At 37.2% G+C, this 63465-nt stretch overlaps 1 protein-coding gene and 2 long non-coding RNA genes across 4 annotated transcripts; 1 reads left to right on the forward strand and 2 right to left on the reverse strand.

Moving 5' to 3' along the window:
* Positions 1 to 582: 582 nt before the first annotated feature.
* LOC127878175 (lon protease homolog, mitochondrial-like) lies at positions 583 to 44371 on the reverse strand. 2 transcript variants are annotated; one of them, XM_052424646.1, is made up of 23 exons: positions 43983 to 44371; positions 43557 to 43771; positions 41212 to 41300; positions 38600 to 38719; positions 37735 to 37808; positions 36113 to 36220; positions 35681 to 35802; positions 33876 to 33937; positions 31399 to 31466; positions 29967 to 30025; positions 28407 to 28490; positions 22675 to 22806; positions 21945 to 22033; positions 20536 to 20674; positions 18735 to 18857; positions 17702 to 17845; positions 16388 to 16510; positions 8755 to 8871; positions 8206 to 8346; positions 7330 to 7495; positions 5598 to 5815; positions 5024 to 5188; positions 583 to 2591 (listed from the first exon to the last, which is right to left on the reverse strand). In XM_052424646.1, exons 1-23 carry the CDS (start codon positions 44326 to 44328, stop codon positions 2424 to 2426), a joined length of 3072 nt encoding a protein of 1023 aa, XP_052280606.1. In that variant the 5' UTR covers positions 44329 to 44371; the 3' UTR covers positions 583 to 2423. The 2 variants fall into 2 exon arrangements, with proteins under 2 accessions (XP_052280606.1, XP_052280605.1); XM_052424645.1 differs by having other exon boundaries at positions 35681 to 35808; positions 43983 to 44369.
* LOC127878192 (uncharacterized) lies at positions 17118 to 17415 on the reverse strand. The gene is made up of 3 exons (XR_008048765.1): positions 17367 to 17415; positions 17233 to 17299; positions 17118 to 17165 (listed from the first exon to the last, which is right to left on the reverse strand). It is a non-coding gene; the product is annotated as an uncharacterized LOC127878192 (long non-coding RNA).
* Positions 44372 to 55157: 10786 nt separating the features above from the next.
* On the forward strand, positions 55158 to 58297 carry LOC127878186 (uncharacterized). The gene is made up of 4 exons (XR_008048760.1): positions 55158 to 55252; positions 55668 to 55742; positions 57221 to 57303; positions 58157 to 58297. It is a non-coding gene; the product is annotated as an uncharacterized LOC127878186 (long non-coding RNA).
* The last annotated feature ends 5168 nt before the right edge of the window (positions 58298 to 63465 follow it).

Below are 63465 nucleotides of genomic sequence, written 5' to 3' on the forward strand. Positions count from 1 at the left end.
AATTAAAGCCGATAGTGTCACGAAATAAACTATTGCCACTAGTTAAAAGCGGGGGGATTAAATTTTGCATTACATCATCTGTTGCTTAATAGCGACTGCGGCAAAATTTATAGCACAATTTGAGTACTGACAGACTTACGTTAAGGGCAAAGCCAATGTACTCAGTTTGGTGAGGTAGTTTATTGTGTCATATTATACTGTGTAATGTTGTTAAGGGTGAGGGAGATAACCCATCTACTCAGTTTGGTGACCTAGTTTGTTGGGTCATCATATGACAGGGGGCCGGGCTTTACTCTCAGTATGGTAACATTCAAACAACTCGTGCAGCTTTCGGAAGCGAGTCGGTGTAACAGATGATGGAACACAGCTACTTACGAAGCTTGCACATTCAAACCAGGTTGTATGAGGGAATACATGAGAGGACAAAACAGAGTACAGCCTTTCTTACCAATATTATATCTTTCTATTTCAAACTTCCAACAACACTAGAAATAAAATTTCCATGCTAAAAAGGGCTACAATAAATTGACAAACTCAGATGTTTGAAATAAACTCAAAATATTGATAAACTAAGAACAAAACTCCTGTTTTAATGTGATTTTATTATGACTCAATCAACTTGAATGTACATGACACTCTTACATTTATCAGAGTTGCGCTTATGACAATATTTCAATATAGACTGTAAACAATAATATAATGAAAAACAATACAACACTACATAATTCTTTACAACAAGCTTATAAACACTGACAAAAATATCCAAATATATAAATAAACAACGTAATTCGCCTAAGGTTGCTCGCCCTAAACTTAGGGGTAAACTGAACTGTTCAAAGCTTATTCTCTGATGTTTCATAAACCATTTTCGTAGTTGGCTGAAAAAAAAATCTAAGCATCTTTCATGAACATTGGACAAAAAGGTACGTCTAGTGTTTACAATGTTTCACTGTAGCCATATAACGAAACTTGCATTCCGGCATTGCCATGTTTTTGACGCGCCACAAAAACTTTCAAACTTGGCAATTATGTTATAAAAACAAGGGTGGGGCCAATTTAGGCCCCACGTGAACTATTTAAGTCAACTTTGTAGAGGGCTACCCCAAGATGATATATGACAAATTTCAATTACATTTAAGGGAACAAGTAATCCCCATGGCATGGCCAATTTTAGCCCCTTGGGCATGATTTTAACAAACTTCTCCGTGCCTTCTGATATCAGAGGATATTTTTGTGTGCAGATTTTCACTATACATGTATACATATAATGGAAACAAGAGGAGGGAGCAGTTTTGTGTCAAGAACCACAATATGATTTTAATGGCAAATACTGAACCTATTTGTTTCAGAGAAGATCTTGTAAGTGTTCAATATTTATATTCAATATTTAAAAATAAGGGAAATGTGATCGCTATAGGGTGGGGCCAATATCAAATCCAGGAGAATAATTTGAACAAACTTGGTAGTGGACCGCCATAAAATGGTACATCCCAAATATTGCAACTCTGGGCTCTCCTATTTTACAGAAGATTTTGAAGTGCTCACTATATACAACAAAGGGAAATACTGGTAACCTAAGGGGCTTAATTTTAACAAACGTGGTAAAGATGTTACATGCCAACTATTCCAATTCTTGGCCTTGTTGTATTTGATTAGTCATTTAGCTATACAAGTTTATATCAATCTTATGACTCTGGGGGGTTTGTGAACATTTTGAAACAAACATAATTATTTCAACAAAAGAAAGGACCACTTGCAGATTTTCCAAGCCAAATGTTATAGCTCTTACCAATGTTACCCATAAGCTTTTTGAAGTTTTCATTTAAAATACATGTATCTATTTTAATAAGAAATGTAAAACACACAATTCTTTGAACAACTTTGAAAGAGGGTAATCCAAGGATCATTTCTGTAAAGTTTCATTAAAATATGCCAGGTCGTTCGAAAAAAGGGTCCACAAAATGATAGACAATAAGGTATCCAACGAGATCCCAATGAGCACTTTGTGCTAAAGTGAGCTAAACACACTAAACACATCTTGTTCAATACCTTGGAAACAAAATAAATATCTGACTTAAATCTCAATGTTGCCAGTATTAAGCGTTTGCAATATGATGGAAGTGAATAAAGCATTGATTTATTTACACACCAACATGGCAATAGCTAGATACCAGTTTTTCAACAATGGAATAATTATTTAGCAATACCTCAAACCGAGCACAAGTTATTAAACAGGAACATTTTTACATCTTATTAACATTTGCCTTCCCCTTTACCTGACTAGCCAAAAGACAAGCCCTAGCAAGGTCTCAATTCAAGCATGATGTATAAAATTGTTCACCAAAATTGGTCAAGGCAAACTTAAGTTATTTACTGATATCCACCGGTTGGTTAGACACCCATGCTAAATTGTTAGCTTAATTTCAGCTAGAGGATTTAAACTGAATGTCTGGGAACATGACAGAAAAGACATCCGAGTAGTGTGCTGCGAAGTGCACCTCCAGGTCTTTAACAATGTAGTCAGGCAGATCTGAGAAGTCCTTGCGGTTGTCTTCTGGCAGGATCACACACTCCATGCCTGACCTGCGAGCCTAAAAGTAGAGACACACATTGGATCACAATAGCCTGCCTGTAGGTGATATAACACAAGATAACAGCTTCAACAGGAGCTTTATCACTGACAAAACAGCAGTCCCCTTTATAGCTAAGTGTTGTTATAGTACGAGCAGGATTTCCATGTGTTTTATGTAATCATCTGTAAATATATAGGAACCATAATTTTTGTCTGATATTAAAACTGCATTAACATGCATAATCACAATATGGCACTATATCCACAAAACAAGTCTTGTCAAGCTACTTTATGAGTAATTGAAGGGTCCACAGTAAAGACTCCTAAATGAAATGTTATCTACAATTATTGAAAAACAAGAGGGCATGAAAGGCCCAAAGTCGCTCACCTGAGATAAGATATTATTGGGACAAATCTTCTGACGAAGTTTCACAAAGATCAGAAAATAAATGTGGCCTCTAGAGTGTTAACAAGGTTTTACTAAAGCCATATAAGGAAAATGCCCCGCCCCCTGGCAGCCATGTTTTTCAACCAACCAGCATCCTTTTTGAACTCTTTCAAGATATTATCGGGATGGATTTTCTGACCAAGTTTCATGAAGATCAGACAGTAAATGTGGCCTCTAGAGTGTAAACAAGATTTTACTATAGCCATATAAGGAAAAATGCCCCCCCTCCCTTGGAAGCCATTTTTTTCAAGCAAACATAATTATTTTCAAACTCATCCAAGATATCATTAAGACCAATCTTCTGACCAAATTTCATGAAGATTGGACAATAAATGTGGCCTCTAGGATGTTGACAAGGTTTTACTATAGCCATATAAAGCCATATAAGGAAAAATGCCCCGCCCCTGGTGGCCATGTTTTTCAACCAATCGGCATCATTTTTGAACTCGTCCAAGATATTATCAGGATGGATCTTCTGACCAAGTTTCATGAAGATCAGACAATAAATGTGGCCTCTAGAGTGTTAACAAGATTTTACAATAGCCGTATATAGTCATATAAGGAAAAATGCCCCACCCCTTGGCAGCCATGTTTTTCAAGCAAAGGTTACCATTTTTGAACTCATCCAAGATATCACTTGGACGAATCTTCTGAGCAAGTTTCATAAAGATCGGAAAATAAATGTGGCCTCTAGAGTGTTAACAAGGTTTTACTATAGCCATATAAGGAAAAATGCCCCGCCCCCTGGCGGCCATGTTTTTAAACCAATCGGCATCATTTTCAAACTCGTCCAAGATATTATTGGGATGAATCTTCTGACCAAGTTTCATGAAGATAGGACAATAATAGTGACCTCTAGAGTGTTAACAAGATTTTACTTTAGCCATATAAAGCCATATAAGGAAAAATGCCCCGCCCCTTGGCAGCCATGTTTTTCAAGCAAAGGTTACCATTTTTGAACTCATCCAAGATATCAGTGGGACAAATCTTCTGAGCAAGTTTCATGAAGGTCGGAAAATAAATGTGGCCTCTAGAGTGTTAACAAGGTTTTACTATAGCCATATTAGGAAAAATGCCCCGCCCCCTGGCGGCCATGTTTTTCAACCAACCAACATCATTTTCGAACTCGTCCAAGATATTATTGGGATGAATCTTCTGACCAAGTTTCATGAAGATAGGACAATAAATGTGGCCTCTAGAGTGTTAACAAGGTTTTACTATAGCCATATAAGGAAAACTGCCCCGCCCCCTGGCGGCCATGTTTTCCAACAAACTGGCATCATTTTCGAACTCGTCCAAGTTATTATTGGGATGAATCTTCTGACCAAGTTTCATGAAGATAGGGCAATAAATGTGGCCTCCAGAGTGTTAACAAGATTTCACTATAGCAATATATATAGCCATATAAGGAAATATGCCCCGCCCCCTGGCAGCCATGTTTTTCAAGCAAAGGTTACCATTTTTGAACTCATACAAGATATCAGTGGCACAAATCTTCTGGGCAAGTTTCATGAAGATCGGAAAAAAAATGTGGCCTCTAAAGTGTTAACAAGGTTTTACTATAGTAATATAAGGAAAAATGCCCCGTCCTGGCGGCCATGTTTTTCAACCAACCGGCATTATTTTCGAACTCGTCCAAGATATTATTGGGATGAATCTTCTGACCAAGTTTTATGAAGAACAGACAATAAATGTGGCCTCTAGAGTGTTAACAAGATTTTACTATAGCCATATCAGGAAAAATGCCCCGCCCCTTGGCAGCCATGTTTTTCAAGCAAACGTAACCATTTTCAAACTCATCCAAGATATCATTGAAACCAATCTGCTGACCAAATTTCATGAAGATTGGACAATAAATGTGGCCTCTAGAGAGTTAACAAGGCAAATGTTGACGCCACACAACTGACAACGGACGACGGACGAAAAGTGATCACAAAAGCTCACCATGAGCACGTTGTGCTCAGGTGAGCTAACAAATGCCCATTCTTATGTTAAGTACTTACAGCAATAACTTTTTCTTTCACTCCCCCAATAGGGAGCACTTTGCCCGTGAGTGAGATTTCTCCTGTCATTGCCACATTTTGGCGGGTGGATTTGTTCAAGGCCAGAGACAGGAGGGCAGTTACAATGGCACACCCAGCACTTGGCCCGTCCTTGGGAGTGGCACCCTGACCAACACAAGAAACAGATATATATAACCACTGTCAGAGAGACTGGGGACATTGTATTACTGTGCAAGTGTTAAATACTGGTGGTTCAAATTGCTTGACATGTATCTCTAGTCTGGTACAGTCTACAAGCAATAATTATGTAACATTTCATTAGGCTGGATGATAAGGTTTTGATGATATAAATTATTATTAAAAGCAATACATGATCTCTCTTTTATTGAAAACTTCTATTATATCATTTGAAGAGTATGCATTAAATACACATTTCATTAGTCTGTATAAATAGAAAGCATCAGGATCAAATTCTTCACTCAAAATTATTGTTTGTTAACTAAGAATAATGTAATTTATTCTATATTGAGCAACATTCAGCAGACTTGCCCACCTGGTTCTCACTTCACGTTACCTCTGGGAGGTGGAGATGTATATGTGCTTTCTCCAGAAACTGGCTGCTATCGTCAACACGTCTCAGGAACAGCTTAGAGTATGTGTACGCCAGCTGGACACTCTCCTTTATCACGTCTCCTAGGTTACCAGTGACCTGCAGGTCGCCCTTCTCCTTGGAGTCTGTATCTAGGTCAAGGGCCTTCTTCACCACGGTCTCAATGTACAACGTGGATCCTCCTGCAATGACCGCATACACTACAGTCCCATCTCTTGTCAATATACACAGTGCACACTATCCATGAAACACCCTAGCATTATGACTATTAAAATTCATAACAAGAGCTGTCTCCATAGGATGACATATGCCCCAGATAAACGCTTTGATAGAAATTATGAGCATTTTTTGGAAACCTAAACGCATTTTTCAAAACCTAAACGCCGACCCTAAGTTCAAGGTAAAGGTCAAAGGGGTTAAAATTTGTGTGAGTATGGAAAGGCCTTGTCCATGTACACATGCTATCCAAATATGAATGTTACATCTAAAGCGACATAGAAGTTATGAGCATTTTTCAATACCTAAACGCAAAGTGTGACGGACAGACAAAGAGGACAGATGGACAGACAGGCGGACAATGCAATCTCTATATGCCCTCCTTTGGGGGCATAAAAATTCATACAAGCCGAACGTCTTGCAGAGCTACAAGATGACAAAATCAGGTATATTTATTTTCTTTATGGCAAACATTATTTTTTATCTCAATTATAAAGAATAGTAATAGATCCATTTTATTTATCTATTCAACGAGATATTTTCATCCAAATAAATGGTGTATTAAATTGTTTTGCTACCGATACTTTGACATTTAACTGAGGAAGTAAACAGTGTCAACGCAATACAACTCCGTCACATAGACTGGTCAAAGCTACAACAGTATGATCAATGCATTTAATTGTAACAAATAGCGACACAGTCTAATCACTTGACTAGCAAACGCAAGAACTGTTACAAAATCATGAAATTGACTGCTCTGAAAATGGGATTGCTTGAGTTTGTAAGTGTTTGAGAAATCATTCTTATCCATAGCAAAATTTAAGTCACCAGTTCGTGCAGGACAGTGAAATGTATGCCCCTGGAATTGTTCCATGCACAGGAATGTAAATCATCAAATGCAAAAGTATACACATTTTACCCTAATTATAGTAATGATTACTTAGTGTGCCAGGTTCAGGTTAAACATTTACTGATTGTAGTGATTCACATTGATAAACACCCAAACAAGTCTGACCATGAACATTGACCTAAAAGCCTCAATTATCAAAAAGTACTAACTTAAAATTTTAAATAACCAACCTAACAGAATCAGACTATAGAGATCTGTGGTTATAAGAAGGTATGTATTACGTTTTCCAAAAACTTAACTTAACAAGATATGTGTTTGTAAGAAACACTTTGTCCCCTACCGCGCCGCTTTGAAGCGATATATTTGACCTCTAAGGATGACTTTGACATTAACCTTTTACCACTCAAAATGTGCAGATCCATGAGATACACATGCATACCAATTATGAAGTTGCTATCTTCAATATTGCAAAAGTTATGGCAAAATGTTAAAGTTGGCGCAAACAAACACACAAACCAACCAACCAACCAACAGACAGGGCAAAAACAATATGTCCCCCACTATATTGGTGGGGGACATAAAAAGGCATTTGTATAGCACAAGATGATAAATAAAGGTATAAATGCTCACCAAAAGCTGTCCATGCCAAGCCTGTGACCACCCCAGGTGGGTTAACGTCGTACATTCTCTCCCGGGTGAATTTGGGGATGCCCACAAAGTCATACAGGTTGCTAGGAGTCACCTCCACCCTCTCCACACCCTCTGACACGATCTTCAGAGCAGCCTTACGTAGAATCTGCAAACCAGAAGCTCAATTAGCAATGGGACATTCTGCACCACACAGAAATGAAGCTGAATTTGTTATTGAATTCTATTTTTATACAATTTCCTATGGTTCTTTAAGACAATCAGAAGCTTGGTATCCATGGACAAAGAAGACAATTTATTAACTATGGGTTATTTTGCTAAACTTATAAATTATATAAGAAGTAAGTGTGTCAATGCGCTGATTAGTGCTTGCACGTGACAGCAACCTAAGCACTGATCAACAGTTGCCAGTCTATAAATTAAAAAAAGTTCTTACAAATCTAGAAGGAAATACACAGAGAAGTCAAAACTGTGCTTGATTTCATACCAACTAATTACCATGAAAAGAGTTGTTATAAATACAACACAAGCTACACGAAGGAAGACTTGCAGCATATCTGTTTACAGCCAAATATATTTCAGCCTCACTCTAAACAAAATGGGGCTTAATGCATGTGCAAAAAGTGTCATCTACACAGGCCAATTATGGGACAACACTTTCCAAATGTATGGAGTTTTCTATTTATAAGAAGTCTTGTCTCAGTAAAAATCAAGTTAAGATGAAAAGTGCTTCAGATTGCAAAGGCTAATTTATTTTTTGACGACACATAAAGCACATGCATTAAACTTATATTTCCAGAGTTAGTCTCATTTCTTTTCCCTGTTTTGTTTCCAATGCTGCCCAGTAGAAGGACTGACCTTTTCCACATGTTTCTGAAGGTTGCGTACACCGCTCTCCCGACAGTAGCTCTTGATGAGCTCAGTCAAGGCCTCCTTGGCCAGGTGCACCTGCTCAGGCTTAACGCCCGAGTGCTCCCGCGCCTGGGGCAACAAGTACTTCTGGAAGGCATACAACACCGAGTTACATCAATGACATACATAACTCACTCATAGTAACAACCGGTACTTCTGGAATGCACACAACACTGAGTTACATAGCTGTAACAGGTAACTCACACAAGCAAAGTAACATCAATCTCAATACATTGAATTGTTGTAATGGAAATATTGTCCGCCTTGCTCATGAGAGGTCCCTGGTTTGATCTTCATTCAGGGATCGTTCTGAGAATCTTTTCATACTAAATACTGGTCTACCTAGGAAGTGGACTCTCTAAAAGTAAATGACTTTCAGTACAATCTATTTATAATAAACAAGTTTAAACAATCTCAATAGTCAATATATATATCTACATAAACTGAACTGTGATTAAATGCCTGTTCATCAATTAATTTATTGTAGTCTACTACCTCTGCTATGGCCAGTTTCTCCTCTGCCACATAGCCTGACACGTCTATAAGCTCCATGCGGTCCTTGAGAGGCTCAGGAATCATGTCCACCACATTGGCAGTGCAGATAAACAGCACCTGAAACACATACCACCACATTGGCAGTGCAGATAAACAGCACCTGAAACACATGTCCACCACATTGGCAGTGCAGATAAACAGCACCTGAAACACATGTCCACCACATTGGCAGTGCAGATAAACAGCACCTGAAACACATGTCCACCACATTGGCAGTGCAGATAAACAGCACCTGAAACACATGTCCACCACATTGGCAGTGCAGATAAACAGCACTTGAAACAAATTTTCTTAAAGTAAAATTCATTTTAATTATTAAATACTTACCTGTTATCTCTAGCTTACCCCTTTCCAAGGGAGTTATTTCATCCGGAAAATATTCAAGCGCTGGGAATCGTCCACCTCTATAAGAATCCAAATCAGGTTAAACATAGTACAATTCAACCTAACAGGAAATCAAGAACCACAACTCATCTTTCCTTTACGCAAACATAAAAAGGCGATGAGCGGGGTGGGAGGTGGGACTTACCGATAACAGGTAAGTATTTAATAATTAAAATGAATTTTACTTTAAGAAAATTTGTTTTAATATCATAAATACGTTACCTGTTATCTCTAGCTGATTTTGCAGCTGCGGCGGGAAGGTTCGCATATTTTTTCCCATCACAGCAGAACCCATATAGAGGGTTTACAGCCAGAGATAATAGAATCACGTCCTCTTATAATCTTTGTTAGTACAGTATAGTACTTAATTCTCGGATGGCACCAGTGTACTTACGCCATAGAAGAAACTACAGTTTGAGCCACTACAAGAGGACCCAACTTATACAAATTGTCTTGTTGGCACTCAAGAGAACGAAGATAAAAAGAGGAGAAGGTGGTTGGATTCCTCCAGAAAGCAGCTTGAAGCACTTCAGATAGTGGGGTCTGATTAATATAAGCCCACGAAGCCGAAAGAGCTCTTAATTTATGCGGTCTTATCTTAAACAGGGATAAAGCCCTCGATGAAAGAGAAGAATAAGCTTTCCTTATAGTCGAGGCTATCCAACGAGAAATAGAAGCCGCAGACACATCGCCCCCCCCCCCCCTTTTAATGGAATGAAAAGTCTCTTGCGAGAACCTCGAATAGACTTTACCTTTTTAAGGTTGAACTTCAAAGCCCTGACCGGGCAAAGGAGTCTATCATCATCTTCATGTCCACAAGTTCTAGATAGACTTGGAACTTTGAAGGGTTTGGAAGCCATAGAGGGGAGTTGATTTTTAGCAAGGAATCCTGACTGACATAACAATGTAACGGAACCATCAGAAGAGTCAAAACGAAGATGACTATCCTCGATAGAAAGAGCATGAATTTCACTTCTCCGTTTGGCTGAAGCCATAGTAAGAAGGAAAACGGTCTTCCATGTTAGGAATTGTAATGAAGCCTGATCAAGAGGTTCATAGGGAGCCTTAATAAGCGAACCTAGCACACAAGCTAAATCCCATTTAGGAGCAAGTGTACGAGATACAGGACGACTAAGTTCCATAGCTCGAACAAGTTCTGAAATAGCTGGATCAGCACAGACTTGTGAAGACTTAGTGAAAGCCAATGTATGCGAAATCATAGATCTGTATCCTTTGATGGAACTAAGAGAAAGTTTCTTATCATCAAAAAGATAAATGAGAAAATCCGCTATTCGTCTAGCAGAGGGATTGAGGGGATTAATTTTCCCTCGAAAACACCAATTGGAGAAGAGTTTCCAATGAGCATCATAGACTGCTCTGGTGGATTTTCTCCTTGCCGAAGCAACGAGGGTTGAAGCCCTGACAGAAAAACATTTCTTCTGCAAAGATTGCCTGATAACGGCCAGACGTGTAAGTGGAACATTTTTGGGTCCGCATGTAGTCTGCCGCTTTGAGACAAAAGATCTGACCTGTGAGGAAGATTCCTGGGATAATCGTACAGGAGACTGAGAAGATCGTTGAACCAAGATCTTCTGGGCCACCAAGGGGCAATCAGGAGTATCCTGCAAGAGCTCATCCTGATTTTCCCCAATATTTGGGGAATTAGAATGGGTGGGGGATAGGCGTAAGCGTCCAGTTGGTCCCACGCGAACGAAAGCGCGTCGATTTCCCACGCTGCTGGATCGTAAACTGGACTCACATACAGAGGAAGTCTGTGATTGTGTCTGGTTGCAAATAGATCGACCAGGGGATAACCGAACTTGAAAAAGATCTGGTTGGTCACTTCTTGATGAAGTGTCCACTCCGATGGAAGTAACTGGTGTTTGCGAGACAAACCATCCGCCAGGGCGTTGAGGCGACCTGGTATATATTTTGCCAGCAGATGAATGTTGAGTGTTTTGCAAAGAACAAGTAATTTTCTGGTTTCCAGATACAGGGATTGAGAATGTGTTCCCCCCTGTGCCTGGATGTAAGCCACCACAGATGTGTTGTCTGTTGACACCATCACACAAGAGTCTCGAAGATGTGATTGGAAATGAGATACAGCTAGAAATACTGCTCGCATTTCTAGATTGTTGATATGTAGGTGAGATTCCTGATGAGACCACAACCCTGAAATTATCAGACTGAGAGGTTCCAGGTGAGCACCCCACCCTTCCTTGCTCGCATCCGTTATTAGATATAATGACGGTTGCGGAGGAAGAAGGGGTACTCCTGCCAACAGAGTCTCCTCGTCTAGCCACCACTGAAGATGAGACCTTAAGGAGGGAAGGATTGGAATCTGTGTTAATAGATTGACTGGAGACCATTTCCAACAAGCTAAGAGATAGTGCTGAAGAGGACGTAGGAAGAGACGTCCCAACTGCACAAAGTCTGCTACTGAGCTCAGGATACCGTTGAGAGAGAGGAATTCTTGAGCTGTTATATGAGATTGGGACAAAACCCAGTTGACCTTCATCAGAAGGTCTGATATACGTTGAATAGACACTCTGACCCGATTGATGTGGGTCAAGAAATTCATTCCCACAAACGTAAAGTCCTGTGAAGGAATGAGGTCTGATTTGTCTGCATTGAGAAGGAGCCCTAACGAGAGGAGTTCCTTCCAAGAGAATTCTAGGTTGTACAGAAGCAATTGACGATCGAGCTGGTGTAAGAGCCAGTCGTCGAAATACTGAAGAAGAATAATCCCGTGAACTCTGAGGTGTGATCCGACTGCCGACATTAGTTTGGTAAAAACTCGTGGGGCTGTCGCCAACCCGAAAGGCATAGACCGGAACTGGTAGACTTGGCCTTGAAAGGCGAATCGCAAGTACTTCCGGTAGTTGGGATGTATAGGAACATGGAAGTAAGCATCTTCCAGATCCAAAGACACCCCCCAGTGCAGGGGTTTGATGGATTCCCGTATGAAAGAAGGAGTCTCAATTTTGAAAGTTGGTTTGAGGAGATACATGTTGAACACTTTTAAATCTATTACTGGTCTCCAGGAACCATGTTTCTTTTGAACAAGAAAAAGACGACTGTAAAATCCTGGAGAATAAGGATCTTGAACCCTTTCTACCGCCTGTTTTTCCAAGAGCCCGAGAATGGACTCTGGAATATGTGGATGCCGAGATACCAGCTCTATAGGGACGCGAGAAAGTGGAGGCCTTTTTTCGAATTGAAAAGTCAGGCCTTTTGTCACAAGAGAATGAACCCATGCGTCTGAAGTAATTTGAAGCCATCGATTTGAGAAGTGGAAAAGTCTGGCCCCGACTGGTATTTCCGGCATCGGAGGTTGTGGCGGTAGAAAGGGAAGGGACCTAGGGCTGATAAGCAGGAGGTGCGCCCCTGCCGGTAGAAGGTTTGAAATTCCTCTGTCCCGGCTTGGGTTTGCCCTTTTTTCCAGAATCTTTATTAGAAGACTTGTGTGACAAAGAAGGTCTATTATAGGAAGACTGCCTATTAGGACCTGACCGTGGATTAAAAGAAGGCTTTTTAGAGAAAAGGTTATTTCTCTTAGCCGTCTTGAATGCTGGAACTGCTGGTGGCCTAGAAGCAGGATGCTTAAAGACCCCTTGGCGTTGTCCAGAGTTGTTTCTAGCTAAAGAAGCATGAAGTTGGTCATCCTTGTCAGCTGTGATTGCTTCTTGTATCCTTCCACCAAAAAGGAACCCTGATGTGAGAGGAGCTGTTCTGAGCGAGTTCATACCAGGTTCCAACAGAAAATCTTTAGGTAAAGAAGTAAGGATAAGATCTCTACGAATCCTTAGCATCTCGGACATTGAAGAAGCAGAAGTGTGAGATAAGGCCAGTGTGGTCCGTGAGAGATGAATTAACAAATCACAGAGTTCCTCCGGAACAGATTCCGACCAATCACACACCATTTGTAAAATTGTCGCTAGCATAAAGTCAATTTGGTTAGTCAAACCTAATGATCTACGTTCCCTCATTTCCCAAGTTTCCAACATTGAAAACTGAACAGAAACTGAATTGGAACCACTTGGCATTACAAGAGATAGCTTGCTAATGTCCGGATCTGGAACCGGAAGTTTTGAAAAATCCAACCCAGATGTTGCATGTGGTACAGGAGGTTTGTAACTTTTACTACCTTCCTGGTGTTTTGGATCAGCTAGTTCCTTAGGAATTTTCCATGTTTCTCCTCGTTTTGGAATAGTCTTATTAGCTGATTCCAATGATTGAAGAACAGAAAGAACAGTAGAACCAATGGGAAGTCGCGGGTCAGAACGAGCCGTCAACTTAATAACCCTGTTGGGATCAAATGTACGAAAAAGTTGTTCTGTCACAGAAATCGTCGCATTTGAAGACAGTTCAGCAGGTCTTGGACAGTAATCTTCACCAAGAGTACGAAACATCAGTTCATAGATCTGACCAATCGGAGCTAAATATTGATCCGTCTCAACATTAGATTCTGCATCTGAATCAGCCTCACTCTCTACAACACCAGCGGTTTGTATAGAATCAGCAGGAACAGAAGTGAGAATATCTTGTACCGGATTGTAATTGTCTGGTAACAGCGAATGATCATCCCCGACGTCAGTAAACTGATAATGTAAACCGTGAGATGGTAAATTATCAGCATTGACCGGTACAAAATGTCCCGCCGAATTCTGTATCCATAGTGTATCAGGATTTGACAGGGTAGCTGTAGGGGGTACACGACTAGATACGGTAGATGATACCCGTGGTGTTGACACTGACGCCGTAGTAGTGAGATGAGCTTCTGAAGATGCAATACGTGTGGCAGTCAACGTTGGAACCGACACATTTGGCATGGAAACATGCGATTCCATAACGGAATACGATGGTGAACGACTATACGAATGCTACGAAAGTCCGATGCTGTCTACGTGAACGTTGCCGACGTCCTCGTTTCCTGCAATGTCGAGATCTGGATCGGCTGCGCTGTCGAGATGTGGATTGGCTGCGATGAGATCGAGATTTTTTGGAATACCGTCTCCGTGAGTGACGACGTGATCGCTTATGAGCGCCGCGACGATGATAACTGCTCGACGAAGAAGAGCGTGTCCGATGTCCACTCCTTGATGAAGACGATGTATTCGACGACGAATCGGATGTAGAAGAATAAGCCGATGATGAAGACCGAGTTCTTCTTGACCGGCGATTGGTGTTATCGGTGGCAGGCCTAACTGATGACTGTTGACCGGTGACCGGACTGGACCGGTGATCAATGACCGGACCGGACCGATGACCGGACCGGACCGGTGACATTACCGGACCGGTGACCGGCCGGTCATATTATGACCGGTTTCGTCACCGGATGCATGGTGTGAGTCATAAGATCTGATGACGATCGACTGACAACAACACCATCTTGCCCGGTACCCAGTGACTGACAAAACCGCTGGTCATCCTTGACCAGTGGAGTCACCGGGTAATCAACGTCGGATGGAGGTTCGTTGCGTTTGCGGCTGATCGACGTCCTCCGGCGACCTGCATGTCCATACGTCGTAAGCCCACAAATCGCAAACCGCACATTTGTTTTTAAATGTGCAACCGGTGCAAGCCAAGCAAGTATCGTGGGAATCCCACCTTGCTTTGATATGACCACAAGAACCTCTATCCTGTAAGTTCATTCTGAAATAAAAGAAACAGAAAGAACCTACAAAAGACAAATTAACGATTATAAATTCAAATAAAAAGTTAAACCACAAAATGTAAACACAAAGAACGCTGTCCAATTGACCTCAATTACTTATTGGGGAATAGGCACGAATTCCTCGTGGTTCACGTGCTCATGACGTCATGTACATGAGCGACGATGCAAACAAAGAAACCCAGCAAAAGCAGAAATATGACAATTACTGCAACAAAAAGTATAGAAATATAAACCGAATGGTACAAAGATAAATAAACTTTATCCTTTTAAACTCCGACAAAAACACAGTGAAAAGAACACATAAGTCCTGAGCCTAAAATAGGCGTGCACATGGTTTTATCTGGAAAGGAAAGATGAATTGTGGTTCTTGATTTCCTGTTAGGTTGCATTGTACTATGTTTAACCTGATTTGGATTCTTATAGAGGTGGACGATTCCCAGCGCTTGAATATTTTCCGGATGAAATAACTCCCTTGGAAAGGGGTAAGCTAGAGATAACAGGTAACGTATTTATGATATTAAAACACATTTCCACCACATTGGCAGTGCAGATAAACAGCACCTGAAACACATGTCCACCACATCGGCAGTGCAGATAAACAACACCTGAAACATATGTCCACCACATTGGCAGTGCAGATAAACAGCACCCAAAACACATGTCCACCACATCGGCAGTGCACATAAACAGCACCTGAAACACATGTCCACCACATTGGCAGTGCAGATAAACAGCACCTGAAACACATGTCCACCACATTGGCAGTGCAGATAAACAGCACCTGAAACCCATGTCCATCACATTGGCAGTGCCGATAAACAGCACCTGAAACACATGTCCACCCTATTGGCAGTGCAGATAAATAGCACCTGAAACACATGTCCACCACATTGGCAGTGCAGATAAACAGCACCTGAAACCCATGTCCATCACATTGGCAGTGCCGATAAACAGCACCTGAAACACATGTCCACCCTATTGGCAGTGCAGATAAATAGCACCTGAAACACATGTCCACCACATTGGCAGTGCAGATAAACCTGAAACACATGTCCACCACATTGGCAGTGCAGATAAACAGCACCTGAAACACATGTCCACCACATTAGCAGTGCAGATAAACCTGAAACACATGTCCACCACATATGCAGTGAAGATAAACAGCACCTGAAACACATGTCCACCACATTGGCAGTGCAGATAAACAGCGCCTGAAACACATGTCCACCACATTGGCAGTGCAGATAAACAGCACCTGAAACACATGTCCACCACATCGGCAGTGCAGATAGAAACACATGTCCACCACATATGCAGTGCAGATAAACAGAACCTGAAATAGGCACAAAATTGTTGTAAGCAGGAAAGGCACAGACATAAGAAATCCTTGCCTGACACGTATAAGCTTGACATCATAGCATAATTTGTAGATCTCACAATAAAACAAGTACAAGACGATCCTCGTTTCAAAAATCAACCATAAGCTGACAGAGGTAATAAGGTTTGTTTTACCTTGGAGAGATCCATGTTCACGTCAAGGTAGTGGTCCAGGAAGTTGGCATTCTGTTCCGGGTCCAGCAGCTCTAGCAGGGCAGATGCCGGGTCCCCTTGGTGGCCTCTTGACATCTTGTCCACCTGACATACACACCACACTATATGAGCAACTGACATCTGGCAATCACAACTACTGTTGTATGATGGGAAATCTGTATTACTAGTTAAATTTTGCACCAACATGTGCACAAGACGCTTCATATAAATATTTGCAAAAGTCATTCAGTAGATTGGTTAGACATAACTCTGGTTATACATTCTATTCTCTCTGCATATCATTTGAATTAATTTTAAAATGCTTCTTCATCGAATTTGATAAATAAACATATGTTTTCATCTAAATTGTACATACTTGTAAATCAATTTGGAAGTGAAAAAAGAAGCTGAATGACAACACAGTAAAACTATTTTATTGCTCATACATGTGTAAAAACATTAGTGTTTTATGTAAATACAATTTTAACATTATCATGTGAAATCATTACTTTTCATAAAAATTCATGGAATATTACTTGTTTACAAATAATTATATTCTTCTGCAGACAATATCTTATTGTATGCACATTCAGTAAGTATGTTAACACATACATATACATATGACAGTAATGTAGCAACATCAAGGTATGTATACCATGCAATGTATTGTTACAGTTTCTGTGTATAGCATACTTCATTTATGAGCACCAAGGGATTCTCTGTCTTCAATGTATTGTTACAGTATCTGTGTATAGCATACCTCATCTATGAGCACCAAGGGATTCTCTGTCTTCAATGTATTGTTCCAGTATCTGTGTATAGCATACCTCATCTATGAGCACCAAGGGATTCTCTGTCTTCAATGTATTGTTACAGTATCTGTGTATAGCATACCTCATCTATGAGCACCAAGGGATTCTCTGTCATCAATGTATTGTTACAGTATCTGTGTATAGCATACCTCATCTATGAGCACCAAGGGATTCTCTGTCTTCAATGTATTGTTACAGTATCTGTGTATAGCATACCTCATCTATGAGCACCACGGGATTCTCTGTCTTCAATGTATTGTTACAGTATCTGTGTATAGCATACCTCATCTATGAGCACCAAGGAATTCTCTGTCTTCAATGTATTGTTACAGTATCTGTGTATAGCATACCTCATCTATGAGCACCAAGGGATTCTCTGTCTTCAATGTATTGTTACAGTTTCTGTGTATAGCATACCTCATCTATGAGCACCAAGGGACTCTCTTTCTTCAATGTATTGTTACAGTATCTGTGTATAGCATACCTCATCTATGAGCACCAAGGGATTCTCTGTCTTGGTCTTCTTGAGGCACTGTATCATCTTTCCAGGCATGGCTCCCACATACGTACGCCTGTGTCCCTTGATCTCAGCTACATCTGACATGCCACCAACACTGAACCTGAAATACTGAACAGCCAGAAAATTGATGCTTTATCGTGTACTTGGTCCATAAAATATGTGTTTGAATTTTGATTACACTTCTTAACAGGATGTGAATGCTGAAAGGATTCTCACAGATGATGTGTTGTAAATTCGTATCTTACTGTAGGGTAAAGCATTAATCCAAAAATTAAAACAAGAGCACCGCATAGCGGGTGCCAACGCTAGGCTATGGGTGCAGTTTTGAATGAAAGAATGCTTGTAAGAAGTGATCTTGACCTTTGACCTAGTGACCCAAAAATAGATGTGGCGTGTAGAACTCATCAAGGTGCATCTACATATTAAGTTTCAAAGTTGTATGTGGAAGCACTTTGATTTTAGAGCCCATGTTAAGGTTTTAGCACGACGCGGACGGCAGACGCCAGACGGCAAGCTGGCTATGACAATACCTCGGGTTTTCTTCGAAAACAGCCGAGCTAACAAGAGAGCTGTATGCCATAAGACGCTCACATGACACCATAAGGATCTTTACAGTTCTAAGCACAATATGCTCAGATTTGACTTATGATGAAAACTGCCCCAACACCTGGCAGCCATTATTTTGAACAAAAAACAAACATTTTGGTTTTTAATGGTTAGAAGGGGAAACTTAAATCCAAAATGGTCGCCATTTTACAGGGAAACTTCAAAAGTGCATAAACTTAAACACCTTGTGAATATGATATATGAGAAGCAATCATGTTATTTGAACAAAACTGACGTTATTCAAAGGACAAGAATTTTAACAGAGCATAGCATCAACCTACAGACAAACATTGTAACTCCAGTAACCCCCACCCCTTCCTGTAAAACTTTATTTGAAGGGATAATATGAATACATTACATGTGTATTTGTCCCCAGCCCAGTTTGCCATACCTGTCTGTTGAGAGCCCTGGCTATGGAGCGGGCTATGCTGGTTTTCCCCACGCCTGGAGGTCCATGGAAACACAGGATCTTGCCCTGGGTGGAACCTTTCAGCTGGCTCACAGCTATGAACTCCTGCAGCCGGACAGCAAACACATACATCACATAGCATGCAAGAGACTATGACAATTTAAATATTTTTTATTCAGGAAAACATTAGAAATGAGTTATAATGAAGCCCCTATTGATTTTGCTGAGAACATTCTTTCTCATTGGTAGAGCTTAAGTTCAAGGTCAAGGGGGTCAAAAATTGTGTGCGTATGAAAAGGCCTTGTGCATATAAACATACATACCAAATATGAATGCTACATCTGAAGGGGCATAGAATTATGAGCATTCTTCGTAACCTAAACGCAAAGTGTGACGGACAGACGAACGGACAGTGCGATCAATATATACCCTCCTTCAGGGGACATAAAAATAGCTGTTCCATTTCCAGAGACAGTGCTCACTCCTCATGCACTTCAAAAGTACGATTTTTAGTTCAAAGTGCCATGATTACTTTTTAAAGTTTTGCAGATGAGAGAACTGACGGCCAGACATACATGATGGACTGAGGATGAACGTTCTGTCCCCTCTGACAGTTGAAATCAATACGGGACTTACAATGTATGTTGTACCTTTATAAGTGTTTTGTAAAATAAACAACATGTTTAATGCTCTAAAAACTATCAGTTGAACAAAAGGGGCTTAGTTGATAACATTTTAACATTCGATAAAAAATGTCAAGTGGACAATGCCATAGGGAATGTAATTAAGTTTGAATGTTGTACATTGCAATGTGCCAGAACTTCCATCAAACAAGTGTTTGCATCAGATTGGCAGATGTCCATCAGAGTAATCACGTGAAAAAAAAGATTGCGACGTCCATGCCGAGGCAGGTATTTTTCGTCGTTTTATACCCTGTATTACTTGTATTATTTTTGTTATTCTGCTTACTTTCCAGCCATATTAGGAAGAAAGTTACTGGTTTTGATTGCATCGTAATATTCGCTCTATATCTCGACTTTACTCGGTGCAAAATTTCTTAGCAGAATGACCTAATTGGGGCTCCACTAAGAAAATTTGCGGGGAGTAAAGTCGAGATATAAAGCAAATTTAAATACAAAATAAACGCTAACCACATTTTTAATGAACTGGCTGGAAAGTGAGCTTCATTTAAAAAATAAACAGAAGTAATAAAGGGTATAAAACGGCAAAAAATAACCGTCTCGGTATCGACATCGCCATCTTGACTATCACGTGATTACCCCCTCTGGTCCATGGTGATTCAAGTCTAACCCTCTTATTAGTGGTGATTATAACTATATTTTTATATGCAAAACTTCATTTTTATTCTGATTTTGCATTATTTTTTCATAAAACCAAACACAGAAAGGCAGCCAGAAGTAAAGCAACTATCCAATTTTTAAAGATTCTTATTTGAAAACTGTGGAACCATTTACATAAGTAAATGTTGAGAAGTTACCACCATAAATAGTGAGTATATGAACATTCTTCTGGAAAACTGGTCTTAATGAATGTGCTCAGTGTTGTCCCACAGTTACCAGTGCATTCTGCACAGGCTAATCAGGGACAACACTTTATTCCTTTAATGGATTTTCTCTAAGAAAAGACTTCCTTTAACCAAAAAAGACCATAAAAGCCAAGTGTTGACCCTGATAAGCCTGTGCAGACAGCACATGAATTAAGCCCAGTTTTCCCAGAGCCAGGCACATGTATCTGCCAGGCCCCTGCTGGAGTGTTCTTATACCAGGATCCTCTTCTTCACGTCCTCCATGCCATAGTGGTCCTCCTCCAGTATCTGAGTGGCACGCGCCAGGTCCAGGTTCTCACTGCTGTACTTGCCCCACGGCAGGCATGTCAGCCAGTCTAGGTAGTTACGCGTCACACTGTCACACACAACATCTTGGTACGATAACATTGAATAAACAGTCCAAATCATCTTATTAAACTTTTATGTCATTTACATAACATCTTATTACACTCTTATCTCATACCATAACATCATATTAACTTCAGATGAAATATAATAAATTGCACAACATCTCTGTCACAATATTCAGTTCATAACATCTAATTCATCTGTTATCAAACATATATTACATAACAACTTATTAACCTTTAAAACAATAGTATATAATTTCCACTATTGATTGCCAATACTCCATCATTAAGTTTTAACCTTTCTATTTAGAAGTAGTACCTACACTACAAGCAGTTTAACAGATACAATGTACAGATTTAATGTACAATGCCATTATATTCCAGTGAAGCAAAGCTCCATCACTAAGTATTGGCAAGCTTTGAGTACAGACATGGAGAAAGATTGATAGCCCGTTGGAGAGCGCTGATAAAAAGGCCAGCGGTGAAATGCAAGATTATCAAATTTTCTATTTAGTAAGTTTTGGTTCCAATATGTAACAACTCTTAAAGTTTTCAAAACAAAATTAAATTACTTCTACCGGTTCTTTCATTTTCCAGCTATAATCAAATAACGTTTGTCAACATCTGTAACCACAATAAGTATATTACACAAAGCTATCGGTAGAATCAGACAAGTTTTGAGCAGTTAACTTTACCAGTCAGCCATGAAGCGTATGTAAATGAACTTGAATGTTTTTTTCTCTAAGTGGGTATATGCAGATCATGTCAAATGTAAAACTTAATTGATGACAACCAAATACATGTTTGTATAACAACTGCATTATGGGTGTGTATTATTTAAGTATTCAAAATGATCACAAATGTTGTGTTTTTTTTAAACTTTGGCTTAGGTCACATTTTTTGAAAGTTAACAAAAGAAAAGACCTTTTCAAGAGTGAAAGCAACAATGATAACAAACAAATCATATTTAGCTAATGCAAACTAAAGGCAGATGTTTTAACAACTGTACATTTTCCTCTTTAAAGGACATTCTTCTCTGTAAATTGTGACGGACTTTTGCCATGTCTGTGACTCAGACTTTGTCATTATTACTGTGAATGACTGCAATAAACAAGTGCAAAACACATGCCTGTATGGCCTAATTCTGTCAACCTTGCAATAAAAAAATCTAATAAAAATGGTAACAAAATGTTGTTTAAAAAAACATTTTGGTTAAGTAGTTTCATTTCCAAGTAAGGCAGCTTTATATTGAGCTTAAGAAGAAACACAAGTTACCTGAACTCAGACGAGTGGTTGTCAAGGGTGCCAAGCTTGTTCAGTTCCTCATCAATCACAGTCTTTACATGCTCCGGTACAACCAGGCCCTACCAGGCAACAACAAACAGCAGTCTATAGTGACAAGATCACATGCAGCCTCTAACAAAACCATCCCACCTATAAGCATTACTTCTCACTAGTGAGCAAGTCTTTAGCCCTCACTTAGAAATGGTAATCTCACATTGAGCCTCTCAAATATCATCCCACATTTGGCTTGCTACATATTTTTAACATTGAGCTTGTAATATATATGCTCACATTGAGCCACTATCATATTTGCTAACATTCAACCTGTCACTTATGTGCCCACACTGAGCCCCTTATTTATACACCCACATTGTGACAGTCACATATCTTTTAACATATTTACTCATGTTGTGCCTGCCAAATATAATTACAAATTGTGCCTGTCATATTTTTTTCCACATTGAGCCTCTCACATACTTACTAACATTGATCCTTTTACATAACGCCCTCAAAATGGGCATATTCGTCCTCTAATATTTGACCATTACATTGATCTTTTAACACATGTTCTCCCCTTGATCCTCATCCGATCGATCCCCACGTTTATCCACTTACATGTTCGCATATGTTCGCACATTGGTCCTTACACATATGATCTCATATGTTATAACCTTGAGCCTAACTCAAACTCTCCCACATTGCTCCTCCCACATGTTCTCACCTTGAGCCTGTCCCTGAACTTCTCCTCGATGGCGTCCTTGTCATCCTTCTCTATGCCCAGCTCCTTCTTGATGATCTTGAGCTGCTCTCGCAGGATGTACTCACGATGCTGCTTTTTAACCTTCTCCTCTACCTGTCGAATATCAGACATATATGAGCAGTGCTCAGGAAAAACTGGGTTACCGGCAAATGCATATGCCAAAGCATCTTGCAGTCCCCACAAGCTATCAGGGACGACACTTTTCGCTTTCATGGTATTTTTTATTTTAAGCAAGTCTCTTCTTAGCAAAAACCCAGTGTTGATACGGTGGAAAGTGTTGTCCCTGAGTAGCCTCTGCACAATGCACAGGCTAATTGTGGAGGACACTTTGCTCTTTAATGGTATTTTTCATTAATAAAAAAGTCTCACCTAGCAAAAATCCAGTCAAAGCGGAACATGTTGTATAAGTACTATCTATAGAAAAAAAAGTTAATTAAGATCGTTTGCATTTATAACATAAGAGACCATATCAGTTTCTTAACAAGAGCACCGCCTTGCGGGTGAAGACCGCTCATCTATTTTTCTTTTTAAAGGTGAAGGGACCTTTCTCAATACTTCAATCCAAAAAGTAAAGGGGTGGGGTGGAGAAGGGTGTATAGTGTGGGGGTGTGGTCATTCATTACATTATCTTCAAAAAATAAGAAATAAAAATGCAAAAAAAAAAATACAATTTTTTTTTTTGGGGGGGGGGGATTCTTGGGTGGGATAGTTGGACGGTCTTTCAAAAATAAAACAAGGGCTGTTTGTAAAACATGCATGCCCCCCCATATGGGCTGTCAGTTGTAGTGGCAGCCATTGTGTGAATACGTTTTTTGTCACTGTGACCTTGACCTTTGACATAGTGACCTTAAAATCAATAGGGGTCATCTGCCAGTCATGATCAATGTACCTATGAAGTTTCATGATCCAAGGCCTAATTATTTTTGAGTAATCATCAGGAAACCATTTTACTGTTTCGAGTCACTGTGACCTTGACCTTTGAACTAGTGACCTAAAAATTAATAGGGGTCATCTGCCAGTCATGATCAATGGTACGTACCTATGAAGTTTCATGATCCTAGGCGTAAGCATTCTTCAGTTATCATTAGGGCTGTCACGATTCACCGGTATACCGGTATATCGCGGTGCATGTCGTGAAAAAAATCGCATCGCGGTACGGCGTTGCCTCACCGTTTTTTTTTAAATATTATTATATTAGCACATATTGATACATTACATAATTATTTTGATATAGATATCGTTTTGAAAACTGTAGAAGCGATTCAAAAGGGCTAAATAAATAATCCGTTAATATCCAGGTCAAGCAAGCGCTTCCACTGGTAGATGTTTAACTTTCTCGTTTAAAATACGGCGATGTATGGGTCCGTACCTGTTTTGGAATTTGGGTTAGATTTCCTTTGCAAATAAGTTCATAATTATCCAAAAGATGTTTACTCTATTTCTTATTTTCTTTCTTTAGAATATCGATCGTTCAAAGCATGGCACTTCCAAATCATGTTATCTTAAGATTATGAATTAGTCGAGGAAGAGTCAGAACGCTACGGATTTTCAATACTGACTCCGCATTTTAAACATGCCCTTGAAAAGTTCGATTTACACGGGTCGTAGTCACAGCTATTGTAATTTGTAAACAACATGGCGGACATTTTAGAAAAAGACGCGAATAACAATAACAATGACTACTTCTATCAAGTTTATTACAGTTTCTTGTACAGTTTCTAGTCATACTATGATACCAGTGTTTTCTAATTATTGAGTTTAATAAAGTTTGTAAACTGTTTTCTTTACAGATACATATTCTGTAAAATATCGCGGTATGTACCGCGATACAGTGTTGCCGTACCACGATATACCGCGGTACGCTCACGGCGTATCGTGACAGCCCTAGTTATCATCCTGAAACCATTTTACTGTTTTGAGTCACTGTGACCTTGACCTTTGACCTAGTGACCTGAAAATCAATAGGGGTCATCTGCCAGTCATGATCAATGTTCCTATGAAGTTTCATGCTCCTAAGCGTAAGCATTCTTGAGTTATCATCCTGAAACCATTTTACTGTTTAGAGTCACTGTGACCTTGACCTTTGACCTAATGACCTGAATAATCAATAGGGGTCATCTGCCAGTCATGATCAATGTACCTATGAAGTTTCATGATCCTAGGCCTAAGCATTCTTGAGTTATCATCCGGAAATCATTTTACTGTTTCGAGTCACTGTGACCTTGACTTTTGACCTAGTGACCTGAAAATCAATAGGGGTCATCTGCCAGTCATGATCTATGAAGTTTCATGATCCTAGGCCTAAGCGTTCTTGAGTTATTATCCAGAAACCATCTGGTGGACAGACCGACCAACCGACGGACCGACAGACATGTGCAAAACAATATACCCCCTCTTCTTCAAAGGGGGGCATAATAATAAAATGAATATTTTTGTTTTTTAACCATGTTTAAAAAAAAAAAATTGGGGGGGTCTGGGGTATAGTGTGAGGGTGTGGTCATTTTAAAGATGATCTTTCAAAAAAATATAATGAAAAATAAAAAATATATTTTTTGGGGGGGGGGGATTCTGGGGGGGAGGGGGCATGGGGATGGTTTGGGTGGAGTCTATTGTAGTATGTCAGGTAAGAGTTGTTTTGTCAAAGTATCAATCAAATCTGATCATAAATAACGAAGTCATGGCAATTTTAGCAAAATTTAATTATTTGACCTTGAGAGTCAAGGTCATTCAAAGGTCAAGGTTAAATTCAACTTGCAAGGTAGAGTACCCTCGTGATAGTATAAAAGTATTTGAAGTTTGAAAGCAATAGCCTTGATACTTTAGAAGTAAAGTGGATGTAAACACAAAATTTAACCATATACTCAAAGTTACAAAGTCAAAAAAGGGCCATAATTCCGTCAAAATGACAACCAGAGTAATGCAACTTGTCCTGTACAGTCCCCTTATGATAGTTTGCGAGTGTTCCAAGTCTGAAAGCAAAAGCTATGATACTTTAGGAGTAAAGTGGACCAAAACACAAAACTTAACGAAATTTTCAATTTTCTAAGTATGAAGGGGACATAATTCTGTTAAAATGCCAGTCAGATTTACATAACTTTGCCTGCACAGTCCCCTTATGAATGTTAGAAAGTGTGGCAAGTATGAAAGCAATAGCACTGATACTTAAGGAATAAAGTGGACCTAAACACAAAACTTAACCAAATTTTCAATTTTCTAAGTATAAAAAGGGCACATAATTCTGTCAAAATGCACACCAGAGTCATGATAGTAAGTAAGTGTACCAAGTTTGAATGCAATAGCTTTGATACTTTATGAGAAAAGTGGACCTAAACACAAAACTTAACCGGACGCCGACGTGATGACAATAGCTCTTTTTTTTCTTTCAAAAAATAGATGAGCTAATAAAAATGTATTAAAACATATATTTAGTAATTTTGTTAATGTATGTAACATTTACATTTTGTATTCATTTATGAGTATGAGTAACTAACACTACACAGTTTTCATTTTCACATGTCATTATTTTTTGGCCTCTTATGTTACGCTCGCGTCGTGTCACTCACAACAATGTTGTTGTTTTTTTGTTCTTGTGGTATTTTTTTGTTTAAGTAACGTACAGTGCAACTTCAAAGCAATTTATAAATACTAAAATAAATGATTTGATTGTTTTGTAATTTCATTAGTTTAATCATTTGCTTTCTAAATTATCCCCCGCCAAAGGCAGAGGGATATGGAATTGCTGTTGTCGGTCTTTGCGTCAGTCTGTCATTCCATCTGTCTGTCCATCTGTCACAAACTTTTCAGGGCTATATCTCTGAAACTATATAAGATCTCAATATGAAACTTGATGGGAGTTTAGCTATCAATGAGGAAATGTGCCATGCACAAGAAACATAATATTCACTTTCTTAAATAAGAGTTATTGCCCTTTTTATACGAGGTTACTTTTCAGGGCCATATCTCAGATACCATACAAGATTTCAACATGAGCTTCATGAGTGTTTGGATAAGAGTTATTTTTATTATTTGTTTTTGTATGATGTTTTTTTCCAGTTATATATCTCTCATATGCTACAAGATTTCAACATGAAACTTCATGGCTTATCGATATCAATGAGAAGAATTTTATTGAATAAAAACAATTACCTTACTCTGTTAATTTTTGTTGTTGTTGTTGATGATACCATATATCAAGGGATTTGCAGCCATCAATATTAAAAATTTATTTGGTGGGGGATATCAATTCAACCAATTTGCTTGTTAAAATTTGACTCAGACGATGGTAGTGGCAAAGCTGATGACGTAAATTACTACTAATAATATTAAATCCTGATCAAACAAATATTATGTTAGACGGTCAAGGCTTTCCTAACAAATGCTCATTTTGAAAATGCTGAACTTGGGCTTGGTAACATTGTTACTCATACACGCTTAATCTACTCAAGCAATCAGTGTTGGATGTTGGTTAACAAAACATCAAAATAAGCCGTCCAAATACTCAACTGATTTTTATCTTGAGTTGGATAAATGTGTCAATTACGTCAACTCTAATAGCACCCAATGCCCGCAGTTTGCAAGTACCAGTTTGGCAAGAAAAACTAAATAAAAAAGCCAATAATCAATTTATGTCATGAAAAAAGCATAATACAAATTTAGGTTAACCAGAAAATGTAACCAGTTAATTGGTTGTTATGGTAGATTAACCTGTTAACCTCTTGTATCCCTAATAAAGATAAACACAATATTTGGAAATCTGTCACAAACATAGAAAGGGTATTCATAAATTATGTGTATGCTTCAGTAAAATATCTACAAAAGTACGGTTGGAGTACCAAGCTACAATTATATCCTCTGCTACATTATCATTAAAAGCAAGATTGGCTATATAGTAGTGTGCTCGACGCTTAAATGGTATGTGACCTATCATGATCATCACAAATCATGTGTTAAGTTTTAATGAAATACAGGTATCTATACAGACAGTGTTGTCAGGGAAAAACTGAGTGGTGAGTTATATTTTCAAAGTAGCCGGCAAATAAGCAATAAAACGGGTGTATTTGCACCATTTGAATTGATACTTTGGGGAAAAGTAGCCAGCATCTAGATTGAATGTAACCAGTAAAATCGCTGGCTGCCGTTGCTTCCGGAGAATACTGATACAGAGATACTTATTTACAGGCAAATTTTAAATTATTTTTTTTGTATGTACACCAATAAAAATCATTTGTTTATTTCAATTCTTCTATGTATTCATGTATCAGAGACAAAACACTGCATGCATTTTATTACCAATTAAGGCTTTGGGGCCAGATTTAAAACCCTAGAAAACACAAGAGTTCTGTTTGTCCATCTACTTATCAAATAGATATATCAATAGATCAGTGAAATACTTTTTATGGTAACTACAATAGTAGCAATACTTTAGTAACAGATGTGATACACTGTGACTGTCAGAGAAAAAGATATTGCCTTAGTCCTTATGTATTTAAGGCCGTTTCCACAAATAATAAAGAAGTAAAATTGTACAGCTTTAAAGAATTTTTTAAAGAGACTCCAAATGCGTCAGAGGATTGAAAACCATGATGTCTTTGATTGTCTTAACCACCTCTGCTGAGTGGTAAAAGACTCTCTTACACAGCAGATGCAATGATCTCCGTGACTGAAATGCTTAAGAACCTCCCAACAAATGTTACCTCCTGTCCAATCTTCTTCTGCAGTTTACTGAGCTCAAACTCCTTCTTCAGCAAGGACAGCACCAGCTCCAGTCTCGCAGGGATCTGTAACACACCGTTGCCAGTCAACTAGACACTCATACACTAAAAAAGGGTCAATAGGGAAGGGGAAAAAAGTCTGAAAAACTGTTATTCTAGAGTCAAAGGCCCGTTACTTTGCCAAAAATCAATGGACTGCAACAAAACTTGATCTTTATCTGTAAGTCATGCAGGTAGACTCACACAACAAAAATGAGATAAATATCTAAAAACGTTGAAGGAAAAAACTCCAAAGAATGTCAGATATGATGAACAACAGACTGACTGCTCTATGCCACATTAACGGCGGCATCAAAAGCCCAGCTAGAATGACTGCACCGAGTTGAGAACAAAAGTTTGCATGTCTTTAAATAGAGTATAAATCATTGTGTACACGTAAGGATCAATAATTTAATGGCTCACTGCATTTACTATGCAAAATACAGTATGAACAAGACTTTTGCCAAGCAATAAAAGTCCCCTACCGGCTCCACCATTGTCAGAAATTCCACCATTGTCAGAATATTTTTTTAATTTGTTGCCATAGCAACCAGAATTTTTGACGTAGGAACAATAATGTCCATATTGCCATCTATCCATGTTCCAAGTTTCATGAAAAAATATTAAGAACTTTTAAAGTTATCGCAGGATCCAGAAAAACACCATTTTCAGCAGTATTTCTAGTCTATTTGTTGCCATAGCAACCATAATTTTAGACGAAGGAACAAAATGAAATGACGTGCATAATGTCCATATTGCCATCTATCCATATTCCAAGTTTCATGAAAAAATATTAAGAACTTTTCGAGTTATCGCAGGATCCAGAAAAAAAACACCATTTTCAGCAGTATTTCTAGTCTATTTGTTGCCATAGCAACCACAATTTTTGACCTAGGAACAAAATGAAATGACGTGCATAATGTCCATATTGCCATCTATCCATATTCCAAGTTTCATGAAAAAATATTGAGAACTTTTAGAGTTATCGCAGGATCCAGAAAAACACACCATTTTACGCAGTATTTCTAGTTTATTTGTTGCCATAGCAACCACAATTTTTGACGTAGGAACAAAATGAAATGACGTGCATAATGTCCATATTGCCATCTATCCATATTCCAAGTTTTGCCATCTATCCATATTCCAAGTTTAATAAAAAATATTAAGAACTTTTAGAGTTATCGCAGGATCCAGAAAAAAAACACCATTTTCAGCAGTATTTCTAGTCTATTTGTTGCCATAGCAACCACAATTTTTGATGTAGGAACAAAATGAAATGACGCGCATAATGTCCATATTGCCATCTATCCATATTCCAAGTTTCATGAAAAAATATTAAGAACTTTTAGAGTTATCCCAGAATCCAGAAAAGTGTGACGGACTAACGGATACAAAACCGTAAAAAAGCATATTAGTAGTAAGTGCTTCATGTAGACTTTCAAAGCTCTCCCACACAATTATTATGCAGTCAGTAACAATATATATGTTCAGCTGTTTACTTACATTCGTCTCTTCAATGACTTGCTGTATCTGCTCAGGATCTGCTGTGGTCACCGCCGCACCTACATCATCAATGATACATCTCAAAACACTTGAAACAATCACTCATTTCACCACATGTTACAGTAATTAAGGTGCATATGTCTCATAGCAGCAATTATAGATTTTTTCATTACAAATTTTAACTTTGCAATCACAGTTGAGACCTGCATGGATCCCTTACTAAACACAGTAGTTAAGAATTTTGAAGAATGCATGCATAAAAGGGTTCTTGGAAAGACACAAACACCTACTTTCACTACATGTATATCATTAATATGTACGAAGTTGAACACCCACTTCATAGCATTGCATATTGACCTTTCAGCAAGCACAATGACTGATGCATACAATTTGCAATTATGATATGGTGATCTTTCAACCAACTTATTTTTAAAGACAAAACAAGAGATGTGTTTTTCAGAAACACAATGCCCCCTATTGCGCCACTTTGAAATAAAATTTCAATATATCATTTGGCAGGTTTACAAATTATCTCCCCTTAAAAGCTTATAACTTCCCTTGGATTGTATTTTTTGAATTTTGACCTTGAAGGATGACTTTGACCTTGACCTTTCACCACTCAAAATGTGCAACTTGATGAGATACAAATGAATGCAAAATATCAAGTTGCTATCTTCAATATTGCAAAAGTGATGGCCAATGATAAAGTTTTTGGACGGACTGAAGGACGGACGGACAGACGGTTCAAATGCTATATGCCACCCTACCGGGGGCATAAAAAGGATACCACTAAGGGCTGGACAATTGAACAACTACTTCTACTAAATTCATTAGGGAGCTATAAGTATGTGCAACTTTTAAGTCCACTGTGAACTAAATCATGACCTTTAAATGAGAGACATGCTATTTTCGCATGTGACCCATCACCTTGCTATAATCATTTGTGCAAATGTCTTTTGAAATCCAAGCAGACACATAAAAGTAAACATGCATAGAAAATTAAGGAGTCCCATCTGCCATTATCATGAAAGGGGCATAATCCCTCTAGGCTTTTAGTTTGTTACAAGACGTATCAATACGCATTCTAACCAAGTTAAGCCTTGGCAATGGCAAGCTTGCCAATTCTGTGAATAGCCTAATTAAAACACATCAAGACATTTGATTCAGTATTTGATATGATTTTACTGTCATGAAAAGTATGCATCAAATTAACTGAAACAAGAATTTTATCATGAATTAGTAATTAACAATACATGATGATCATTGCGGCAACATTTTATGGACTCGAGAGCGTTTATCTAAGCCATAGGCTTTCGATGCAATCGAGCTAAAATAAATAGGTTTAAACAAAAAACATTTTATGGCCAATAAAACAATCAAATAATTAGAGAAGTGGTTATATAAGGTGTACACTGAGTGCACAGCCACTCACCAACGTCACATATAAACACTGGGTTGTCCAGCACTCTCTGGCCCTGGATGATGTGATATAGATGTTCCCTAAAATACAAAATTACTCATTCTTAACTTAACAATTCAATAGCTATTTGTTGTACATGTGGTTCAAGACTGCCAAGTTGAATAATAAAAATATCCAAGCTTTTATTGCCAAATGCCAGTAACTCATTTATATAAACTTTACATGTTAAATGTACATACACTAAGTTGACATTTTCCTACTCCCCTTTTAAAAAAATACTGATCAGAGTCTGAGATATGAATGTATTACAAAAAAAGGACAGGAATTTTGTTTATTTAATTACAAAACGTTCACCAGAAAACTGGCCGAGCGTTTTGAAATATAAGAGGTTGCTATTCACATTCACCTGCATTGATTATTGATATGCAAGATAACCTGAGAAAGGTGATTGAAAGCCATGAATACCTGTTAAGTTGATTGAGATCCATGATAACTTACGAAGAGGATTTAGGGCAGTTATTAACTAAAAAGAGGATTGAGAGCAGTGATTACCTGTATAGAGCATTGAGAGCCATGATTACCTGTATAGAGGATTGAGAGCCATGATTACCTGTATAGAGCATTGAGAGCCATGATTACCTGTATAGAGCATTGAGAGCCATGATTACCTGTATAGAGGATTGAGAGCAGTGATTACCTGTATAGAGCATTGAGAGCCATGATTACCTGTATAGAGCATTGAGAGCCATGACTACCTGTATAGAGGATTGAGAGCCATGATTACCTGTATAGAGGATTGAGAGCCATGATTACCTGTATAGAGGATTGAGAGCCATGATTACCTGTATAGAGGATTGTGAGCAATGATTACCTGTATAGAGGATTGAGAGCTATGATTACCTGTAGAGAATTGAGAGCCATGATTACCTGTGTAGAGGATTGAGAGCCATGATTACCTGTAGAGAATTGAGAGCCATGATTACCTGTATAGAGGATTGTGAGCAATGATTACCTGTATAGAACATTGAGAGCTATGATTACCTGTAAATAAGAGTGAGAGCTATGATAACCTGTATAGAGAATTGTGAGCCATGATTACCTGTATAGAGCATTGAGAGCCATGATTACCTGTATAGAGCATTGAGAGCCATGATTACCTGTATAGAGCATTGAGAGCCATGATTACCTGTATAGAGGATTGAGAGCAGTGATTACCTGTATAGAGCATTGAGAGCCATGATTACCTGTATAGAGAATTGAGAGCCATGATTACCTGTATAGAGGATTGAGAGCTATGATTTCCTGTATAGAACATTGAGAGTTATGATTACCTGTAAATAAGATTGAGAGTCATGATTACCTGTATAAAGGATAGAGAGCCAAGATTACCTGTATAGAGGATTGAGAGCCATGATTACCTGTATAGAGGATTGAGAGCCATGATTACCTGTATAGAGGATTGAGAGCCATGATTACCTGTATAGAGGATTGAGAGCTATGATTACCTGTATAGAGGATTGAGAACCATGATTACCTGTATACAGGATTGAGAGCCATGATTACCTGTATAGAGCATTGAGAGCCATGATTACCTGTATAGAGGATTGAGAGCCATGATTACCTGTATAGAGGATTGAGAGCCATGATTACCTGTATAGAGAATTGAGAGCTATGATTACCTGTATAGAGAATTGAGAGCTATGATTACCTGTATAGAGGATTGAGAGCCATGATTACCTGTATAGAGAATTGAGAGCTATGATTACCTGTATAGAGGATTGAGAACCATGATTACCTGCATAGAGGATTGAGAGTCATGATTACCTGTATAGAGGATTGAGAACCATGATTACCTGCATAGAGGATTGAGAACCATGATTACCTGCATAGAGGATTGAGAACCATGATTACCTGTATAGAGGATTGAGAACCATGATTACCTGCATAGAGGATTGAGATGCATGATTACCTGTATAGAGACTTGAGAGTCATGATTACCTGTATAGAGGATTGAGAACCATGATTACCTGTATAGAGGATTGAGAACCATGATTACCTGCATAGAGGATTGAGAGCAGTGATTACCTGTAAATAAGATTGAGAGTCATGATTACCTGTATAAAGTATAGAGAGCCAAGATTACCTGTATAGAGGATTGAGAGCAGTGATAACCTGTAGAGAATTGAGAGCTATGCTTACCTGTATAGAGGATTGAGAGCTATGATTACCTGTATAGAAGATTGAGAGTCATGATTACCTGTATAAAGGATAGAGAGCCAAGATAACCTGTATAGAGGATTGAGAGCCATGAATACCTGTATAGAGGATTGAGAGCAGTGATTACCTGTATATAGAAGTGAAAACCATGATTACCTGTATAGAGTATTGAGAACACTGATTACCTGTATAGAGGAATGAGCACAGTGATTACCTGCATAAAGCATTGAGAGCAGTGATTACCTGTATAAAGCATTGAGAGCCATAATTACCTGTATAGAGGATTGAGAGCCATGATGTCTTTGATTGTCTTCACCACCTCTGCTGTCAAAGCCTGCACAAACAGACCATATAACACGTCTGAGTACATATAGTATGTAGTTGCAATAATCCAACTCCCAGCTATTGACCCTTCGGGTCGCTGGGAGTTGCAACTGCTTACAGCATTTTCCATGTCAAGTCCCCCACCCAGAATCTGGGCGGCAGTTTAATCGGAAATATTAGCCACATAAACTATTTTCGGGCAAAATAAACACAAATAGATCGTAAATATATCCATAATGCACAAATTAAAACAACTTACATGATATGTTATGCTCGCATTATATTGATATTAATCCAAAGTTTCAAACACATCAACGGTTCATTTAAATGTATTTGTTTTTGCAATGGACAAAGCCGAGTATTCAGAGTAATTCCGAATTCGAAAAATACGCTCTAGACTATCTCTGGAATCCTCGGTGTGATAGATCTCGCGTCTAATCTACCAATCTTAATATACCGACTATCTCCGGAACATCCGTAAGATAAATCGAATCGTAAATTCAAAACTTCGGCTTTTGGTTTGATAACGGTTTTTGTATACAGTTTTTGTTTTGAGTATTTCTGCACAATTCACCTGCAAATAGATATCAGTAATAACAGGTATTGTGTTTGTAACGATATATTCGGTTGATTGAACTCGATTTTATAGACATACGCGAGACATATTTTTTGACATGAAAAAATGGGTTTACAAGAAGAACTCTGAGCTGCACGTATGTACTTATAAAAGCTCAGAGCATTCAAGAAGAACTAATATAGTATGTGACAGTATGCTCTCCTGACAAACATGTAAAGAGCATGTTGTCACAGACTATAAGTAACATAAATCATTTGTTAAGAATAGTTAACATGAAATTATTCATTATGTTTAGCTTATACAAATCATATTATAGTTATTATACAAACATAATATATTTCCACATTGGAACTATGTAATGTACATTATGTCCATTGGTCATATGTCAATGGTTTTATGACAATTAGATAATCATGTTAATTACTCTATATGCCCCTATCTTAACAAGAAACGGCTAAGCCAAAAAAAACTAGATTTTCAATTTCAACAACTCAATTTACTTCAATATAAATATCTTTGCAATAACAAGCTAGGTTTGTATATAATCTAAACTTAAGTTATTAAGTAAAAACAGTTTTTCTATAGTAAGAAACAGTGACATTACACTTGATCTACCTGAACCCAAAGGCAATTCCAAGCCAAACTACATGTCAGCAACAAAAACTTAAGCCTATTGAGACCAAAATGTTCTCTTTTCAGAAACTATGACTAAACTAAACTAGACCCAAAATGCCATTTCGAGCTAGATCTGCATTATCAGCTACCTTCACACACAAATTTGAGCCCCATCCAATATTTAATTAGTACGCGAAAACCATTTTGTTTGTAATACGGACTCTGACCTTAACTTCACTACCCCCACCTCCAAAACAAAATCACAAGCTAAGCCTCCATGAATGCTTGCAGTTTCCTCACTATTGGTCAAATCAAACCAAAGTTATTGACAAGAAACCTGTTTGACAAAGGCCATCCAAAATACACAAACTTTTCATCTTAGCCTTTTAACCTTGTTTTATCTGGTTAAATGCCTTTCAGCAATGGTTGTTGATGATAAAAAAGGGGAATGTAGATGCAATTTTTTTATATATGAAGTGATGGATACAAGAAAACATGTATTGGATGCATGTATTGATCAGACAGATTTCTCATGTAAGTACAAGCTAGGTTTTGATCTACCTTCAGTTTCATATCAGATGTAAATGGTTCATCTGGAGTGTTTTCTGTTTCCACCATCAGCACATCAGACATGATGGTAGTGTTCAGCATGCCCTCCCTGGCTGAGGACTCCTCTGTCATGCCTGCAGCTAACATACAACAGCACTGTAATTCTTTTTATATCTTTATCCTTCCACATGCTAAACATACCAATACATAATCATTTCAATAAAAACATAGCTGTAACAACCGTTCTTTATATAAGGAATGACAACTTCTGTTTGTATTGAATTTTTCATTTAAAGTTAGTCTCATCTTAAATAATATCTAGTTTAGGCGGAAGGGGTCGTCCCTGAGTAGCCAGTCTTGGATGACACTTTACGCACATGCATTAATCTCAGTATTCTAAAAATGCATCTCATTGATAATTGTTGTTTCAAAATAAGTGCCCACCTGCTTCTGGCTGCACGTCAACATGTCCACCATTGCCACCATTGACCTTTTCCAGCCTGCGCTCTTTGCGAGACTTGCGTGCTCCCTTCTTCTTAGAGATCTGCTCACCTTAAGACAAGAAAAAAAAAACAGAGTGATAGAGGTCTTACCTGGGTGATCAATAAAAGGTTAACGAGAAAAGAGTGAATTACTTTTAAACCAATCCAGTAATAAGTGAGTGGTTTACCTGTCCCATGTAAGATATAGAAGACCTACATAGGTGATTGGTGAGTGCAGCCATATCACTAAGAGATAGAGGACCTACCTAGGTGATCCATGAGCGCAGTTATATTATTAAGAGATAGAGTACCTACCTAGGTGATTGGTGAGTGCAGCTATATCATTAAAAGATAGATGGCCTACCTAGGTGATTGGTGAATGCAGCCATATTATTAAGAGATGAGGACCTACCTAGGTGATTGGTGAGTGCAGCCATATTATTAAGAGATAGAGGACCTTCCTAGGTGATTGGTGAGTGCAGCCATATTATTAAGAGATAGAGGACCTACCTAGGTGATTGGTGAGAGCAGCCATATCATTCAGAGATAGAAGACCTACCTAGATGATTGGTGAGAGCAGCCATATTATTGAGAGATAGAGGACCTACCGAAGTAATTGGTGAGCGCAGCCATATCATTAATAGATAGAGGACTTACCAAGGTGATTGGTGAGGGCAGCCATATCACTAAGAGATAGAGGACCTATCTAAGTGATTGGTGAGTGCAGCCATATTATTAAGAGAGAGAACCTACCTAGGTGATTGGTGAGTGCAGCCATATTATTAAGAGATAGAGGACCTACCTAAGTGATTGGTGAGTGCAGCCTTATCATTAAGAGATAGAGGACCTCCCTAGGTGATTGGTGAGTGCAGCCATATTATTAAGAGATAGAGGACCTACCTAAGTGATTGGTGAGAGCAGTCATATTATTAAGCGATAGAGGACCTTCCTAGGTGATTGGTGAGAGCAGCCATATTATTAAGAGATAGAGGACCTACCTTGGTGATTGGTTAGGGCACCCATATTATTAAGAGATAAAGGACTTACCGAAGTGATTGGTGAGTGTAGCTATATCGTTAAAAGATAGAGGACCTACCTAGGTGATTGTGAGAGCAGCCATATCATTAAGAGATAGAGGACCTTACTAGGTGATTGGTGAGTGCAGCCATATCATTAAGAGATAGAGGACATTACTAGGTTATTTTGAGAGCAGCCATATCATTAATAGATAGAGGACTTACCTAGGTGATTGGTGAGTGCTGTCATATCTTTAAGAGATAGATAACCTACCTAGGTGATTGGTGAGTGCAGCCATATCATTATGAGATAGAGGACCTACCTAGGTGATATGTGAGTGCAGCTATATCATTAAGACAAAGAGGACCTACCTATGTGATTAGTGAGTGCAGCCATATCATTAAGACATAGAGGAACTATCTAGGTTAGTGGTGAGAGTAGCCATATCATTAAGAGATAGGAGACCTACCTTGGTGATTGGTGAGTGCAGCCATATCATTAAGAGATAGAGGACCTACCTTGGTGATTGGTGTGAGCAGCAAGATCATTCAGAGATAGAGGACCTACCTAGGTGATTGGTGAGAGCAGCCATATCATTTTGCAGCTCCACCTCTTCTGGTAGTTGTCGAACTATAGATATCCTGCAAGACATAAGTATATTGTCAAAATCTACACAAAAGGTATTTATGGTACTTATTTGCTGTGTATGAGTTTTTTCACCATTTTTGGAAGACTTATAGTGTGAGTGAACTTCTTTGTTTGTCTTCTTCTACTTTATTTATGCATTATGAAAGGAATTCTTTGTTTGTCTCTTCAAATTATTAAATACACCTGTGAAGAAAAAGCAAACCCCTGATTATGTTTATTGAACATGCCATTTCGATGGAACTTATCCTGGTTCTAAGTAAAGCTTTATAAAATCTAAGCTGTTTCTCCTTCACCAGAGCATTAGGCAGACGCTGACAGGGAGAATGAATGAGTAGCATAGCTCAGACTGTTGGGTTAATAGTCAAGTTAATAAAATTGTATATATATTCAATAACAAGACAACAGTGTTGCAAAAGCAGCAATTCAGATAGCTAAATCAGTGTTTTTCACTATTTTGGGAATTGGCCTGAGTCCCTTCTGATTGGAAAAAATCGTGTCTTTTTGACTCAGATTAGGAAATATTTTATTTTTGCCAGCAAATACTCTAAAATTGAGAATATTAGTGTTTTCAATATTATATTTACTAAGGTTCAATTTATAGAGATGAATGAGTAATGAACTAAATGTTGAGATTTTTTAAACCTTTAATTAGGAATTGTAAGGTCCCAAATTGGAAAAATGTGTTAATTTTTCAAACAGGAAGGGGTCCCTATGACAGACCTGAATTTGAACGAAAAACACACACACTGACTCTCACCTGCGGTGCCCCTCGACCCACACTCACCTGCGGTGCCCCTCCACCCACATCTGGAGCCGGTCCTGCAGCTCCCTCATCTCCTTGATCTGCACAAACATACCCACCTTGTGCAAATCTGAAAGACTCTCCACCACGTCTTTGTCATGGCTGAAACATAAACACCACCCTCACATCACGCTGATAATTATTCAATGTTAAAGCTTGCAAACCATGTTTTAACAAGACTATTGCCAAGCAATATATGTCTCCTACCGGCTTCACCATTGTCAGAATTTTGTATTTATTTTATTTTTTATTTGTTGCCATAGCAACCAGAATTTTTGACGTAGGAACAAAATGAAATGACGTGCATAATGTCAATATTGCCATCTATCCATGTTTCAAGTTTCATGAAGAAATATGAAGAACTTTTAAAGTTATCACAGGATCCAGAAAAATGTGACAGACAGACTCACAGACAGACGCACAGAGCGCAAACCATAAGTCCCCTCCAGTGAAACACTAGGATTTATGCATATTTGAAAAGTGCTGTCCCAGATTACCCTGTGCAGTCCTCACAAGCTGATCAGGGACACATTCTGCCTAAAATGGATTTCTGATAAAGAGAAACATCCATGAAACGAAAATGTACCATACAATCAGAAAGTGTAGTTCCTGAATAGCCTGTGTTGACTGCACAGGCTGATTTGGGACAAATCTTTACACACATGCATTAAACCCCGTTTTCACAGATTACAGCTCAAATCGGTATAGGAATTTTGAAACCAACACTGAACAAGAGGATTCTGGGGTTCCTTTAACTCTCACCCAAGAAACTGTATTTACATGTAGGTGGTTTAATACTCGAGACTGGCGGTTTGATGACAGGGGCATAATTTGAACATGTGTCGATTTATATGTCTAATTGGCCAGAGGTATAATTTGAATACACTTATAAGGGTACCACTATCTAATGTTTAAAAACAAATATTCCACCTACATGTATGTGGATTGCCCTTTTAGAGACAGAAATCAACAACAAAAAAGCAATTTTGCTTGAAAAGTCTATATTAAAATTGTGACAACTGTGCAGGGCTCAACATTAACCTAAAAACCAACTTGCCCTGCTGGGCAAGTACTTAGAAAATCTACTTGCCCTGAACGTAAAGCCATTTGGCCAAACATGAAATACCACATTAACTGTTAACCTCATATTTTTTTAATAAAGATCAAAATGATAAACCACAAAACCTTGTTTATTTTTGCACATTTAACAAAATGATTACAGAAAATAAAGTCTAATTAAAGTTGAAATTAATTGCTTTGTTCTTTTTTGCACTTGTCATGGCAGCCAACTAGATTAAAAAGTAACTTGCCCAGACCCAACTTTAACTTGCCAGGGGCAATAGGACAACCGTTAATGTTGAGCCCTGCAACTTTGGCATGTCTGTTGTTGACCCCAGAGAGAAACTTGTATTAACTTTGAAGAGGAACATTATCTGATATAAGATACTACCATTATTACTTTTATTGTGCAAATGTATCAGCATAACAGAATCAAAACATTGCTCCCATGATAATATTTGTACTAAAGCAACTCACTGCATAATACTCTTTTTGTAGAACATGTCTTTCACCTAGACAATACTCATCTACCTCCAACAATAAATTACAATCAGTTAAAGTAACTTAAAATTTAACATTTTAAAAGTAAAAAACCATAGAGAAATCAAACTTCAAATTATTTTTTTCAGACATGACAAGTGCTTGCTCTGCCATTTGACAAATTAAGCAAATGTCTAAAAATTAGACAATTTTGCTCAATACATTTCTATATGTCTACATGTTTTTCTTCATAATCACCCATCAAATATCCAAAATAATAAGGATTCAGACATGAAAAGGTAAATTTGACTATAGAAAAGTTTGACTAGGCAGGAACCCTAGGCAGGAAGAGGGGTGTAAAGTGTGGGGTTGTTGACATTTATTACATTATCTTCCAAAAAAGCGAAAAAAAAAAAAAAGAAAAAAAAATCGAGGTGGGGTGGGGGGGGGGGGGATGGGGGGGTTTGGGTGCGATGGTTGGACGGTATTTCAAACATAACCGTTTAAAAAAAATTGGGGGGGGGTGGGGTATAGTGTGAGGGTGTGGTGGTAATTTGTGAGATGATCTTAAAAAAAATAAAATAAAAAAAAAATGTGGGGGTGGGGGGGGGGGGGGGGGGGCTGGGGGTGGGGGTATAGTGTATAATTTAACCAAAATTTTCAATTTTCTAAGTATAAGAAGGGCACATAATTCTGTCAAAATGCACGCCAGAGTTATCTTACTTTGCCTGCCCAGTCCCCTCATGATAGAAAGTAAGTGTACCAAGTTTGAATGCAATAGCATTGATACTTTCTGAGAAAAGTGGACCTAAACGCAAAACTTAACCGGACGCCGACGCCAACGCCAACGCCAAGGTGATGACCATAGCTCATAATTTTTTTTCAAAAAATAGATGAGCTAATAAAATCACTTTAAAATGTTGAAAGATTTATTTGACTCTCTAAATATTAAGATTTGTTCTTTTTTTACGCTCAAGTTAATACTTTAACAAAATCAATATCAATGTGATGATTATTATCCTTGTTTATCATTGTATTTGGCTTGTAATACTTGCCTGTCATTGGTCTTTAGAAATATTCCAGCATAAGGCAGGTTCAGCTTTACTTTGCGCTTGATCAGATCGACAAGCTTTTTGTCATTTACCTATAAATAGGAATTCAAACAAAAGCTGACAGCATGCTTAACTATTCTTCAGTTTTGATAGTATAATTATTATCTTCTGTAAGCCACCTCATTAAATAATCACAAAGACATATTATATGTTGAATATCTGTAGTTATATAGTATAGCCTGGTAATATCACGTATCAGTGTATTAAGCCACTGTCTTTAAATTAGTTTTTTTATGTCTTTTTGAACTCTTATTGACCACGGCTTATAACTTGGACATCTTTAAGCATGGTTATGCCCCATTTTGTTCCAAAAAATATCAGGTTAATATTTGCGTGCACATTTAAATTCAAGGTTGAAATTTGAAGCTTGGTTACAACAAGTATATACCACTGCAACCTTTTATTTCAATATCTGAAGTTAATATTAATTGATAACAAACATTAACCAACATTTTCTAAAAACAAAAAGGTGGCATAATTCTGCTAAATAAAATTGCAGACCAGAGTTATGACAGTTAGTCAGTTACTCAGTAACCTCACACAATTACCTAAAACACATGAATGCAGTTTGAAATGAATACCATTAGTAGAATCAGTGATACTAAGAAGTTGCACATTAACTTTAAGCAGTTTTATAAGTACAAAAGGGGGACATAATTCTGCTATATAAAAGGAGTGAGTAATGGGATTGGTCACAGACCTCACACAATGACCTCTAGCACATGTGCTAAGTTTCAATTAAAACCCCATTATAGAAACATTGATATGGAGATGTTGCATGTTTACCCTAACCAGAGCATTACATAGACAGGGAGACACAAACATAATGCATTCAAACTTCATAATCTAGAAGTTTTCTGTTAGTCATGTAAAGCCTAATGTCTAACTCAAATTATTGAACTGTAAAAAGATCTTTTTTCTCAAATAAACAAATAAGAAAATATTACACAACTGTGTTGTTCCAATGTGTTGTATTGCACTAGTTGATTGAGTTCTGTTTCACATGTCTGCAGGGTGATTCAAATAACATTTCACACAATCAAGGTATGCCGTACAAACCATAAGGGTATCACAAAGATTAAACGTACCATTTATCACATACCTTCTGACAAGCAACATCACAGGTCAATAATGTATAAACTCTGAACATTATAAACATAGCACTACATTGAATTTGGGAAATATTTTCAAGCTATCATGACTTCATTAAGATGTGTGCAACAGTAATGACTTCATGCAATTGTTAGTTTTTCAAGTTGTTTCATACTAAAACTAATTTCACAGTGTGAAATATTATGATCAGGTCTTCTGTTTTCAAAATTATACCAGTATTTCAGTAAGATTACCTACAGACAGCGTTCTAGATAAGCTGCGTATCAGCGTCATATACGCATAAGAAATATCAAAATACGCTCAATTTATTATTTCCGTGCGTACATTTAAGCAGGCCAATCTGGACTTCACGCAAAAGCTGTAAATTCTCTGCGTACAACGTAAACAAAAAATATAAACAGACAATTGTCTTTCGCCAAAATATGAGACTGGTTATCGTAAAAATTAGAGCTAATTTGTGCGCTGGATTGTACAAATAGTTAGGCAGTCGGTATGTTTACTCTGTATCATCTAGATGCATTGTATTGATTTTTTTTAACAGACAGTCAAGCGCTTGTGTTTATAAAATTACATGAAGAGGTCAGCATGGCTTTTTCGAAGCCAAAACAAATCACTTCTCAAAGTAAAATTGATTATTTTATAAGGCAAAAGTTGTATCCAGTAATAACATGTACTGCCAATACTGAATGATTTAATTTCCTCCGTTTTCAAATCAAAAAGGACATACTAAAACGTTAATAAAACAACTGTTGAAAGTTGGCAAAACAGTTTTCTATGGCTCATGGTGGGACAATAGGGACCAAGTTTGTCTTAAATGTAAAATCTGCCTACAATACAAGTTAAAAAATCATAAAACACTTTCAAAGAAACATACTACTGTGAAGGAATACACTTAGTTAATGTTTTTTTGTGTTTAACATGATTAAAGTAGCATGTCTGTACCCCGGCTATATTCTTGTTTTACTTTTAGCAAATTACCCTTCAAGCCAGGCAAAATTTGACCATTTACCCCCATGCTTTGAAAAGTGGGGGTATTTACCCCCATGGGTCAAAAATTATCTATAACGCTGCCTACAGATATATATAAAAGCATGAAAAACATTACCATCTGTCTGTTTCAAAACATAATAATAATAGACAATATTAGAAGGTCGACCTATGTTCCAAACATTTACCTCAATCAGCTTTACAAATCTTGGGAACACTGGGTTTCTGTTGATTGCAATGACAGGTATGTTTGGAAAGTAGTCTGGTATAGTAGTGGTAGTGAGTGCTGACATTGGGTAGGTGACAGACGTCTGCACCTCTACCCCCTCCTGTTCTGTGGGTGTGTCATCTGGTTTGCTGTCCCCTTTGTCATCCCCATCCCCATCAGACCCAGGGCTGTCAGCTTACAAATAATACAGCAAATAAATAAAGAGTTTTTAAAATCACAGATTGTTTTTTTACACGGTTTATTGGTTTTGACTCCAGACATACCAATTGTCTTTATCTAATGCCACTGCTTAGGCCATTTGCACAATGACCTCTTCTGGCCCAAGCTTTATAAAAGTTACATAACCACTTTGTATCCTATAAAGTTTATAGTTATAAACACTCACCAGATGCTGCCCTTGAACTATAGAAGACCCGTGTCTCGTTGAATGGTATCCTCCCATTGTGAAATCTTGCGAATAAATTATTTTGATAAACATTTGTTGTGGGATCTTTTCTCGAAAAGGTTGAAGTTAACGTTCTTGATCGGTTATGAAACTGACGCAACAACCTTTCCGGATGTTTTATTTGCAACAAATCAGTCCTATTCGAAGTTTGTAAGCAAGAATGACATGTATAATTATGGTCTCTTAAAGCACTTGAATTTACCAGCAACCGTCTATCGGCATTGTGAAAACACTTAAAATTCTGAATTTGCTTGCGAAACTGACATGCCCGAATGTATGTCGCCATTTTGACTTTCCGTGTTAAAAAACGCTTTTAGACAAGACGGTCTGAATTCGAGACGGCGACTCTCGAACCCTAGATGTTTGGCACTTTACGACCTAATTACACGTACAGCATTACAATTATTGGCATTTTATCCGTGTATGCACATTAAGAATATATTCACAGAAAACTGCATTTATCCTATTATGGTTTATTTTCTTGTTATCAAACTTGACATCTTCTTTATCCACAGCTCTTTATGTCGAAGCTATGTGTGAAATGCACATGCCCCCCCCCCCCCAAAAAAAAAGAGGTACCGAGATTCGAACCACGCCTAAGTCGGACAAAGATTATGTCGCCTCGAGATTTATATATATATATATATATATATATATATATATATATATATATATATATATATATATATATATATATATATGTATAAAATTTAATTCAGACGGTATTCTTTAATTTATTTTGTTATTTTTGTAATCTTAAAATATCCACACAAATCAATACCGGTAATAATATCGAAGGTGCTTGTCTATGTCAACATCACAATCTTTTCATCAGAGATTCATTAACTAAAACAACTCTATACATCAGAGAGTAAAATAAAACTAATCACATAGACGCAAACTGAAAATACAAGTTCGTCTATGAGTAATCATCGTTTGAAATAGACAAAAGTTTTAAGCGTTACAGAAGCGTGACAATCGAAAAAAAATTGAGTGTTTCTGTTGTTTTCGTTATACATTGTGACAATACGCAGGATGCTTACTTTAAATCCAAACGTCAATATTTCGATCCCAGTTCAATCTCAGGTAGGGTAAACTGCTTTTTTCTTTTTTTAATTCCATTACAGTTTTATACTGGAGCTCTTAAATTAGTTCTGACGGTTACATGTCCACAAATTTCCACTCTGTATGAATTCATTTAAATTGTGAACAGACTACATTAGAATTTCTTTATTTAATAAGCCTGTGTTCTTGTTCAAAATTTCTTTTATTACTACACGGTTATGCGCAGTTAGATAAAAATATAATAAATACATAAATAGAAAAAAATAATAATTTGTTTACTTTCATTAGTCATTTATAGAGAATAGAAAACATTAGTATTGTAGTGCATGAAATTAATATTGTAAGCTTTGGTTGTTGGGTTTAACAAACAATTCTCATAAAATGAAAAATAAAAATGCGTTTTGCATACGATAGAAACAGCTTAGTTAAAATAATTGTGCGGTAAAAAATTAATTGGACCATTTCAATTAGACTCAAGCCAACTTGACTCGAGTATAGATACCGTTGTAATATCGGAATCACTATTCAATATATTAAAACTTTCGTTATATTATATTGATATTGAAATCCAACTTTAATTTAACATGTTCAACAATATAACACAACGTCTCCATAGTTATTGAAAAAAAACAACACATTTTGTATTTCACACGAACGCCACAAAACAAAAACGTCTATAATGTAATTGTCATTACTAAGATTGACAAACTAGCATTCAAGAAATGCTACCCCATTTGTCATTCAGAAAACGTTAAATATTACTTTTTTATTATGTTTTCTTTTTCATATTTTACGTTGCTAGGCACTGTCTGCACTTTCGATTTATTATTACCCTCGATGAAAAACATTTACAATTCTAACGCGGTCTTTCCATATGTTCTAGTATTCATTGAATGTGTGTGCCATACCGACGCATTTCGAAACATCAGGACCTTTATAAGTTGTTAGATTGCAGATATTTAAGCATAAATGCTGAGGTAGCACGTGTGAAGAAAGAAATATAACCGATTATGAGTCGCGTTCTGAGAAAACTGGGCATAATGCACGTGCGTAAAGTGTCGTCCCAGATTAGCCTGTGCAGTCTGCACAGGTTAATCAGGGACGACACTTTCCGCTTTTATGGTATTCTAATTTTCAAGGAAGTCCCTCCTTACCGAAAATCAAGTTTATGCGGAAAGTGTCGTCCCTGATTAGCCTGTGCGGACTGCACAGACTAATCTGGGACGACACTTTACGAACATGCATGATGCCCAGTTTTCGCAGAACGCGACTCCTATAAGTGCCCACATGTTCTTCCATAGTATATATATAAGTGGTTACATTAACAAAATGGCCGACACAAATTGCAGATGCTCGATTTAATAGATTTTTCACAAAGAGGTGAAGCAAATGAATACACTTGCGCGATTTGCTGGATACTAAGAAGTATATCAAAACGTATCCGCCTTCAGCCATTATTCCAGCAATAGAAATGACACCCCTTTTTAATGTTTTCGTGATTTTCGGGCACCAGTTATATGCGTTAGAGATGTAGTGACATTTTAGAGTGGCATTGGGATTCTTGGTTCAAGCGCCACCGACATTAAGACATTTTTGTGCGCCATCAGAGCCCCGGTACTGTTCGCCGTTTGTAGAGTTGTTTCAAAACTATTTGCGTTAGGGGCCGTCCATAAAGTATGTCACGCTCCAGTTGGGGGAGGGGGTGTAAGAAAGTGTGACAGTTTGTGAATATTTCTCATTCATTTATAATTTATTTAGTAGAATTTAAGAATAATTTTCAAAAAAAGTGAAACATTTGAATTAGTTTTATTTCAAAATAAGACGAATTGCGTACCTCCTGAATGTGTTGTTCGAATTTTTAATAGGCACATTGGCTGTGCCGGCTTATTCAATTGGCACACCCTCCACGCAGATTTCATAAATACATGACGAAATAATTTATTGGACTGTTCCAATTTTGTAGTTAGTAAAGGGTTGAAAAAAAATCTAAATTATATTTTCGTTTTTATTAGAGGTAAACGCATGGATAAATATTCATACTGCCCACCGTAACAACCCTACAGTCATAAACCCTGAGGCCAAAGGCTCGCGGGTTGTTATGAGTGTTGGAAATGCGAGTTAAACATGTTATTCAATGAAAAACTGTGACAACTGTTGACAATTAACTATTCTTGTATTAAAGTCATTTTAATAAAGTTCTTTTAAGTGAAATTTTAATACGGTTTAATAGTGAATTGTATTTTAGATTAAATTTGAAATAGGTATTAAAGCGCTGCCATCAAACGTCTAATGTTACAATGTTTACACTTTGCGCGAACTGACGCGTATCGTTCAAACGTCCGTGAAACCCGACTCTCTTAGGCCGGGTTTCCATGCATCCGTGTCCGCGCTCCGCGTTCCGTGTCCGCGTTCCGTATACGGACACGGAGTATCTATTCCATGCATCCGCTTTTTATTTTAGCCTTTCCGTGTAAAAAGCTCATTCCAAACGTCGCGGTACTTGAACTTAGATGTCGTTATTAGAAGAGCACACGTTCTTATGACTGCTGCGGCAGTACTGCATGTTAGTAGATGGAAACGTAGACATAGGTACTGGACACGTGCCATCATAAGAATTAAACCGTCAAACAATTAGCATTATTATACTGATAAACATTACTGATTTATTCGTATTAGACAGACTTTAAAAATTATATGTGAACTTGCATAGACAAAAAAAAAAGAACTTAAAAAGCGACTTCTTTTAGCGTTATATCTTGTTTGAAATAAATTATATACCTTGTCTTTTGAAAAGCGATTATAGAGTATACAATATGCAGGCGATATATGTTCGCATATTACTATTCTCACTTACATGAAACGCCATCAATTGACATTTCTTTGGCTATGATTTTCCAGATGTTTGATGCAATGTCATTGTCTTTGTATTTTTTCATACGTTGGTTGAATAATTCAGGGTGATCACTTACTAAATGTATTATATTTTCACTTATATCTATGCTTGAAAGTCTACCTTTCATGTTGACTGCCGTCCGTGTAGTGCGTCCGCGTCCGTGAAAAAGCGCTCACCGAGCGATTTTTCATGGACGCAATACGCGGACGAAAAATGCGGACGCGGAACGCGGATACATGGAATAGCTCCATCAGATTTCAACAAGTTCGTTTTTTCGCGGACACGGACACACGGACACGGAACGCGGAGACATAGAAACACGGCCTTAGGCCGGGTTTCCATGCAGCCGTGTCCGCGCTCCGCGTCCGCGTTCCGTGTCCGCGTTCCGTATACGGACACGGAGTATCGTTTCCATGCATCCGCTTATTATTAAAGCCTTTCCGTGTAAAAAGCTCATTCCAAACGTGGTGGTACTTGGATTAGGATGTCGTTATTAGAAGAGCACACATTTTTTATGATGACTGCTGCGGCAGCACTGCATGTTAGAAGACGGAAACGCAGACATAGGTACTGGACACGTGCCATCATGAGAAACCGTCAAATTTACGGTACATATACTACCATCTTGTTAGAGAATTAGAGCTTAACGATGAAGAGTTTAGGAACTCGGTAAGTCATTAATAATTATTAACAAAATAATTTAATATTGTTATAACCAAAGGTATAAAAAAAGTCCTAATTATATCCTTGTTCCATACCGCTATCAGCTAATTTCTCCAACACCACAGTACAGAAAGCCAAAACTAGCTGATAAGCCACTCTGGACAGGCTGAATTAATGACAATAAGCAAAGTTATATTGATAAACATTGCTGATTATTCGTATTACAGACTTCAAAACTTGTATGTGAACCCGCATAGACAAAAAAGAACATAAATAGCGACTTTTTATAGCGTTATATCTTGTTTGAAATATATCCTGTGTCTTTTGAAAAGCGATTAGAGAGTGTACAATATGCAGACGATATATATTCGCAATGTTTGATGTAATGTCTTTGTCTTTGTATTCTTTCATACGTTGGTTTTATATTTCAGGTCGATCCCTTACTAAATATAATATTTTTTTCACTAATGTTTATGCTTGAAAGTCGACCATTCATGTTCACTTCCGTCCGTGCACTGAGTCCGCGTCCGTGAAAAATCGCTCACCGAGCGATTTTTCACGGACGCAATACGCGGACGAAAAATGCGGACGCGGAACGCGGATACATGGAAACGCTCCAACAGATTTCAACCAGTTCGTTTTTTCGCGGACACGGACACCCGGACACGGAACGCGGACGCGGAGACATGGAAACCCGGCCTTACACTGCGGTTCATTACATTCACCGGATGTATGTAAGAGAAAGGAACGACAACTCTGCGTGGAGATTGGTGAAACCCTAGACCAAGACTTACCATACTAATAACCGTTTCATCAAAATCTCATAAAATGCGTTGCAAAATCAGTTTAATGTTTTAAAGGGGCGGTCAACCAGATTGCTATATATCACGAAAAAAGAAGAAAAGTTCTAAAATACCGTGTGTTTTTTTACAATTATTAGTTTATATTGATTAAAATATCAGACTGGTATATTACATTACTTGAACAATGTTGTTATTTTTTCATATTTTCAGTATATTCGGTAATAAAATCCTACTGAGTATGTCTACGAGGTAATTTGGAGAGTTCTGTTGTTGTCGTTATATTTTGTTAAAACACGAGGATTGCTTATATAAAGTATAAAATTCAACGCTTATTGTATGAGTATGGATGGCCGAGTGGTCTTAATTGGGGGCTTTTTTACTCCAGGACTACAGGGATCAGTGGTTCGAGCCCTGTTCAGGGTTACTTTTTCTGTTTTTCATTTTATTCTTGATTTTTTTTTAACTGGAGATTTTTAGATCCAATGTTTAAATTTATCATTATAAAGCAATTAACGACGGTATTTTAGAACTTTTCTTTTTTCGTCAATCTGGTTGACTGCCCCTATAAAGGGGCCTTTTCACGTTTTTGTAAATTGACAAAATAAATTTTTTTTTTTCAGATTCGCAAATTCTCGTTTTAGTTGTGATGTTTGTGAGGAAATAGTAATACTGAACATTTACCATGCTCTAAAATATCCATTATATGCATCTTTTTCACGATTTGAAAACCTGAAAATTATAAAGCGTTGCAACAAGAAACGATTGAATAATTTGGAAAGTTCTGTTGTTGTCGTTATATTTTGTGAAACTACTAGGATTGCTTATATAAGTAAAAAAATACATCCCATCATAGCATGAGCACGGATGGCCGAGTGGTCTAAGCGGGAGACTTTTTTTTCTCCCTGATTCCAGTGGTCAGTGGTTCGAGCCCAGTTGAGAGTTACTTTTTTTCTTTTTTTAATTGTATTCTTTTTTTACTGGAGATTTTTAGGTCAACTGTTTAAATTTATCAATATGAAAGCATTTAATGACAAGCTTCTAAACATGCCAAAATCTGTGTAAAGGCCCCTTTAAACCACACATCGTTTATCCTTTAAAGCAATCTAAACAATGGTTTACCCCTATTAGCGTTCCAGCAGATCAATTGATTGTCGACAGCGCCAGGCTCTCGGTCAGCTCGTCGTTCGTCCGCAATGCCTACTCTGCCCCAAATCTTTGTATTTGAATTTATTACAAAAAGTATTCTCATATTTATCGTATATGATCGAAAAAGTAACCACTCGTTGCAGTGGGTCGGGTATCATTTTTCGGTTTTCAGTTTACAATCGGCCGTATGAAAACCCGCAACATTTATTTTGTATTATGTCCGTTTCAATCTTTTGAGTTTTGTATTGTCAGGTGCAAGACTAGCGGCGATTGCTGTTGACGCGCTTGAATAAGACGAAAAAAACAACTATTTATCGTTTTAGGGCCATATTATGGGATGTCGCCCGCTTGTCGCCAGATAGGGGGCTTGTATCTTGTTGGATTTCGTGGGATTTTTGAACTGATGACATTGGCGGTTAGTTTGTTATAACATGGGCTATTTACATTGATAACATCTATTAAATGATATTTCATACGTTTTACAAAAGATATGTTTTCACATGAAAAAGCTTTGATTTAATCATAACTATTTTGTGGATTTTATCTGTCCTATTTATACGAAGATACCGCCTTTGTATTTTATTTCATGTCAAGTGAGATCCTCCAGCATAATTGAATATTACCTTCGTAATTCTCTTCTATTACCGCTCCACGATTAAATCTTTGTATGTGTTTTTGTGTGTGCTATATTCCTATTGACAGCGGTTCATGGTTAAAATAAACAAATGTCAACGATGACATGCCCATAATTGTATTCTAGTTGTAGTTATTTTATAAACATCACATTGATATGAGCCGCGTTCTGAGAAAACTGGGCTTAATGCATGCGCGTAAAGTGTCGTCCCAGATTAGGGACGACACTTTCCGATTATATGGTATTTTTAGTTTTAAGGAAGTCCCTCCTTACCGAAAATCAAGTTTAGGCGGAAAGTGTCGTCCCTGATTTGCCTGTGCGGACTGCACAATATAATCTGGGACGACACTTTACGCACATTCATTATGCCCAGTGCTCTCAGAACACGACACATATTATTAGACTCGCGCATCCACGCACAAGCATAAAGCAATGTTCATAACTGTACGCGTCACTTGTTTATATAATGCCGAATTCGACTAATTAAAACATCCACATGGTTTGCCATCTGATGGCACATAATGTGCTGGAGGTACGTTTATCTGCCAGGTTTTTGAAGGCAGCTAGGCACGCCGACAATGTGGGGTTGATAATGTTATGCATTCTATATACATGCCCCATAACAAGATGTTTTGCACAAAGGGTCGAAACGCTGCAATCCGATCTATGACATTTAAAACACACATCCCTATTTTAGGAGTAAAGATGTACACTCTGATCGACCTATCAAATATATTTTGCATCGACTTCTCTCGCTAAAAAATACTTGGTTTTGCCCCTACCCGATACATAAAGAGTATAATTATTAAGAACTTACAATTATGTAACGCGTATATGCAGACTGGTCTGCAGCTACGTGTGTCGCATATGACATAAGAACCATTTTCGCATGATGGGCCTTATTCGATAATGTAAACGCTTTGGCGTATCATCCATTTCGAGGATGAACCACAATTTACGTTATACGACTAAATGCATTCACGGAATAAAACTAATACTCCACGAAGGGATATTATTAATATATGCTTTTAAGGGCAAAACTGCATTATATGCGACGGCTTTCATAATAGTTTGCAACTTAAGAGTACATGCATAGCACGTACTAAACAGGACTGTTATACATGTATCACTTCTACAAATGATATTACTTCTAATTAAACGATTGTTTATAACTGGTATGTGTTAGTATATAACTAGTATATGAGAACATAGTATATAATTAGTATATGAGAACATAGTATATGATAACATAGTATATAACTAGTATATGAAAACAAAGTATATAACTAGTATATGAGAACATATTATATAACTAGTATATGAGAACAAATTATATGACTAGTGTATGAGAACATAGTATATAACTAGTATATGAGAACATAGTACGGTGAAGCTCGATAGCATAAACCTGGCGCTGACATATATGCATGAGTAGGGAAAAACTAGTATGGACAGCGCCATTTTGTATGGCGCTTTTGACCTGTTCAGGCCTTCTGATTGGTTGATAGGTTTGGCGGCCATCTTGACGGTTTCACTACCGTCGGTTTTTGGCGGTTTGATATATTATGAGCGAGCATTTTGGCGGTTCGATTGATTGCCGCCATCTTGACGGTTTCACTTCCGTCGGTTTGATATATGATGAGCGAGCATTTTGGCGGTTCGATTTATTGACGCTATATCGACTTCCGTCGGTTAAACTTTTCATGAGCGAGCATTTTTGCGGTTTGATGGATCCGCCTTTTTAAATGTATATCAATTAAAACAAAGCATTTTTGAGCCAGTCCGCTACTACAAATTATATAGAGTATATTTGTTGGATACGGTGGATTATCGATTTTAATCCACCGAATCGAACACATTTTCTTTGTATTGTATGCTTTTTTTCACAGTGTATATACATTTTTTAAGAACTTGTATAAAATATAAAAATAATTTCACTGTGATAATGACGTCATTTCGTCCAAAAAATGACGTCATTTCACAGTAAACAGTGAAAATTATCGATAATTTTCACTGTTAATTTTCACTGTTTGAAAGAGTGAACTTATTAGTTTTAATTCACTGATATTTCTCTATAAACCACAGGAAAGCATTTAATAAATGGGAGTTATTGAAATAAGCTCACGACTTTTACTTAATAAACTTCTTGAGTTGTTTTGTTGATTAAACTAGTTATGGTGTAATGGTGCTTGTGAATAGGAGTTTAAACATGAAAGCATTTTCCTTTTTTTAAATTTCGAAATGAATATAAACCCCCGCCCTGAAATAGCATTCAAATGTACCTGACGTGCTTTACAAACTCAAGCGCTACAATCAATGAGTGTAATTTGTAGTTAACTCAGCCAAGAGACTTTTAAATCTGTTAGTCAGCGTTTGAGGAATCCATACATTACACTAACCCCTTTTAACTGAGCGCAATTTCGAGTACAAAAGATTAATGAAGTGGGGTTCATTAGAGTATTTTATCTAAAAAACGATCCACTGAAACGAAGAGACCAGTTGTCTAACATGTAGTCATGCGTGGAGGCAGCGACGTAGATAACATCTACGTCTCTGGTGGAGGTTATCAAAATAGCAATTGACAGGGGTGTCTGGGTTCATAGACATATCCAAGTATAAACAAAGGTCAAACCTGTAATTTAGTTCTTTTTTTGGATAAAAGCCCGGAAGACCGATTAGATTTGTTACACATTTAGTTAGTGTTATTTCTGTTTTTAATTTAAAGGTGATAAATTCAATAAGAAGTAGTTAGAAGGATTTATTTTCTGATAACATCACCACAAGACCGTTGTAGTGAAAAGCTAACTTCACAGTAAATACTTAATTTGCCAAATTCATTACTTGGCTTAATCTTAATGTCAACAGTAATAAGTTAATACGAGAATTCAATGCTTGACTTCAACATAACTCTAATACGAGAATTCAATGCTTGACTTCAACATAACTCTAATACGAGAATTCAATGCTTGACTTCAACATAACTCTAATACGAGAATTCAATGCTTGACTTCAACATAACTCTAATACGAGAATTCAATGCTTGACTTCAACATAGCTCTAATACGAGAATTCAATGCTTGACTTCAACATAACTCTAATACGAGAATTCAATGCTTGACTTCAACATAACTCTCATAGTAATGCCATGAATGTACCACACACATAGTCCAACCCAAAGTCTTTATACTGGCACAACTGATGAAAAAGCGTTTTCCCTCCAACATTTTATTAAAACAACAACAACTGAAAGAACTACAAAACATGTAAAAAATTAAGTTGCATAAACAAATGTTTAACATTAGTAAAACTTTGAAAAACTTTGAGAAAAACAACAACAACAAAACATGAATGTAATAAGTGTAATAATATAACAATGCAAAACATAATAATAAAACAATGCAAATATTAGAACAATACAAACAAAATAAACATTTCTAAATCACAAATTGAAAAAAAGGAATACAAACAAATAAACATTTTTAAATCACAACCGGGAAAAAAAGAATACAAACAAAATAATGAAATTTTGTGTTTAAAATGAAAAGAGCATTAAGGGAGATTAGTTATACTTTATTATGGAATAATATACAGTAAATCTAACATTTTGTTATGAAATAACACACAGCTACTAGATCTATAACTTACCGCACATAATAATTTGTAGTTTGAAGTGTAGAGTTGGATTGATTTTGTGTTGTATTGTATATCTTCACAAGTTAATGGCCGATCTGTTTCTATCAGGATTAAATTGGGCGCATCTCTCAGGTTTAAACTCTTTATAAATTTGAATGGGTTGTGATCATTTCAAACTTGCGATATAAAAAGCTATAACATAATTTTGAAAACCGAGTTGCGTCTAAGATTATACAACAGCGAACAAATTCAGCACCTTCAGCGCTTTGATTTATATTGACCTCGTAAGTATAGTCGTCTGAGACCGCGTAACTGGCACTATGTTGTTTTTTAAATTTAGGATGAATCTTCAGAGATGTTCTACGCATATGCGGTAAGTGTTCACATTTATACATTTCCTGCTATAATAAAAACTACTTTAACAATTTTAGAAACATAATTTATTGCTGACATAGTAAAATACTACAGATGATTATATTCACCAAATCACAACAAAGTCATAGCAATAACTGATATGATATAAATGATAAAGTCTATGTTTGTTTACAGATTCTGCAATAAAATGAAAGACAGACAGAACAATTTTAATGTTCAAATATATAAATAAAAAATGTCCATCTTTCATTAATTCTTCTTGTATAGATAAATACCACTTTATAGGTTCTTTTTGGAGTAGCAGTTTGAAAATGTGTTGACTTTGCTTATCTGGATTTGAAAAAAACGTTAATCAATCATACTGTTCATGATTATTCGGAAGTAGTGTGAAATCATGTATTGTATCATTTAAGGCAGAGTTCAACGATGTTAGTGTGGAAGCAGCTTCCAAAAAGAAGCACCTGCGGCGCTCTAGTCTTCTCTCAAAGGTAAAGTCATATAGTTATACTCACGAGTTGTAGACAATGATGGAGTATGATTGTGGATTGTTGCGTTTGATGTTGAACTCATTGCGTAGCGGTGGTCATCATCAATTAGTGAAGTTTGAGGGTGTGTTAAAGAATTTTCTTGCGAGGTTAAACCCTTGAATATTCCTCCTTTTTCATTACCACCATGTTGATGCTTTCGTTTTTTTTATGTTTTTGAAGGTAGTCTTTTCTTCTAAATTAACAATCACAATATTCACAAGTGAAAAATGTGTTGCGAGTTAATATATGTCTGTTATGACTACTTTTTGCGTTATAAACTTTTTCACAGATTTCACATTTAAATACTTTTTTTGTCGGTTTTCTGTGTTGATACACACGTCACAATTTAATTTTCTTTTCAAAATATTTAATTTTTCTTGAAATTCTGAACTTTCATCTGGAAACGAATTTTTTAAGTCGTCTTCCATTGTGTAGATTTTTTTCTCAAACTGAGAATATGGAGACTGTAGTCGCTATTTATTGTTGACGAAAGTCCGCCAAATTATTGGCGGAAAAAATCAAATTTTAGCGGGAAACATACATTTCAAATTGAAAGTCATCAGTTGATTTTCATACATTATAAGAAATCCATTAGATTTTTTTCATGCGATTGCCTTTTCTTGTTTTTGCACCGCACATGAGTCTTGATTATTCAACCATTTGTTGATGACATTCAAAGAAAACGTTCCTGGGTATTTTTTTCTCAATATTTGTTGTAATTTCACAGCACCTACAAAACTGCCAGGTTGCTTAGCATTAAAATAGTACTCTGAAAGAAAACGCTCCTTTTGTAATTTATCCATGGTAAATCAATATTGCTCGTTTTTTTTCTTTTATTTTCTTTTTCATAGCTCGTTTATTTATAAACATTGAAAGTGTGCACTATACGAAAACAACAACTAAAAGTGAACAACATGAATACTTCAATGCATTTAAAATATTTATTTTATACACATAGTTGTCTCATTGCAAAACATCTACAGTACATAATTTTATATGTTAAATATGATAAAACACTGATGAGTTTTCTGATATTTATTTGTCAACAAACATGTGCTCTTCAATTCTCTCAATTGTTTCCCCTACATTCAACAAGACTGGAGGAGTATTTCCCCTTACATTAGCAATCGGATCAAAAAGTATTTTCCCTTATACTGTGAATATTTAACTGTACAAAGTTAACATTATATACATAATAACATTACAAAATATCAAACATTTACAAAACATGTCATCAATTTAAGGTAACAAGCTTTTCAAAGTAGTACATAGAGAAATAATAAGGGTTCCACCAAAAAATGTAGCATTTCCGTTCGCAAAATGTCGTATGTCTATATATGTTTGGTTGCTTATTTTACAAAATGACAAAAACACATTATTTTCTAACGAAAATGGCTCCGTTCGATACAATAAAACCAATGGTGTTTTTATCATTTCAGAAGGCTTCCATTGTTGTGGAGTACATTGAACGACATCATGGCCTAGAAGAACATACCTGGGAAAAATACTAGCAGCAACGAGTGTTAGTTAAGCTATCTTTTCATCATGGTTGTTCTACACTTCACGTTTTTTTTGCTTTTTGTGTAAGTTCGTTTTGGAAATTTATTTTGTTTATATCATATACAAAAGATACATTCCCATCAATATTATCAGAACACTCCATTTCTGCTAGATCAATCCTTGACTGAATAGTTACGTTGAATTATTGTGTTTTTATATCAGTTACAGCGAAACAATCTGTCTTCTATCCTTGTAATTGTAAGCACCATTTTATTATCTTTGCTTTTCATTGATCCGTATTCATGATGGCTAGAAAGTCTTTGCTCTCTATAACTCGTTTGTGAAGTAAAACCATCTCTGGGGTAATTTTGAAATGGCCATCACTTCTTCCCAATAACGTATGATAGCATTTTCATCGACTTCTTTCAGCATTTCCTCGAAATAAAACTCAAGTTGATACTCCTCATATCATGATGCAGTCATGTTCTCACTGTGAAGGGCGATTGGTTTGACAACCATAACAGTTCTTTCTAAAAGTCATTGTTTTGACATCGCATAAAGCTTTTGCATATAAAAAGTCAAAGTAGGAACGCATCATCATGACACTCGCTGATGGTGAAGTTGAGTGGTCTAATGGAGGTGATGATGAAAATTCCATCCCCTCAGTCATGCTATTCTCTTCTTTCTCCGTTTCATTGTTTAATGATAAAACACTATGTCAACATTCAAAACTTAGCTTAGAATCTTGAGATGTTGAACAAGCCATTTTCATTATGTGCTTCTGTCACTTGTTCAAGTGGGAACGAAAACGCATTACATGAGGATTTCTTTAAAAAGCTTTATGTTTAACGGATTTTGTTTTCATTTTTTTTCAGACCACACAGCCGCCAGAATGCACGCCGCCATTTTGAAACACGTCTGAGTGAACCGATGGTTTCCATGGATTCCATGAAGATTCAATTGATTTGCTGCTTTTTAATTGTCCAATTATTTTTAAAAATAAACATTTTGGTAAATGATGTTTGTTTTCTACCAACGGATCATCTTCTTTTTCCCATTGGTGTAATCGTATTGCATACGAAAAACATTCTACTGTATCTTTTTTTACCGTGTAATAAAAGCCAGTTGATGATAATTGAAACTTGTTCGGTTGAATTTGAGGTGACCATAGATCAAATGTTTTAAGTCTATCTTCATAAAATGTGAGGTGTTGAAATTTGAACTCGAGTTCATGAAATTCATTCATGGTGACTGTCCGTCTTAAAATGAAATCAATAGTTCCAACACAACGTTTCAAACATTGTCGCTGTTAAAAGTAACTTGTTTTTTTTTCTCTTTTTTTAAAACCAGTTTTAACACTGGTTAAAACCCGCTGATAATATGCACATCTCCTCTTGGTAGTGAAGCTTCCCATAAAGTTTCACTGAATTCCGGTCATTAGTTACTGAGAAATAGCCCGGACAAGAATTGCACTATATGTACAGTTAATGGAAATTTTCAAAGGGCCATAACTCTGTGAAAAATCATCCGACCAGAACCCGCTGATAATATGCACATCTCCTCTTGGTAGTGAAGCTTCCCATAAAGTTTCATTGAATTCCGGTCATTAGTTGCTGAGAAATAGCCCGGACAAAAATTGTGCACGGACGGACACACGGACGGACACACGGACGGACAGACGAAGCGGCGACTATATGCTCTCCCCAAAATATTTTGGGGGAGTATAAAAACGAAACTATAATTTAGATTTTCGTTCAACCCTTTACTAACTCAGAAATGGAACAGTCCAGTGAATTATTTCGTCATTTACTAATAAAATCTGAGTGGAGGTTGCGCCTATTGAATAAGCCGGGCCAGCCAAGGTGCCTATTTTATGCGCCTTCCTCTTGTTACTGACTAATTTGATGCATCCATATTAAATGTTTACAGGTGAATTTAGAACAGGTACATGAAATAAGTTTTATTTCCAAGCGGATAGTGTGTTATTCACAAAATATTGGTTTTAAATATTTCTTCTAAGACATTAACAACACACGTTTTTCCTGATTATAGCTGGGGTTTACCAGGGTGCACGACCACGTGACTATATGGAGTTCACAATTGAACATTAATACATATAAACCCACAGGTATGTGGTGATGTTCTTCACATAACCTTTGAACACATTGTTTTCTTAAGAATTTCAACTAGTGCATTAAAGACAGTTTTATGCTGCTTATGCCAATGTGAAATACATCAGAATTACTTTATTTTAAACCCTGTATTTTTGTCCAACATTCGATATGTAGACCTAACGCATTCATGTTCATGCTGAAATTTTAGCACCGATTCCAGACGTATTCAATGATTTATTCTTGAATTTTAATTTATCGGCACAAATTCAAGAAAAACTGTCTTTAATGCACTAAGGATTTTCGCAAATGTATTTCAATAACTTGATATATTTTCAAAAATAAAGTTCTTAACGGTGTGTTCATTTTCTGTCCAACCCGTGTGTGTGTTCATTTTCTGTCCAACCCGTGTGTAAACCTCTATGAGAGAGGTCGGTCGCCGTGGCGTAATGGATATGGTATCCGCCTAGCGACCGGGTTTGATCCCCACCGTGGGAGCGTTCTATAGATCTCCCCCAAAGACACCAAGTACTGGTCCTAGGCCCAGGAAACGGACTCGAGAGCGTTTATATAAGCCTAAGGCTTTCGATGCAATCGAACTAAAATAAATAGGCTTAAATTGAACCCCTGTGAACCCCATTGGTCTTGCACCGTGTTAAGGGTGATTTCTGCGTCTAACAATAACGAACACATGAGCATCGCATAACTGATACCAATACAAGAACATCTCTCCGCCGCATTATTCTGGATTCTATTTAATAGTGCTCAGACAACCGACAATCGTTCGGACTAAGCGGGATCAGTCAGCATATTAACGTGTCTCGCTTGATTTGGTATTTTTCTTCCACTATTATCAATTTGTGATATATACGTCATATTAATTTTGTATATAATAATATGTTTATATAATTTCGATGAAAATTTCTATCTTGCAAAAGACTGCTGCGAATCAACAAAACTTCGATATTTAACTTATTTATTTTGGAGTCAGTCTACAGTTTTTTAGCCCTATTTGCGCAAATTTCTCTAAATTTAATAAGTATGGCCGAAAAAAAGTTTTTTACTCCAGAAGCTTAAATGTAATTATAAATGGTCAATATTCTAGTAATTTCAATTGTTTTCAGTAATTCGAAACTTAGTTACCTGGATTTTAGTCAACGTTCTGCAAATAAGTTAGAAGTGCAAAAAAGTTTAATGGTAATAAGGGCATACGTTTGGCTCAGTTTGAAAGCATTTGCTGTGATAGTGCAAAGCATGTTGTCGACTGTGTGCGCAATCTTGCCCGGATAGATAAATGTGATTACCGGGTTTATCTTAAAAAAAATGTTTTTTACGGCCTAGTTCCGAGACCCCCGAAAAGGTCTATTTTACCCCAGATATCAATTTAAATAGCATTTTCTGCATTGTTCTGTGCTTTATTTTCAAGCTGTTGATGAGCTGCCCTGAATATTGTCTCAATCTAATTTCAGGTTGTGACTGGAGGCTTTGTTTTGAGGGTGTTTTGTAGACCAGTGGTTGTCGGACTGGGGATTAAAAAAAAACTGTAGACTGCCTCCTTAAGGTACGAAATCCCGAATTTACACCAACGCACCATAGTCAAAGGTTATGTTTTTGATAAAATAGAGTCATCAACACATGAATACAGTTTTCCCATTTGATTCTGACCAAGTTGAGCAGATTTATTAACATTTCAGTAGGGGGAGGTAGGCCTGATTTTTGAACAAAAATGACCAAAAAATTGCGTGAAAATGCCGCCGCTGATGTGCTCACTTAAAATAGAATAAAATTGTACATTGCAGTTATTTCACGATGAAACCACCCAATTTCATCCAGAATGAACTGAAGAGTACAAATAATTCCAATTTAGATGGGTTTAAAACTTTGGACTGCTATCTTAAGGAGTCAGTCTACACTTGTATAACCCTATTAGCGCATTGGCCCCGGTCAATGTCCTTAATTTAAGGTGTATGGCCTAAAAAATGTTTTTGACTCCAGAAGCTGAAATATAAGTATAAATGGTTAATATTCTAGTAATTTCACTTGTTTTCAGTAAATTGAAACTAAGTGACCTGAATTTTAGTTAACATTCTGCACATGCTCAGTGAGAAGTAAACACATGTACTTCCTGATTGAAGCAGCCGACATTTGACAGATTTCAACAGTGGGTTTAAATAAGTTAGCAGTGCAAAAAAGTTTAATGGTAATATTAAGGGCGTACGTTTGGCTCAGTTTGAAAGCATTTGCTGTAATTTTACCCGGAAAGATAAATGTGATTGGCGGGTTTATCTAAACAAAATGGGTTGTTTTTGCGGCCAAGTTCCGAGATCCCCGAAACGATCTATTTTGACCCAGATATCAATTTATAGACCGTTTTCTGCACTTTTTGGTGCTTTATTTTCAAGCTGTTGATAAGCTGCACTGAATATTGTCTGAATCTATTTTCAGGTTGTGACTGGAGGCCTTGTTTGAGGGTGTTTTGCAGACCAGTGGTTTTCGGCCAGGGAATGTTCAAGTCAAACTATAGACTGCCTCCTTAATTTGTTCGTGCTCGATTACTTAAGAGCTAGTTCATTAAAGCAGTTGTGTTTGAGCATATATAAAATCGTCGAATATATAAAAATCAGACATTCTAATTTCTTCTTTCTCGCACAAACATTACCGAAAGTGTCATCTAATTTTATTTGACAGTTTGACACATGCATAGCATATTAAATCATGGCAAAAAGTATATATTTAATGTTAGAAATTATTCTTATAGCGGAATTATGTGTTTTTTTCATCTATTACTGAACATTCGAATTTATTTAACTTAGTCGCACAGCTTCCATTGACTAACAGTAAAATGAACGAGGAGGGCAAATTGTGTAACATAACTTTACAGAAAGCTTTAGAGGATATCAAGGCGTTTCCTGGACTGTTGGAAGGTTACAGCCTATCTTACGATTTCCTCGACGTTCAGGTTATTATTATTACCATTATTTTTGAATTAATAAATATTTTTAATAGAAGTAGAAGTAGTACTCAAATTAGCTGCAGAAGTAGCTTACGTTTGGCCTTGTGGTAGTAGTTGAAGAACTAGTTGTACAAGTATGAGAAGTAGTTTTAGTAGTAATTATGGTTATAATACTCGTAGTAGTAGTAGTTGTTGTTGTTGTTGTAATTGTTGTTGTTGTAGTAGTAGTTGTCGTAGAAGCGTCGTAGTAATGAGCTATGAGTAGTAGTGTAGTAGTTTAGTAGTAGTAGACGTTAGTAGCTAAGTAGTAGGACTAGTAGTCGTAGTAGTAGTACGTAGGTAGTAGTAGTAGTAGTATGTAAGTGTAGAAGTAGTAGTAGTAGTAGTAATAGTAGTAGTTAGTAGTATTAGTAGTAGTTAAGTAGTGGTTAGTGGTACAATAGCAAGTAGTAGTAGTAGTAGGTAGTAGTAGTAGTAAGTGTATAACGTAAGTAGTCGTTAGTAGTAGTCGTAGTAGTAGTAGTAGTAGTAGAGAGTAGAAGTAGAAGTAGTAGTTAGAAAGTAGGTAAGGTAAGTTTCTATCGTCGTAGTAGTAGTAGTCGTAGTAGCTAGAGTAGTTAGTAGGAGGAGGAGGAGAGTAGTATAGTAGTAGGTATTAGTAGTGGCAGAAGTAATGTCGTAAGTGCATTAGTAGTAGTGGTAGTGGTTAGTAGTAGTTCGTAGTAGCTAGCTAGTAGTAGTAGTAGTAGTCCGTAGCTAGTAGTTAGTATAGTAGTAGTAGTAGAAGTTAGTAGTAGTAGTAGTAGTAGTAGTAGTAGTCAGTCTTGTAGCTCGTCATTGTAGAAGTAGGGTTAGTTAGTAGGTAGTAGCATAGTAGGTAGTAGTAGGTAGTAGTAGTCAGTAGTAGTTTAGTAGTTAGTAGTAGTAGTAGTTAGTAGCTAATAGTAGTAGCATAGTAGTTGTCGAGACTCTAAGTAGAAGCCCGCAGCAGCAGTAGTTAGGTAGTCAGTCGTCGTTCGATCGTCGCTATAGTATTAGTAGTAGTAGTGTATGTAGTTAGCTAGTATTAGTAGTAGTGTAGTAGTAGTACGTAGTTAGTCGTCGTAGTTTTAAGTCGTAG

This window comes from Dreissena polymorpha, chromosome 4 (genome assembly GCF_020536995.1).
Source record: "Dreissena polymorpha isolate Duluth1 chromosome 4, UMN_Dpol_1.0, whole genome shotgun sequence".
NCBI lineage: Eukaryota > Metazoa > Mollusca > Bivalvia > Myida > Dreissenidae > Dreissena > Dreissena polymorpha.

Coding starts and splice junctions, on each gene's coding strand:
- LOC127878175 (XM_052424645.1), bottom strand. CDS start 44,328: ATGGCGACATACATTCGGGCATGTCAGTTTCGCAAGCAAATTCAGAAT. Junction 31,467..33,875: donor GCTCTCAATCCTCTATACAG/GTAATTATGGCT, acceptor TTTGTATTTTAG/GGAACATCTATATCACATCA. Junction 30,026..31,398: donor AGTGTTTATATGTGACGTTG/GTGAGTGGCTGT, acceptor TTGATGATGTAG/GTGCGGCGGTGACCACAGCA.